Here is a 72,089-nt window from a genome sequence, read left to right on the forward strand (position 1 = left end):
AGTGTAAAAATAAAGCAGCCAGTATTTATTATGCACAGAAACACCCAAATCTAACTCTCTCTGCGCATGTTACATCTGCCCCACCTGCAGTGCACATGGTTTTGTCCATTAGAGAGATAATTTGCTTTTGCATGTGCACCAGAATCAGGCCCATATACCATTGGGTTTGCGTAAAAATCTGAATTAGGCCCTAAAATCATTACTAAAATTGTAGTAATTTGCGAGATGATTCACAAGGTTTTCAGTCAACTGAATGTGATAAATAAATGTAAATATCTTATCAAGATCACTTGGCTCTTTGACCCGGCTTATAAGATAAATAATTAGAATTTATTACTTCCTGTGCTTGTTCATCACGAGACACAAAGTATGGTGATAACGTAGCAATACCAGATCATCTGATATATTAAGAACACATACTACAGGAGAATTCCATTACACATGTAAGGGAGCGTCTGTAATTCTCTACTGATTCCCTCAGTAAGCAACCGCAATGAATGGACATAAACTTAATACTTAGGAAGATATTCAATGAAAAGTGATGTCCCACTGGAGCCTTGTGCAATGCGCTGCATACATTTCGGTATAATACAGTGCTTTGCACATTGCTTCTTTGTGAGTGCACCTATATGAAATGATAGGCTAGCAAGAAATGAATGGGCAAAAATGACCTAGATTTATAAAAACTACAGAAATAAAGAAAAATTCCCTAGACATTGCATTAACTTTAAGTTGTATGTTATATATAAACTACATTTATAAATGCTCAATGCGTATAGAAATAGACAGGGCATGACTAAAGCGATCCAGCCACCCTAGGCTAATACAGAAGTACATTAATTATAAATGTTCTTACCTACGTGCTTGTTGCCAGGGGATACATTTTCTTTGCCAGAGATTACATGCTCATTGCCAGAGGTTACATGCTCAGTGTCTGGGGTTACTGTTGCCAGGGGGTTTCTTGCTCGTTTTCAGGGGGTTTAGATGTTCATTGCCAGAGGGTTTACATGCTCATTGCCAGGGGTTACATCTTTGTTTCCAGGGGATACATGCTTGTTGCCAGTGGGGTTACATGCTCTGTGCCAGAGGGATCCTGTTTAGAGCACACCAGCTCTTCCAGAATCCGCACTTTCGGGTAGTGCTGATAACATTGACTTCCCCTGACAGACACTAGAGGTCTAGTAAGACTTGGTAGTGTTTTCTAGAAGGCAACAGTCAGCCAATCAACACATGTTTGACATTTTTCAAACACAGTCTGTGACATGGCAGGTAGGAGCTGATTGGCTGGCTGTTTATCACTCTCCATTTTATCACTTTTGAAGCTTAGAGAATCTGGGCGATTATCTTTAAAGCTCTCCGGTTGTTAGCCGCGCTAACAGACGGCGTCTCCGACAGCTCTGTCTCCCGGTCTGATGGGCCATCTGGCATTTTTGTTCCCGTCGCGTCTCTGGAGCCGGTTGCTTGGCTGAGGTACTTCCACCCAGCAGCGCCTGGCCGGGCAATAACTTCCACCCGGTAGTTGCCGGGGTAATGGGAGACGCCGGGCAGGCACGCCTGCAAGCAGCTGGCCACATTAGGTCTGGGGGGCTGGCTTCTCCGCAGGTGATTCGTCACCTGAGCCCTCTTAAGGGAATCCAGCACCGTTAACATGCTGCTGATGGTTATTGGTGGCGCCACTGCCCAGGACCGCAGCATGGTGGGGAGGAGGGAGAGTACAGTACAAGGAACACCCATTGCTGCCTGGAGCTGCACCATGAGGGGGGAGAGAAGGAAGAGTACCCACTGCTGCTGCCTCCACTTCCCAGAACTACGACAGGTGCTGCACCATGGAGGAGACAAAGTAATGGTGAGCATCCCTAATTCTGGTTGACAGTCTGTCTTTGCTCCCCACCCTTCCCTCTGTCTATGCTGCCATCTCCACCCATCTGTCAGTCTGTCTGTCCCCCAATATGATGCTCTGTCCAAATCTGTCTATACCCCCCAACCGTCCATCTGTGCCCATCCCCACCATCCGTCTTTCTATCTATCCCCATCTGCGTATGCCTGCCTTCCACCTATCTATCCATCTGTGCCCATCTCTCCGTTTTGTATTTCTATCTATGGTGATCTGTCCCCATCTGTCTATGCCCCAGCGTCCGTCTATCCATGCCCGTCTGTCTTTCTATCTATGGTGCTCTGTCCCTGTCTGTCTTTGCCCCCCATCCATCCTTGCCCATCCTCCTTCTTCTTTCTATGACTGTATCATGTACTAGGTCGACATTGACAAAAAGTCAGCATTCCCTGTAAGCTTGCAGCAGGGCCCTCCTACCTCTAAGTCTGTCTGTTGTTACCCAGTTTGTTTTATCACTGTTTACTATTGTAAAGCGCAACGGAATCTGCTGCACTATATAAGAAACTGTAAATAAATAAATAATTCACCAGGTAAAAACCCATGTCGACATTTTCATGTGTCGACCATTATCACGTCGACATTCTGTCAATGGGGACCCAGTCCATATCAACCTATTGTCAATGTTGACCGTTTTTAATGTCAACCTAGTGCGTGTCGACATTGTCAACATGACCCGATCCAGGAGGGGCACAATGCAGTTTTTGAACTTCCCTCTTGAGTTATGATTGTCATCAGCTTTGAACAGGTTAATTGGTAAGAAAGGTGTTTCAACACAGGTGATGGCAATCAAAACTTAAGAGGGAAGTCCAGGAACAGAGCATCGTGCGTGTCCCTCCTAGAAAGGGTCATGTTGGGAGGTATGCTTTCGGTATTGACAGATCATCCGGATACACACTCACCGAGAGCCATAAGTGCTGCTTAAAATATTACATTGACACTGTTATGTTGTTTAAGAGGAGTTTGCAGTCTCATATGGCAGCCGTTTAGGCAGGATGATCATATGCAGCATACAGTACCCCTGAGGGATTTCCCCACTGTTACATTCCCTGCACTGTGATTGATATTATGTATTTGAACAGAAAGTGAAAGTAAGAGACTGCTCTGCTGCTCTGGTCATTTAGTTTCTATTCTGGCAAACAGGAAGCAGAAGGCGAAGCTGCCATTTGTGTTACGTTCATATTACTTGTATCCTGCTTACAAATATATTACCCTCTGATCATACTATACGGTAGGTCTGAGATGTATGTGGTAACAGATTTTACATTTGTAGACTCACTGCCCCGATTTTGTTCCCTGAAAACAGCTCATGCTCTCGTTTGTCTGCAGTGCTTTCACTATACTGTAGTTTGTTATTAGCCTTCTGTGTGCTCTCTCTCCCCTTTTGTCTTCCTTAAAATCGTTTTAGTTAAAATAGCAATGTACATGCCTGTATAGTACATATACTCATTATATATTGCTTATTTTAATGTTTACATCTTCTTTTGTATTATTATTTGGTACAAGCTTTTTAAAGTGTTTTCATCACTGTTTAATGGTATTTAAAACTTCACTACTGTGCACCCCTCATGTTTACTTACACATTGCAATACTTCGGTCCGACTCGCACTGTGATAATTGAGTACATTGCACAGATTAAACAATTATCGCCTGCGGGGATGGAGCTTTTGATAAATGGCCTGATTCAAATCCCGATCGATAATCAATCAAACGACTGCACATACGCACGGTATACAGTGTACATGCCTGAGCTGTGCACCCGAAGCAGTGAGGGAGGGTTAGCCTGACACCCTGCGGGCGTTTGTGGGCGTCCGGTGTCCCCCAGAAACAAGCAGGGGGAAAATCATTTGATGGTGAATGTCCCCTTTTCAGGCGAGTGCCCTGAACCGCAAAGGTACAATGTTGTACCGCACACAAAAAAATACCCTGATGCTGGCACCCCCTCCCTATCACAATGATCCCTTCGCTGCTCTAATGGTCTGTAGAAGGAGCACTTACATGTGGCTTCATTTTCATTGTGGTTGAGGCTATTGGGTCGACCAAATTAAGGTCAACATGCATTGGGACGACTACTAAAGGACAATAGGGCTTAGGTCGACACATGAAAAAAGGTTGACATGGCTAAGGTCAACAGTGTCAAAAGTTCGACACAAGCATCAGGTCGACAATGGGAAATTCAACAGTGAAAAGGTCGACATGAGGTTTTGTTTTATTTTTTGTCCCGAATGTCGACATGGTTGACATGGACACCGTATCAATGTACCGCGTCCCCTCGTGTGGCTTGCTGCGCTCACCATGCTTCAGGAATGGCGCCTCACTACGCTCGGCACACTATTAAGTTCTCCTGCCACGCCCTAGTGCAGGAATCGGGAACCGTTGGCCCTCAAGCTGTTGTTGAACTACACATTCCAGCATGCACTGCTATAGTTTTGCTATTTGGCCAAGCTAAAACTGTTGCAGGGCATGCTGGGATGTGTAGTTCATCAACAGCTGTGTTGACCTAAGCCTGGTCGACATTATGTTTGTCGACATTATACCGTGGTTGTACGCAAGCTGGCTTATTCATCTGGCGTAGCAAAAAGTATTCCGTCTGATTCTTATGCTGCCCATACACTTGTGAGATATTGTATACAATCATTGGATTTCAACCAATTTTTAAGGGACTTTTCAATGCTATGCACGTCGAATGTTGCGTCAATAGATATTATGTGCTGCACATAATATCTATCGAATTGTTTTTAACCACATGCGATCGCTTGAATACATTCCGGGACTGGGGGGTGGAGGGGACGCATTCAGCAGTGTGGGGTTTGGGGAGAGGGGGCCCAAGGGACCGCTGGCGGCATACCTACGTCTCGTATCAGTTGGCGGTGGAGTAGTGTACTGCTAGCAGTAGTGCTTGCGGGCGGCGGGAGTCAGTGATGGGGGGGGGGGGGGAATTGTTTAAAATACTGGGCTGCCCTGTGATTGGCTGAGCTCTTCCAACCAATCACAGGGCAGCCCAGTGTTTTAAACAAATCTTCTCCCACCGCTGACTCCCGCCGCCGGAGGGGCAACTGCTAGCATACACTACTCCGCCGCCCCCTACCCGCCTAATCGTGTGTGACCCCACCCGGGGAGGTGCCGTGGAAATCAGGTCGGACTTGTCCTTAGGACAAGTTGGACTAATGTATGGGGCCCTTAAGTGTAATCTTGTTAATGTATTAACATACATAACATCAAATCCATACAATCATGCACATACCATACAGTATTTAGAAAATATTGCACTTATCTGAGTATATCCAGACAAAGGCACCAAACAAACCTATACAGTTGTGTTTAAAATTATTCAACCCCCAATGCTGTAAAGGGGTTTAGGGACTATAGTGTACATTTGGAATTGTATTCAAAATGAAATCCTACAAGGACGTTTTAAAGAACCAAATGCAACTAAACTGACATCAATTGTTTATATAACACAGTAGTAAATGTGTATTTTGTGGTTTCTTCATTGCCACAATTATTCAACCCCTTAAAGACTACCACTCTGAAGAAGAAAGGTTAATTCTGGTGTTTTCAATCAGGTATTGAAAACACCTGTGGATGTCACCGAGCACCTATCAAGCATAATAAGCACCAATTAGGCAGCTTTAAAATGACTGTGATACTCAGCTCCTTCTAGACATTTACTGGTGTGGTTACAAACATGGTGAAGTCAAGAGAATGGTCCAGGAAGACAAGAGAAGAGGTGATTTGTCTTCACAGGAAGGGCAATGGCTATAAGAAGATTGCAAAGAAGTTAAACATACCAAGAGACACCATAGGAAGCATCATTCGCAAATTCAAGGCAAAGGGCACTATTGAAATGCTACCTGGTCGTGGAAGAAAGAAGATCCTGACTTCGACTGCTGTGCGCTACCTGAAGCGTAGAGTGGATAAAAGTCCCCGTGTGACTGCTGAGGAACTGAAAAAAGATTTGTCAGATGTGGGTATAGAAGTTTCAGCTCAGACAATAAGGCGCACACTGCGTAATGAAGGTCTCCATGCCAGAACCCCCAGGCGCACCCCCTTGCTGTCTCCCAAGAATAAGAAGAGTCGACTGCAGTATGCCAAAAGTCATGTGGGCAAACCACAAAAGTTGTGGGATAGTGTTCTGTGGACTGATGAAACAAAATTAGAACTGTTTGGGCCCATGGATCAACGCTATGTTTGGAGGAGGAAGAACAAGGCATATGACGAAAAGAACACCTTGCCTACTGTGAAGCATGGCGGAGGGTCAATTATGCTTTGGGGCTGTTTTGCTTCTGCAGGTACAGGGAAGCTTCAGCGTGTACAAGGTACCATGAATTCTCTTCAGTACCAGGAGATATTGGATGAAAATGTGATGCAGTCCGTCACACACCTGAGGCTTGGGAGACGTTGGACCTTTCAACAGGACAATGATCCCAAGCATACCTCCAAGTCCACTAGAGCATGGTTGCAGAGGAAAGGCTGGAACATTTTGGAGTGGCCATCGCAGTCACCAGACTTAAATCCGATTGAGAACCTCTGGTGGGACTTAAAGAAAGCAGTTGCAGTGCGCAAGCCTAAGAATTTGACTGAACTGGAGGCTTTTGCCCATGAAGAATGGGCGAAGATACCCGTAGATCGCTGCAAGACACTTGTGTCAAGCTATGCTTCACGTTTAAAAGCTGTTATAACTGTAAAAGGATGTTGTACTAAGTACTAAGATTGAATGTCACTTGGGGGTTGAATAAAAACTAATAATGATGTGAGCACAGAAAAGACATTTGTGGTTATTTCATTATAAACTTAAGTTTATATTTCTCTGACCTACAAGTGCCTCTTTCATGTAAATGTAAGCAAGATGACTGAATGATCAAAATCAATGTCAAACTGGCCAAAACATTCAATTTCAGTGGGGGTTGAATAATTTTGAAGACAACTGTATCCCCTTGGTTTAACCCTTTGCAATTACATTTTTTTTTTTTTGCAATTTAAACAGTCTGGTCTAAATGTTTAAATTAATTGTCATTTTTTTTTATTCAAAAATGGTCTACAGTACATTGAATGTTGAACGATGTTAATGTTCTTCTCTTAAAGTGTCTCACCATTGGATCTGCTACTAGGGCTGTTGAGCCTGACAAGACGTTGGACCAGAAAGAGTTAAATATTCGGGTAATTACAATAATTTTTATATATTATATGTGCATTATTGTATGATTGCACTACATGTTTATTTTATATCTTACAGCTGTAAATATTTGAGACAGTATCTGACAAAGGGAGTAATTCAATCAGGCCGAAATATATACAGGCTGTTTTCTGCAATTTTTTTCCCATATTTTGTGCTCAAAAGTTTTTACATTTGTAGGTAAAACAACATAGCATCTGTGAATTTATGTGTAAAAACATGAATGTTATTAGGGATTATTTTTCACTTGCTTCGGGCAGGTGAAATAAAAAGAACCGGATGAGTGCTTAGGGCTGTATTGTCCCCGTATGATCACTTAGCCGCTGTAAATGACCACGGCAGACTGAATTCCCCTCATAATCTGATGAATTAGGAAATTATTTATTCATATCTATTAGCAAATCCCCACACTCCATATTATTCTCTGCAATTTATAAATGACAATGAAGTGCTTTGCTTAGAATGTAGACGTGTGTTCCTATTTGGCATTGTTATTAGAAGCAAAGAAAGTAATAACTGAACTATTTACTGGGAAGTAATTACAATCCATTAATATGATATTTTACTGAATAATTACAGATTTCTAGTATAATGAGTACAAGTATGGAGGATTTACGGACGTTGTTGGAAGAACGTGAGCTTTGGAAGGTAATGCTTTTCAGCCCATGGACTTTTAGGCCAAATGTACTATCGTAATGCTTGTAACCCTTGAAGCTAAGGCTCCATCCACACTAGCTGGCATTGGCAAGTGCATACCACCTGCCGATGCCGGCGGGGAGGGGAGCGATCGAGGGAGCTGTAGCTTGGTTGTTCTTAACAAGGATCTCCGTCGTCTGTACATGCTAGACCAGGGTGGAGGTCCTTAACGATATTGCGATATCTTTTACTATCCGGTCTAATGTGTATGGGGGTTTAGAAAGTTATTAGTGAACCTGACGTAATGTATGAACATTTTTTAGTTATCATTTGGATTATTTGCAAAGTGTAAGACAAGCATGACCTGGTTAATGCGCATTATGCCTTGTTTGTATTGCTTGTTGCACATCATAACTACATAAATTACTATCAATTTATCCATCTTGATCAGTATTAAAAACACAAAGTCCAAATACATTGGTAGTTTAGCGGGCTTCTAATTAAAGTTATGGGTGAATAGGTCTACAGTGTCTAGGTCGACCACACAAGGACTATATGTGGCCAACACAATGAAAAGGCTGACACATCAAAAGTCAACACAAGTTATATTTAATGTTGTTTTGGTTGTCAAATTGGAGGTTTGGACACATGATACCCCGATGTATATGCCTATGGTCAGTGAGTACTGGTTGGCCATTATTTACTCAAGGAGGGATTCTGCTCTGCTTAATGACTAACATATTAACCCTTGTGAGGCTCACACACACAAACCCACACACACACACACACACACAATGGGCCTTATTCTGGTTGGAGCGGCCGGGCCGTACGCGTACGTCCCGGGGTTTTTCATGATCTGCGCATGCGTAAATTCGCTAATGCGCAGGCGCGACCACTCCACAACGCTTACGGACGGGTCTCTACGTGCGAAAAAACCTGTACGCGAGTGTACGGGCATTGGGGGCGGCATAGGGGCGTGATGAGGGGAGCGGCCGAAATAATGAGGGAAAATGGGCGTAAATATGGGCGTACACGGGGGTGTGCACCAAAAATGAGCGGTGCTACTACCGCACGATCGACTAAAGCACCGTTCATTTCGGACACCAGACAAGCGCCCGCCAACCGCCATCTCAAACCACCCCTACAGATACCGCATGCCTGCGTGCGCCTGGGTTTGCTAATTTACGCTGATTACTACTCAAACACATACACCTGAATGTAATAAGCAATGCTGCAGTCTATTAAGTCCAAACCATGATTTCACTACCTGCAAGCCACACACAGCACTCAAACACATTGGAAGCTTATCTTTCTATACTTCTCCACATTTAAATGTTTGTTTAATTTAAGGTAAGAATCTTTTGAAGACCTGCTTATATATGCTAAGGTAGGGATTTGCTAAACAGTTATACACATTCACTACGTGCTTTCATAGACTTTACACAGTAGCACACTCAATCTACACAAGTCGACATGTGTCAACGTGTTCACTCTAATACTAACATAGGTTTTGTATTTAGGATACAATAACATAAACCACATCTAACACCTACAAAGGATGTTTCAGCAATGTTTTAAGCTCATGACCATTATTTTGCACACAATCTTTGTATAGTACCCAAAATAATGACCTGTACCACTATCTCATCTGCTATGATTTGGATTTGACTACACTCTGGATGTAAGATGCCACCAATCACATTATTGCACTCTCATCTCTCTAACAAGGATTCCTACATCTGCTTATGACACTGTAAAATCATATATATTTAAAAACTTATACATGTTTGTTCACAAGCAATTTTCTCATGTTTGGCCGATTCACACATCTTTTTTTAGGGAGGACACATATGCATTCCTACACAAATGTACCTTTTGACCCTTGTTTGTCTGCCTCACCCACTCCATGAGGAAAGCATTGTTCTGGACCTGCTTTTACCTACTACTGTAGGAGCTACCTCACCTGCACACAAACTGCTTTCTCACCTATTAAGTTGCTCTGCACATGTGCTGACACAAACTAATTAGCAGGGAAAAGTTGGATAGGAACATGGGAATGGCCATGGAGAGGGTTACACATGGGAAACTTCTACCACACTTCAACAAATGTTCAAAAATACCCTGGTCAGTAAGTACACATAAATCTAGTATTTTTTTCACACAAGAAATGACACATACCACAATGTTGATTTAATTTGTAAAATAAATTTATTTGCTGTTCAGCATCACAGCTTATTTCACACTTTAATGTGAGAAATCAAATAAACAAATAAAATAGACACACAAATAATAAAACAGCCAGAACAAGAGGTTGCATATCTCCAAACATGTGTTACCCTGCAAATGCAATGGTGAAAGAAATGGGGACACCAGAATACGTACTGCAACAACCAGGGTGAATACTAAGCAAGATACACACCACCACAAATTTATCCTGCATTTGTAGAGGTCAAAATACGAACTTTCATGCCCATGGCACGCAAATGGATAGATGGCCAACTCAGGAAGCGGATGTCCAGTGCAATTTAAACATTTGGGGTCCAACCACAGAGGAAGTGAACCAGGTCTCATTATTTGGGCCCTTTTTTCCCCCTTTTAGATGGGGCCTTGGGGACAGGGGCCTTTGGCTCAGCTGCCTTGCGGCGTCTTCCCCTAGTCGACACAGGAGGGTCAGCAGAGGTGGAAGGTTGGGGAGCAGCTTGGGGTGGGGCAGCAGATGGGGGATTGTCCCTTAGGGACCTGGCGGTGGACAGCTGCTCCGCAAGAAGTTCATTCTGGCGGCTGAGGTGTTGGCCAATGCTTACTATGCCAGCCGCCAGAGTGTCGTTAATGCGGTTCAAGGCCTCACACTGCAGCCTGTTTGTGGCCTTCCACTCCGCCAGAAATTCCGCCACCTGCTGCTGACGGATCGCAGCATCCACCCCTTGCTGCTCGATCCTCTCCAGTGTCACCAACAGGCTCTCATCCCATGTCTCCTGTGGCTGGGGCTGGGGGCGACGTCTTGGTGGAGGCTGGACCACTTGCTCCACCTGTGGCTCTGCAGAGGAAGATGCTGCCGGTACATCCTGGGTTTCTGCTTCTTCTAGGATAAGAATTGAAAACAATGTCACCATCACATACGCAATAAAAAATATCTTTCTAAATACAATGCATTACTGTGACTTACCATCAAAAGCAGCAGCAAAGACCTCCGCCGGGAGCTCACTGTCCATATTGGAGATCCCCCTGACCTCCCCCACATCAATCACGTCCAAGGAGTCCTGCTCCAGGGGGGTATACTCCAAATGGTCGGGCATAGGACCTCTCCCGGTGGACATGCTGTGGTTGTACCGGTCAGTCATCTTCCTCTTCATTGCCGTTTTGAAGTCAGTCCACCTACAAGTTTAAAAATACAAATATCACCATGAGATATGTGCACCACTGTGCTACGTGTAGGGTTACCACCTAGTCCCTTAAATTCCGGACACATGTTAATTACACAGGTTCTGTGGCAGTTTAAAATTAGGTGAAGTGGAGTCTTGAAGTCAGCCAGCCACAGAACCTGTGTAATTAATATGTGTCCGGAATTAAAGGGACTATGTGGTACCCCTAGCTACGTGACATTTCCTAGTGTGGGTGATCTTATGTTTTTTTGCCATATGTGTCCCACACACACATTCATGTCTCAATTAGGAGGCATTTCAGTGTCTCATCTCATTCATTAGGCCACTAAATGCACATACATACATCACTATGCAGAAATGACATCATCCATGGCCAAATTATGCACCTCCACCTGGTGTGAAACTACACATTCCACCATAGCTTGACAATGTGGTTATTATGGAGTAATTTAACTATGGAATGGCATACTGGGATGTGTAGTTTCTCACCAGCTACATGTGCACAGTTTGGTCATTCTTGTTTCAGTAGCATCATATGGAACATGTTACAACAACTCTTTCAAAAACACACTTTCTCTTGTCCCATCACATACTTCACATGAGCAGAACTGTGCCCATAACCTCACATCACACCAATGGTGCATGTTTCATATATCAATGTGGGTTATTAGACATGGTTGTGTTCACATGTGACATTGAAGTGTAGCACTATCTACAAACACACCTTTCTATTAGTCTCAAAACATACATGTAACATATGTACACACATATGACATCAGGGGGACAAAGACCAGGGCAATTTTTCAGCAGTCTCCAGCAGGAACTGAGGCCCTTATTCTAGTTCACTCTTTCTGCCCAAATATTTCTTTGATGGACAAAACCATGTGCACTGCAGGTGAGGCAGGTGTAAAACCCCACCCAAATCTGATTATCTCTGCACAAGTAACACCTGCCTCACCTGCAGTGCACATGGTTTTGTCCATCTAATAAATATTTGGCCAGAAAGAGTGAACTAGAATAAGGGCCTCAGTTCCTGCTGGAGCCTGCTGAAAAATAGCCCTGACAAACACACTAACCTTTTCTTCACCGCGTCCCAATTTCTGACCACTGGTGCCACCTGGTTCACTTCCTCTGTGATCTTGTCCCAAAGTTTTCTCCTTGCACTGGCACCCGGCTTCCTGGTTGGCAATTCAATCCATTCGCGTGCCCTGGGCACTAGAATTCGCATTTCGGCCTCTACAAATGCAGGGTTTCTCTTTCTGGTGGTGGTATCCTGCTCAGTCCTCACCCTAGATGTTGCAGCTCGTTTTCTGGTGGCCCCAGTTCTCTCACCATGCACCTGCTGGGTCACACCTGTTTGGAGAGATGCAACCTCTTGTTCTGGCTGGTTGCTTGGCCCTTGTGGAGCTGGTGGAGGTTGAACAGGGCCTGTTACTGAGGGGCCCGCTTGGTCTTGGGTCCTCCTTGTCCTCTCCTGCTCCCTCTGCCTCAACCTTTCCAGCAAGGATTCTGCTCTGGCTCTCTGGAGAGCGTCCTCAGCTGCGGAATCGTCTGAACTAGACATGTTTGCAGCAATTGTGGCCTGCATCTGACTGAATATTTATATGTTAATCTCCCGCCATTAACAAGGGGGCGTATATTTTTTCCCGCAATTGACTTGCTAATTTACGCCGATATTTCCCGCCGATAACTGCCGCTTAAATTACGCAGGTCTCCGCGCACCTGATCAATCACCTGTATATGCACATACACAGGTTGTGGAGCATTGTGTTCTGCATCGTGAAATGTGTGCACCTGTCATTCCAATGATGAGTGTTGTCAGCTGGTATCTGTTGGAGTTCGTGTATGCTTTGTGAGTCACATTTCAAAACATCACGTTATAATGCTTTCCTTACATATGTAATGAGTCTGAAATTGTCATACACCAACATGTTGCATTGTGCCCCTTTAAGCAGCGTATTTGTAAGTAGACGCTTGCGTGTATTATTTTCCGCACACTGTATATACAGTACGTCTATCCATAGAAAACGGTGTATTGTACCCCCCTTTAAGCAGCGTATTTGTAAGTAGACGCTTGCGTGTATTATTTTTCGCACACTGTACATACAGTTCCTCTCTATACATTGAATGCATGCTGTTGGTTTTGGTCTGTGTATATCGGAACGGTCCGCGTAAGTTTCTATTCGCATCCAGTTTGTTAATGTAAGAAGGATTAATAAAGTTAATACCAAACAAACAATTTTTTACACCAATCAGCAAGCACCAAAAGTGATATATGTACCTGCAATTAATAACTGCGCCATTGCCACCATGACTTCAACCAGGGCTAGGGCGTTTTCTACCCAGGAGCTATTGGCCTTGGTTGAGGTCATGGACCGCCGCCTGGGGCCCAGGGGCCCTTATGTGTCAAATAATGACAAGCGGCGGGCATATAATGCTGCCCGCCAGCTAATCTTCGCCCGGACCGGCGTTCACAGGAGCCTGGGCCAAGTTGAGCGGCGCTGGTCTGACCTGGGCCGGCGGCAGCCAGTGTTGCTATCATCACTTCGCCGCCATATTGCCCGTTGTAAGTTTTTATTTACTAGTATGCCTGCGTTTTTTTGCAAATGTTTTCTGTACTTTTTATAAATATGTTCCTGAGTATGTGGGTGTATAGTGGGTGTATAGGGGGTGTATAGGGGGTGTATAGGGGGTGTATAGGGGGGGTTTAAGTAGTTGCTCAGTTTTTGGGTGTAGCATATCAATTAGTTTGCATGATAAATGTCTGAAATATAACAGCAATGATAATTTGGATGGTTATGAGCATGACTAATGTAAATTTTTTTCTTTCCCCCTTTTTTATGCAACCCAATCTTCGATTTCGATGTCATCAACATGAACATTTCAGCACGGGCAAGGGCACGCATGGAAGCCCGGGAGCAGGCAGCCCGGGACCAGGCAGCCCAGGAGCAGGCAGCCCTGGAGGAGGAAGAGGAGGAGGAGGAAGAAGAGGAGGAGGAAGAGGAGGAGGAAGAGGAGAAGGAGGAAGAGGAGGAGGAGGAAGAGGAGGCCGAGACAATGGCTCAAGCTGGGGCCCACACAATTTCCCCATCCCCTCCCCAACCCCCACCCCCACCCCCTCCCCAACCCCCTCCCCAACCCCCACCCCCACCCCCTCCCCAACCCCCACCCCCACCCCCTCCCCAACCCCCTCCCCTACCCCCTCCCCTACCCCCACCCCCTACCCACCCCATTTCCTACCCCCCTACACCTCTCCACCACCCACCCCCAAACCTCTCCAATCCCCACTCACACCCACTACCTCTATCCAAATTCCCATCCCATCCCCCTTGCTCCTGATCCCCCCCAACCACCGCACAGCCAACCAGCGGCGACCAGGATGGCTCAAGTAGCCGTAAGTAAATAATGTGTCTAATGTTTACCTACACATTTCTACACATAAACAATCACAACAACCACATATGTGTATCCAACATCAACATTAGTTGCAACATATCACTGCAGGGCGACCATGAGGTGTGTCCTGTCCTTCTCCAGGAACAAGGGTCCCCTTGGGGTTTTTTTTGAGTGTGGCCATGCCTCACCCCTTGAATAATTGACATAACAGTACATCCAATGAGATATCCGACATTAGTGGTGTGGTAGTAATGTGGCTCCAGGTGTTGGGTAACTCCAGTTCCCAGCATGATGTGCAACACAGGGCCGGATTATAATGGAGGCACAAGGGGTCAATGCCCCTGGGCCCCCCTCTAGCTAGGGGCCCCCTGTGGTTGTCATGTATTTAAAAAAAAAAAATTGTAAGTTTTTATTTGTTTTTTTTAGCTAAAGGTTTTGTGCATGGGTGGGGTAGTGCTGCAGCTTCACCTATCTGCCAATGTGACAATGATTTATGGTGCTGAGCATCGGGAGCCAAGGCACACTGATTGCACAAGTGTGCAGTGCATTTCTGGGAGTTGACTAAGTCCCATGACACTTTGCACCAGAGGACAGAGGCTGAGAAGTTTGTGCTGAGCTCTGATTGGTGGAGCTCATTACATGCTTCTCAGGTCCATGGAGAACAGCAGCAGCAGCTTAGTCATGTGAGGGTTTTTAATCAGAGGCAGCACTAGGACTGTGAGGTCTCCTCCAGAGTAAGGGGCAGAGGGACAAACACAGGCTTTTCATGTGGTGTGTGTGTGTGTGTGTGTATATATATATATATATATATATATATATATATATATATATCCCCTGCAGTTAACCATTGACCAAGTTTATTCTGCCTTTACTCTGTGTTTTGACAGTATAATATTCTCCCATGCAGTGTGCGGCCAGTAATGACAAGTGCAAGGGGGCCCCCCGGTCTAAAGTACCCCGGGCCCCCCGAAGGCTTAATCTGGCACTGGTGCAACATTAAATGTAGAGATTGTTTTGGTAATAGTGTGTGAGGCCATGCGGATGCATGCTTTACAAACATAGCTGTAGGCCTATAATTTGTACAGCAATGTCCGAAATTTAAAATAGTAAGGAGTGCTTAAGCCACAACAATGTCATAACCCTTAAATAGCACAGCCTAATTGTGAGGTTAGAGGACAGTCCCCCAAAACCAAAGTACCAATTGGGATACAGCATACATTCATCCATGAAGGAGTAATTGAATTAATGTTATTTACTATGTACAGTATGTGTGTGTTAACATATTATTTTTTAGTACTGTGTTTACAGCAGACCCATCTTCAATGTAGTTTAAAAATGTATGTGGCCTTCACACATAACTCTGAACTTTTTATTATGTACAAATACAACAAACATTTGTGTATGTTATATATTAATTTTTTTTTTTTATCCCTTCACTACAGACACTGAACAGCAGCAGGAGGAGGTGGCAGCCCTAATGCGGGAGATTGTACTGACCCTCCTGTACCTCCAGATCCTGTTTGGACTTCTGGAGGCCCGGATTTAATTTTTTTTTATCCCCCCCCCCTTATTATTTTTGTCCTAAATAAAAGTTTATGTACAGTTCGAAATTGCCTGTGTTTTTACTAATAAATATGTTAGAGGGCTTGTAAGGGTAGGTACATACAGATGTGTACTGTAAGTTATACTTGTAATTTGAGGTGAGGGGTAATGATTGATGTGTGAATGTGTGTGTTTTTGAGTAAAATAACACATAGTGAAAATGCATGAATGTTTAATGTTGGTAGATTAAAACATCACACATAACATCAGGGTAGGTATACATGTTACACATTGTGGACAAAGTAATTATGGATATAATTTAGTACATATACAGAAACACCAACATAACTTGATGTAAAAGTAACAGCAATATGGGGACACATAGATAGTGATTAAAATGCCACATTAGAACATAACAAATATACATGTAATGAGGGTTCAAATGTGGTTTTATTAGGTCTTTATTAAGGTAGACAATTGAGTTAATAGAAAACAATAATTGAATAACAAATAGATTAATTAATCAATTGTCAGATTTGTAGTTGAAAGGCAAGATTTGCAGGTCCATATATGTGAAGGGTATGGCAGTGTACACGGACGTACGCTCACTCTCACGAGCGGTGACATAAGCTGTGTTTTCCATTGAAAACAATAGGGACCCGTCCGTGCAAGCTGGCGTACGCTCAGATCTCCGCAAGAAGTCGGTGGGAAGACGGACGAAAGACGTCCGTAAACGGCGCCGTACGCTCAGTTGTACGCCTGTTGTCGGAGTGCAAGGGCTGGGCCGTCCGCGTACGTTGCCGTACGCTCATTTGTACGCCACTCCCCCTCTACGTTATTTCTGCCCGTACGTAAGCGGCTGATTTGTGGGTGGACTTAACCCCAACGGCCGCGTACGGCTAGCGTACGTTAATAGTGAACGTACGCACGTTTGGCCGCACCGATCAGAATAAGGCCCATTGTCATTTTGTCATAGAACAGTATCAAGTGAGTAGGGGTATCGGCACCAGGCCTGTAGTACCTGACCAATGGATGAGCAATGTCCTGCACTATGGGTGAGTCCTGGCCTGCCCTGTGGACAAGCCTTGCACATTTCTAGGTAGGAAGCAGCAGTAAATGGGTGCTGTTGGATATCCTTGGCTTTGCACCCTGGCAGAAGCATATATCACACATCCGTTACTACAGCATTCTGCCATGGATGGTAGGCTATGATGATGACATACACCACAAATTGCGTCATCGTGTCTACACTCAGGGAAACTATCCCAAAATGTGGGAAAAGACCACTTTGAATATTAGTGGTGATGTTAGTAGTAGCTGTAATATTTGGAAGACATTTTTGTAATTTTCTACTCCAGGAACAATGTAATGAATCTGAAAAACGCAAATCTGAAATACTGTTAGCGAAGCTGGATGCAGATGATCATCTGAAACAAGTACAGAAACATCTGGACTTATTGCTGGAGAAGCAGACTGACTTTGATAGTACTCAGTGCGAAAAACTCGATCTTTACAAGGTAGGAAATAATTAGAATGTCTTTACAATTACAGAGAATAACTTAAACCTCAGTGCTTCTGATCTTCCATAAGTGGCGGCTAGGGTGGCCAATCCTGGGATCGGGATCAGCGGGATCCCGGGATTTGGCCTAAAAAATGCTTTTTTGGAGTTTCCAATCCCAGGATTTTGGGATCAGAGTGCGCATGCGCAGCCAAATGCCAGGCTCGCTCGCTGAGATGCTTCCCGGCTGTTCCCAATGCCCGGTCTGCAGCACTGCGCAGTGGGACGGTTAGATGGAATGGTATTTTACTTTTTAGGTCAAATTTCCAAGCAATTAACTCCTATTATACTTCACACTGTGGGACAGATTGAGCAAAGCAAAAAAAGCAAGTCAGTTTGTTTATGGAACACACCATCTTGCTATGCAAGGGGAGAAAGTCATGCTTGCCTACCCTCCAGGAATGGCCGGACAGCTCCAGAAAATCGGATCTCACTCCCGCCCCCCTGGAAAGGTGTGCAAGTACCCCCGGAACTCCCCTCCACCTCAGTTTTTAATGACAGTGTTCTTGGCAGTTCGAGGAGGGGACGGGGCTAAAATGAAGCAAATTGCATCATTTTAGCCATGCCCACTTTCCATATGGCTTAATGATGTCAGCATTCGCCCCCGACCCCCCCCCCCAAAAAAAAAAAGGAACAAAAACGTTTCCTCTCTGTGTTTCTCCCAGACAGGAGCACTGAAACATAGGTAAGTATGGATCAAGTATATTTGTTGCTGCCGCTATTGTTATTATTATTTATGTGCATGGTAAATTATGGCTGCTTTATATTTACACTGCAATTTAAATTTGATCACACCTCCTCCAAATCTAGCTCCTAACACATCACGTTGAGCTCCAATCTCCCATCTTTGGAGCTCCACCATCGCCAGCCTCCGGAGCAGCGTGGCAGAGGAGGCGAGCGGAAGAGGTGGGAATAAGCGAGCACAGTGTCCCCTGGTGCAACATCCGGCCGGAGGCGGGCGGCGTTGCTGCCCCCCACAGCAGCACCATCAGTCCGGCACCATCGGGTGGCGCTGCGGCCCCCCACCCCGGCAGCCCAACTGACTCCCCCTCCCCGACTCTCTCCATCCCCCGCCACCCCCATGCTGGCTCTCCCTCCAGCTGCAGCTCCAGCCAGGGCCCCTGACACGCTGGCCCACCCCCCCAGCCCCCCAGAAGACAGCCTCTGGACCCATCCATGCTGGCCTATTTCAACCCTTTCACTGCGGCTCTGTGAGTGGCGAAGTCAAGATGGCGCCGCTGATGGCTGCCTAGGATCTGTGCCACCCAGCCTAAAATATGTACCCTGTATCTCCCCTGTAGTGTTCCTTATCTGTACTGTTTACCTATCTGGTTCTTGCAACGACTTAGTGGCACTGCTGAATGGCTGCCTGGGTGCTGTGCAGCTCAGCAAATATATGTTCCCCATTTCCGTGTTCCTCATCAGGATACGCATATCTGTACGTGTGATATATATCTGTACTGTCACTGTTTTTTTTTGCTTGTTACCTATCTATCTGGTACAATCACCAAATGGTGCCACTGAATGGCTGCCTGGGTACTGTGCCGCTCAGCAAATATATATTCCCCATGTCCGTGTCCCTCATCAGGATACACATATCTGTATGTGTAATATAAATATATATATATAAATCTCGCAAAATTGTTTTTCCTATTTCATGGACTATTCTATTCCCCCAGTCAGAGATTGACTTTGGCTTTTGGTTGGCCTAAGGATCACTGATTATGATGTTTGCGAATATCCCATCATGGGCCAGGTTTACTACGCTTGAAAAGTGATAAAATGGAGTGATGAACCACCAGCCAATCAGCTCCTCACTGCCATGTCACATGCTGGGTTTGAAAAATAAGAGTTAGGAGCCAGTTGGTTGGTGGTTTATCACTCTCCATTTTATCACTTTTCAAGGCCCATCTCACCCCATACCTTTTTAAGTGGCTTGCCAATATTTGATCTTGTAGATGATTTTCTCTCTGGTTAAACTCCCACGCTGATAATCTTTGACCTACTGTAGATACATGTAATATGTTACAACTGAAAGTCAGGGAAACTCTGCACCCCATGATCGAAGCTCAGTGCACACTTAAAAGCACAAACCCTCCAAACAAATTTAACCAAAATATGAATGGTCCATACCTTTTTAAATGGCCTGCCGATATCTGATCTTTGGCTGAACTTCCATGCTGATGTCTCTGACTCGTACATCTGTTGCTGGCATTCCTAGCAACATGTAACTGTTCTGCTATCAACTTCCAGCTCTTCTGCAACTTGTTTTGCTCACTTTAAGGGTAACATTTCGTGACTTATGGTGCCCATACACGCTATGCTTTTTTGGTCCTATTTGATTTGATTTTGACTATACAAGTTTTTTCTTGCAGTATGCAATCCTTTCCAATTGGATTGGATGCAATTTGTACTTTGATGCGTCCGATGAGCTCAGATGCGATTTGATTTGATCAGATTTTAACCTATTTTTTATTGCAAGTTCAAGAACTTTATTTCTGCTAATGTCCACATAATTAAAACAATAAAGTTGTTGTTTTAAACGTTTTGTATCTAGAAAAAAATGCTCCTGAGGTAAAGGATATAAAAAAAACTGCTGTGATCTTTGACCACAGAGTAGATACTTTGTGTACACTTGTTGCATTTCAACAATATAACAAAAATGGATCATTTTCATTATAATGCTCACCTTACTGCCGGAAGTGCTGGGAGCTCCTTCTCCTCCGCGTGACAGCCTGGCGCGGAAGAGAAGAGGTGACTGACAGCGGGTGGGGGCGTGCCAATAATCGCATAGCTTCGCATCGCACTATACTACAAAAGTGCATGCGATTCTATGCGATACAATACAAAAAGGATGTGCCTGCACATCCTTTTTGTACTTTACTATATCGGGCTCCCGGGGACGCGCATCGCGTCGGATCTGAACGCGGCAGACACTTAACACGCCGCGATTATCGTATATGCGATGCGTTTTGTACTTAAAAAGTACAAAACGCATACGATAATTGTAGCGTGATTGGGCACCATTAATCTTTCTGATCGGAATCAGGCCCAATATGCTTTATATTGTTTGTCCAGGAAAATTGTTTACGACAATGCATCATTTGCATGCTGTCTAATCTGTACGGAGCTTAAGACAAGATGGGCCAAGTGGTTATTTGCTATCAAAGTCTATGTTTCGATTACTGAAGAGCATTAGTAGACACTGATATAACAAGACTGCTGTTAAACAGTGTTCTCTGCTGCAGGGGGACTAAGAGCTGGTTGTTGAGAGTGGATTGCTGTGTCCACTTAGCAGTCATAGTGACTGCTGCAAATCCCTTGCAAAATTCTTGGTGGTACCCTGGCTGCAGTCAATAGTCTGGGAGATTTGAATTATGATTCAGGGCAGCAGGAGATGAGAACTTAAAATGGGACTCTCCTGCAGGATGTTGGAGGGGAGGCAACTGTGCAATACCTAACAGCAGTTGGTGCTATGGATACTTAGATGGTCACCACTAATATTCATTTACCACATACATCTTGAATAAAGCTTATCCAACAACTGGATAAGGATTGGCTAATAACTGTGCATGGTTTTTACAGTATGTTTTATGTATTTTAAGAGAGAAATGCAAGGACTGCAAATGGAGAATTCTGAACTGAAAAAACATATCACCGAACTTGAGAATAATTTAAAGGCAAAGAAGAAAGCTTTTGAGGAGATGAAAGTTAATTTACAGGTATGTCAATTGAGGATTCACAGAGACAAGACTTTTATTTTATTTTTATTATCTATAATTTTAACAATAGTAATTACTGCTATAAGGAGGAAAATAACCTGTTTTACTGTGTTGTGTTTTTTTAATAACTTTGTTTAAAAAATTTTTTTTAAAAAAAGGGTACTTATGTAATATCTGGGCGTCCGATTTTTTTCATCGCATCGCATGCAATATAGTGGCATACAATTCATGTAATGCGATTTTTTTCATTGTAAAGACCCGATTTTTAATTGTATAGTCACCCATGGGTGATTTCATACCCCCACTATCCAACTACGCATGGAGTTGATTTTATATAGTGTGGCGAGCGGACGCAGAATACATGTAAAGTAATCCGCGTGCGCTCGCCACGCTTCGGGCTCGCTGCGCTCGCCACATTATATAAAGTCAACTCCATTCGTAGTTTGATAGTATGGGTATGAAATCACCCATGGTTGACTATACAATTAAAATCGGGTCTTTACAATGAAAAATCGCATCGCATGCCTTAAGTAGTGGCATGCAATGAAAAAATCGGGCGCCCACATAATACATAAGTACCAAAAAAAGTATAATATATGGAAAAAAAATAGTATAATATATTCAAAGAAACAGTGTCAAGTTTCCATAATTTATTTACATATACAGTAATACTGAATCTAGCCATGTCAGAATTTATTATTTTGCCTGGAGGACAATTTTGCCCTTACTCCTGTGCTCTCCACAACTCCAAAATTCCTTCTGCCATTGAGCACAGACTCTAAACCTGGGGTAGCCAACCCTAGTCCTCGAGAGCTACCAACAGTGCATGTTTTGCAGGTCTCCTCACAGAATCATAGGTGAGCTTATTAGCTCCATCTGTGTATCTTTTAAAAGATGTCAGTGATTAATGAGTGCAGCTGTGCAGCAGCTAAGTTGTCTGGAAAATGTGAACTGTTGGTAGCTCTCGAGGGCTAGGGTTGGCTACCGCTGCTCTAAACTGTGAATTATAAACTAAACATTGACCCTCCCAAAACCAGTGTCGCTGTGTAGGCATATACTGTATGTAGGTACAGTATTATATGTTGTGTATCATTAAAATGTACCGTTCAACTTCTTTCTCCTTACTTTCTGCTTTTCTCAGGGTGTGTCACATTACATTGGTGCAGATTACTCTATGAGGTGTACAGTATGCCAGTGTCTGAGAGTAATGTTTGCATTAGAGGTGGTGTTGGTTATACAAGGGAGGAGGAGCTATATGACATGGTTTAGTAATGGTATTATAGAGTATTGAATCAGAAGACAACGGTATCACTGCAGAACAACGTAAATTGTAGTGTAGGAATGTTGTTTACACCACTAGAGATTGATGTATTAGTAGATAGAATTTACTGAAATAAAAACTTCCACCTTTCTGATTGGTTCAGGCCACACATTAATGTTACTTTTCCTTAGTAAACAGAGAGGTTCCATGCTCTTACCAATCAGAGCAAAGTCTCTCTGATTGCAAACAATGCCAGCTTGTCCTTTTTGGTTTTATATTTTATCAATTCAGGGCGTAAATGCTAATTAGGAAGAATCAATTGTATCTGAGGAGTAATAAATAGGGAAAAGAAGGAAAGTGAGCGGTGTGTGTGTGTGTGTGTGTGTGTGTGGATGTGTGTGTGCTGATGGTTTGTTTAAGAGTGTTTTTTTCTTTTCTTCTATCTTATTAATGTACCGAAGGTCCCAGTGAGCCTTGTTTTTTTTTTTAGCATGATGGCACATGTAGTTCTTTAACTGATTGCTATGAAATTTGAAGAATGCTTGCTGAGGCCTGTGGTTCACCAGCATATGTACTGATTATTACCCATCTCACATTGCCTAGCAGTGAGGGCAAGAGCTTTAATGCTGTCAGCACAAATCTGTTTTTCCCTAGGTGTTACCAGCATTTGTTTTTGTGGGTCCCTTTTCCCCAGAGTATTCAGCCCCATGCTGGACAGGTTAGGCTGTGTGTGTCATCCCTGCTATGATGTCAACAACTCAGCCTGTCATAGCACTGGCAACAGCATTTTTGGGGACACTACACTTTTGTTCCCACCAATTTTGCCGCTACCAGTCCAGGCTTTACTGTAAAGCAAAATGGGCCTGATTCAGAATCCCACATGCTTACGTGTTAAGCGTCACGTGTGCACGCTGCCAGGCAACTGATTATGCAATCAGTGCTTCCTCAGCTCCCTTGCTAGACCTTGAATTGTGCCAGATACTGTAACACCCTCTAACCCTGGCATTCCGACACTACACGCAGCTCAGTAGCTGAGAATGTGCACTCCTTACCAGTGCCGTTGTCTGGTCCTCCTCCACAGTGGCATGAATGCCGCTATATCAGTCCTTTATACTTGTGATCATGTGATCATTGACATCAGAGCTTCAAATGAGCATTGATATTTGAGCTCTCTCTTGCTATGTCATGTTTTGCCCTGCTTCTCCTGAATACCCTTCTTGTCCGCTGCTTTGCATCTTGCACCCGTGAACAGGTTTTTAACTATCTTGTTGTCTTCTGAACCAAAGGACCCTACCTCTCTTGTAATAATCTGCATTTCTGTGTAGGTGATGGGTCTGATCCTATCTATAATTTAATATACAGTTATATAGAACTGTAGGTTTGGAATTGCTGTCATTGGGTCCATGTACAGCTTCCATAAAACAGAAATGAGATGATATCTGCAAATACCAAGAGTGATTAGTGCAGGACTTACTGTATCTGAGGTCTGTGCAGAACACATAGAAGATATTGAAAATCTTAAGTAATTTCCCTTTTAAAAAACCTCTCCTAGCTCCACCCTCAATGCTACATGTCAGTATGGCTGTCCCTCCTCCCCCATATTGTCATTTGTTTGCTGCATTAAATTGTTTTTGTTTATGTTTTTATGTATTTTTATATTCTTGAATTTTTGCAATTGTTCTCGAAGTATTGATTTTTTTTTTTTACATTAGGTTGAAAACAAATTGCCAGTAAAGAATGTAAATTTTACGCGAAAGGAACAAACTACTGAAAATTCAACTAACGACGAGCTTAATTGTATCTCCTGCTCTTGGCACATTGTCATCAGTTCCCCAAATGACTTACAGCCTGGACAGGCACTTGTTACATTTGAGAGTGAACAAGGTACAGCACACATGCATTTTATTGGAAGGAATTTTGCAAGTCATGGGGGGGGGGGGGGTATTCTTGGGGGGGTATTTAATCATGGACGATATTCCAGCCAGTTGGAAATATTGTCTGTTTCCGACAAGATGAGGGTGACATTCACCTATTCAATGTCTGGTCTGTTTTTCTGACTTTTGGAAAAGACTCCTACACTGGAAAACTCAGTGGAAGCGGCTGCAGATTCAACAATCCATGAACCATTTTCGTCAATGCAGATTCGACTTGATTCTGGATGAGAGGAGTCCTGGCTGGGATTGAGTACTGATGGCTGATATTTCTGCCTGTCAGATATTAACTACCCCACTGTGGTTAATTTGCGTCTCATTGCCTATTATGTGAATTCTTCAATTTATATATGTCCGTGTTTAACCAGCTTTTATATCCACTGCAATAGGGTCTGACCAGCAGCACAGAGTACACCTGTGTAGCTCCTGCATTATGATTGTATGTTATGTAAAATAAGATTTGCCCATCAAATATGTGATCGAACAATACAGCATTTTTAGACGCATTTGGTTTAAAGCAGCCAAAATAGTTTTTTTTTGTAATTTTCCAGCATTCGTAAAGCACGGAAAAGGTTTGTATTACTATTATACTGTATACTGTATAATGATTGGATTTCTGAGTTCATACAGAAATACACATTTTTTTTGCCACCAAACTTTCTTAACATATAAAAGTTGGTGTCATTCAGTGATATAAATAAATAAGGTATGTGTCTGTGCCAGGCATCGTACGCCTTCCATTCAACTACAACCAGCTGTAGCAATGTTTCAGTCTCATCACTATATATAAAAGGCTAAATCCTCCTCACCTTTTTAAATTGACGTACCACCAGTGACCACTAGAGGCCACTCCACAGACCAAATGATTCCTTAACAGAAAGTGAAACCAAAATAATCTGTTTCACTCTTCCTGGATATGGATATAACTTTTCAAGCTTAGTACATCTGGCCCTGACACCTTCCATACCTTTATGCTCTGTGGGTTTGCACTGCGTGTAATGAAAGACCCAGATAGAATGTGACATTTAGAATCCCTTTCTCTATTACAGTTGCCAAAGACATTATTCACAAAGGAAAACATGTATTGAAACTAAATGGGGCAGAGGTAGAAGTGAGAGCTTGTGGAATAGACCCAGAAAGAACATTGGAGTTTGAGGTAAAATAAAACTATATACGTAAAACGTATTGTGAGATCCGCTATAGTCAGCTATCATTCCTCTGTCACTTGTCTTCATTTTCTGTTTTATAGGTAAATATGGATATTTCTACCAATAAATTATGTGTTAGCGGACTGCCTGACCTCCCGGATGAGATACTGAAGGACAAATTGGAGCTTACCTTCTACAAGTCTAATATAGGAGGAGGAGAGATTGAGGCAGTGGAATACAACAGGGACAATAACTCTGCCTGCATTTCATATCTACAGAATGGAGGTGTGTTTACATCTAATACAATCATGGTGTGTACTCCACATGCTGATGGTCCACAAAAGTAACAAAGGTTTACAGCAGGCCACTGAATATTTCCTTCCCCCTCAACCAGTGGGATTTGTAGAGGTGGGGCTGCTGCACAGTACAAAATCCAAATATAGGAGCCATACTAACTGCCAGTGAGTCCCGGACAGATGTTTGGCAGTGTTTAGGGTGTCAGTGTGTGTGACTCCTCTGTTTGGATTTTGTACTGTGCCGCAGCCCCATCATTGCCACTGACAAGGACAAGTCCAGGAACAGAGCATTGTGGGATAGATGTAAGGAGGGTTGTTCTGAAGGAGAAGAGACATCAGTGCCGTTATTTGCACTGATCAGAGGAGGCTCCAGAGGAGGGACTGCAGCACAGTTCAAAATCTAAATAGTGGAGGCACAGCAACTGCCACCAACTGTCATTCCAAACTGTCTCACTGGCAGTGGGTGTGATTCCCCCATTTGAATTTTGGCCTGTGCTGTAGCCAGGGGCGAATTTAGGGGTCAGGCCGCCCCTAGGCACAACATTTTTGTGCCCCCCCCTATTTTAATGTAATCATATATGTATATACATTGTTATTTATATATTTCATAAAAATGTAACTGTAGCCCACCTTAATATTTTTTTAAGCACTCTGGACTGCTCACTGTACGGAGGACCCGGAGGGAGGCACTTATTAGTACAATGATTAGCACAGTGTCTCCGTCAGTCTCTCTCCGGCTCACACACTGTGACTGACTGAGCGCAGGGAGGATCTGCGCATCGCTCAGCTCAGCTGCTGGATACACAGCAGCCAATAGACTGTGTGTGTGTGTAGAGTAGCCAATGGGCGGGAGCTGGCAGCAATGAGCCTGAGCCATTTCCGGACGCTCAGGGGGACCGTCGGACCCAGCCACAAGCGGTGATGTAATGTGCATGGCAGAGTGGGTGGGCAGTGGCGGGTGACGAGCGGCGCTGCCGCCGACATATGATAATTCATGTCTGGGGCGGCGGCACTCGTCACTCACCGATGCCCACCCGCTCTGCCATTTAACAGAATCTCAGCCTACATGCCGCCCTTAATTGGTGCCGCCCTGAGGCCGGTGCCTCACTGGCCTAGGCACAAATCCGGCCCTGGCTGTAGCTCCACCTCTGGAGCCACCGCTGTCCCTGGTACTGCTTTGTCCCCATGTATGAAGGAGGTTTATATGTGCTATATGACAGGAGCGCTATGCTGATGTGCTCCTGTCATATAGCACCCAAGTTCATAATACATCTTGACGCTCCTGCTTCTCCTCGAGAAGCAGGAAGCATTATACCTGCAATTTCAATACATTTACCAATGTTGAAGGGTATGTTAATTGAGTACCAATAGTTATCAATATCTGGCCTGTATGGTAAAGATAGACCACAGGCACTTTTTTTGAATTTACATTCCTCCTATAAGTCCATCCGACTATCGAAAAATCTCCAAAGTAGTCTAGCCCGTGGATTGATGAAAACTGTTGCAAATTCGACAATTTAGCGTCCGATTTTGCCAATGCAGGTTCTGCTTTTTAAAAAAACAAATCTACATTGACAAAAATGGCTGGCAAATTGTCGCGCTTGCAACAGCCTTTGACAATTCGTGGCCATTTTTATCGATCCCCGATTTGTAGAGATGAATAGGTCAAATGGAAATTCATTATTGTAAAAGTGCAGATATTTCAGACTTTCGGATTTATCTGCTCTGCTTGTATACCCCCTTAGTGGTGAGAAAGAGAGAATGAAGTAGTCAGCTCCGGTCATTGGTTGGTACTTAATCTCTCTCCAAGCTTTGATACATTTCCCCCTTAGAGAGAAATGGGTACTTTTGTATTATCTGGGCGCCCGATTCTTTTCATCGCAAGTTAAAAAATCACATCGCATACAATCATATCGCATGCGATGTGATGCGACTCGATTGGACCCGATTTTTAATCGTACAGGCACCCAGATGCCTGATTCCTATGTTGAATGCCCCCCCAGACCTGATTTTTGATTGTACACCCACCCTGATGGGTGATTACTATGTTAAATGGGCCCACATTGTTAACGCCACCCCACTATCAACGCCAACCCGAAGCGTGGCGAGCGCAGTGGTACGCGTCCTCTGACCTTTTCATACCCCCACTATCCACGTCGGCGTGGAGTACATTTTATATAGTGTGGCGAGCGCAGCGAGCCACCGAGCCCGAAGCATGCCGAGCGGACGCGGAATACATGTGAAGTGATATGCGTGCGCTCGCCACGCTTCTGGCTCGGTGGCTCGATGCGCTCGCCACACTATATAAAATCAACTCCACGCCGACGTGGATAGTGGGGGTATGAAAAGGTCGGAGGACGCATGCCGCCGCCCCTCGCAGGCTCGCCACGCTTCGGTTGGAGTTGATACTGGGGTGGCGATAACAATGGGGGGGGGGGGGCATTTCACATAGTAATCACCCATCAGGGTGCCTGTACAATGTAATATCGGGTATGATCGCGTCACATCGCATCGCATGCCACTAGTCAAGGCATGCGATGCGACGCAATATTAAAATTGTACACTCCGCCCGGGAAAGGCTCAAAATCGGGTCCAATCGCATCGCATCCCTTAACTAGTGGCATGCGATGTGATATATCGGGTGCCCAGATAATACACAAGTACCAAGAAATGTGCTGGTCCCATAGCAGAGGCACAGCTGCCCGTAGCCACCCTAAAGTTCCCGGTAGACCCCTCCTTTTGATTGCGAATACGCTGTGCGCCACTCTGCTCTTCCTGCTTGGACAGCAATGAGCATGAGCTTCCATCATCTAAGTAGCTCATTTACTTTCAGTACTACATTATGTAAGGCCGCCCTGCAAATGTATCTTGGGGTGGGGACATTTATATATTATTTATTTATTAACAGTTTCTTATATAGCGCAGCATAGTCTGTTGCGCTTTACAAAGGAGACAGTGATACAACAAACAGGGTATTTACAGACAGTCAAAAGGTAGGAGGGCCCTGCTCGCAAGCTTACAATCTATAGGGAAAAAAATGGGCTACATAAGGTAGAAAGTAATAGTCACATACGATATAGAAAAATATAATTTATTGTCCATATTACTCTCCTTCAAAGTGGCTCAACGTGTCCTAAGAAGCCGGCAACATCAGCTCGCAGTCGGGGGTGCCGAACATGAAATTACAGTGCAACCAGTTGTAGAACAACATTTGAACAGGCTGCAGGTAACATAAGCTGATGCTTGCTATATGTATTTGTAAATCTATACTGTCAGATGTTTTAGGAAGCACCAGAATGGAAGAGCAATGGAAACAAGTGATTTGTTCTAAAGGCAGTCACCTTATATAAACTAATGTGCATCCAAACGAGTCCTTCCCCTGGTGCAATAAATCTGACTGATAAGAGACGTATTAATGCACACACTCAGCCCAGTGTATAATCAGTGTATAACTCATAACATATAAGTGCCTATTTTTAATAAATATTCTAAGCTATCCCCCCAAAACATCTTTCTTAAATAGCGCATATGTTGCACTTTACTATAGGAGACAGTGATACAACAAACTGGGTATTTACAGATAGTCAAAGGTATGAGGGCCCTGCTCGCAAGCTTACAATCTGAAGATAACTGCTGTGGTCCCCAATTTTTCTTTGCCCTTAGTAGAATAACACTGTATACTGCTTGTTTGCTGAATCTACCAATCTCCAGAGTGTGTAGTCTTAGTAGCTAAAAAGTACATGGGAGGGATCCACTAGATCCTTCCCCTGTACTCTCCAATTATACATACGTGATTAATAGACCGCACATGCACAGAACGGATCCCAGATCCTGAAAGAGATCCCATCAATGGTCACTTAATATGCACAGATGTGTCCTGCTACACTGATGCTAGATAGAGCCGCTTACTGTAGTGGGACCACAATGCAAATTCTACCCTGACCTGCCCCCTTTTGGCAGAATTTTGCCCCTATTGATGAATAAATCAGGGCTGTCATGCAAACATCAGTATAGTTCGGTGATATACAATTGATACAACATGAAACAATGGCAGTAATGGTACTCTTTACCTAGAACGGCGCCCATCACGACCATCGCGACCATCGTATGCACTAAAAAACGGGTGCGATGCGATGGCCGCGATTTCCCATAGGGATCAATGTTAAAAGTGAGATTGGACGCGATTTTAGTGTTCAATGCCTCAATGCCCGCGATTTTTCCATAGGAAACAATGTTAAATGGGCCACAGAGGCCAAATAGTCACCCTAAAGTCTGAAATGGCCCCCACAATTGTTAACGCCACCCCACGATCAACGTCAACCCGAAGCGTGGCGAGCGGCGGCGGTACGCGTCCTCCGACCTTTTCATACCCCCACTATCCACGTCGGCGTGGAGTTGAGAATAGAATAGTGTGGCGAGCCACCGAGCCCGAAGCGTGGCGAGCGGACGCGGATACCTTCACAGGTAAACGCGTCCCTTCGCGGGCTTCACAGGTATCCGCGTCCCCTCGCGGGGCTCGCCACGCTTCGGGCTCGGTGGCTCGCTGCGCTCGCCACACTATTTTATTCTCCACGCCGACGTGAATAGTGGGGGTATGAAAAGGTCGGAGGACGCGTACCGCCACCCCTCGCCACGCTTCGGGTTGACGTTGATCGTGGGGTGGCGTTAACAATTGTGGGGGCCATTTCAGAGTTCAAGGGCACTATTAGGGCTCTGTGGCCCATTTAACATTGTTTCCTATGGCCAAATCGCGGACATTGAGGCATTTAACACAAAAATCGCGTCCAATCACACTTTTAACATTGATCCCTATGGGAAATCGCGGGCATTGCGTCGCACACGTTTTTTATGTGCATGCGATGGCCGCGATGCCCGCGATTTTTTACCCCCGACGCTCGCGATGCCAATCGCGGGCGCCGTTCTAGGTAAAGAGTACCGCAGTAATTTCCTACAGGTTCTAGATAAATTATCCCATATCTGAAAGTAAGTGAAACTCCACCACAATTTCTTCAGTACCAGTCTGTGTAATGACCATATAACACATTATTGTATCATTGTTATCTTGTGTAATCTTGTGTACCTGGGTTTGATAACATTGCAGATATATTCTGGCATTGCCAAACGAACAGTGCTGCTATCTGGGATCAAAGTTAACCAAGAATACGAAGAGGACATTGAGGATATTGTACAGATTCATTTTCAGAAGGCAAGCAATGGTGGCGGTGAGGTGGAGGCAGTTGCGTTTTCCCTCGGAAAGAAAAAAGTGGTTCACTTTGAGGAAGATTTGAATGGAGCCTAGAGCATTTATTCTGAATCCTGTCTTATTAAATCTTACAGATATGTCTGTATTCTTATAAAATGCATATATAAAAATGGGAAATTTATATCTGTAATGAATCTGCCTTGTATATGTAACGTGTTGTCTCTGATTTAGGACTATGGTCAGTTCTACTAGACCGGTAGTGATTTAGCTAGCTCTCTCCGTATCCGTACCTATTTACACCATATTACACTGTATTGTGCATTATTATTTTTGTTTCTAAAAAGTGGTCTCTTTGCCAAAATGTTTTACTTTATCAATGTTTCATGTTTGGATATCCACAAAATTTAGAAATTCTTTGATAGTTTAGTTAATGATCAAATTGCTAATTGCCTTAGATTATAATCCTGTTTATTTTGTGCCTGCAGACAGCAAATCTCAGCTGCAACCGTCTCTGGTGAAAATAAATCTTGACAATTTAACTGGCTTGTACTTTTTTCTTTTTATATATACATCTAGGAATAGAGGTGTCGGTATGGGATCCGATACAAAATGCCGGCGGTCGGGATCCCGGCATTCAGAATCCCGACCGCCGAAATCCTGACATGGGGGGGACGTGGAGCGCCCCCCCTTGCGGGCTCGCTGCGCTCGCCACGCAGCGGGCCCGCTGCGCTCGCCACGCAGCGGGCCCGGTGCCTCGCTACGCTCGGCACACTATTTTATTCTCCCTCTATGGGTGTCGTGGACACCCACGGAGGGAGAAAGTTTCGGGATTTCGGCGGTCGGGATTCCGACCGCCGGGATCCCGACCGCCGGCAAACTGACTGCATCCCGTCGGTATGTATTAAAAGACAATGAATATGGAAGATGGGGTTATTGATGAGATTGTTATATTTTCTCATTACCCTTATTCTCAGAAAAGACACATACTGTAGGGGAATAAACCTTGGAGAGAGATCAAGTGGACAAAAGGTACAGGGGTCTATTCATGTACGCTTGTGTTCTAGAATTGTTACTTTTCACGATATACTGTATTGCATCATTTTCATGCGCTCTAGCTTGGATAAGTAGCAATTCTTGTAACCTTGGCCCATATTCTGGTTCACTCGCAAAGGCAAATTCCTTCTCAAATGGACAAAACCATGTGCACTGCAGGTGGGGCAGATGTAACTTGTGCAGAGAGAGTTAGATTTGGGTGGGGTTTTACGTCAAAGTGAGATCTATATTGCAGTGTAAGATTAAAGAAGTCAGTATTTTCCCTGCACAGAAACAAAATAACTCTCTCTGCACATGTTACATCTGCCCCCCCTTCAGTGCATATGGTTTTGTCCATTTAAGAAGGCTTTTGCCTTTGCGAGTGAACCAGAATAAGGGCCCTTATCTGTTTTGCATTGCGATCCGCTACAACTGGGTCTGGCAGTCCCGTCTTTTCACTAACTTTTATAGTTGTTGCTTTTTTTCCTATTCCCTGGTTGGACATGAGCCGGGTTAATTGCTTGGATATTTTCTGCACGTGCCGGCATCTAGGATAACAGCCCCATAGCACAACCACAGATACTATCCTATATACTGTAGAACGTTCTCCTGGGAGCAAGACTACTTATAGGTACAGCTAAGTGACTGGGTATAGTAACAAGGATTTGGTGAAACGCTGCCATCACCTTATTTATTTATAACTTATTTCTGAACTGTGAAATCAATGAGTACCCCAACCTGCAGTCTGCCCTGCCCCCCACCCCATGGGAGAATGTAGGTGAGATTGGTGAGTGGCAGTGTTGGAAACTTGCGTTGTAGTCTTGTATACTGTCTGGCCAGCAGCACGCCATGATTTAACCATTGATCTTCTCCGCTCCTCTCTCATGTCACGCAGCACAACACAGGGAGGCAACTGTCACAGTCCAGTCAATGTGCTGGCAGTCTGCTCCTCACACTAGTGAAAATGGACTCCAGTGCACAGCACTGATGGCGGGCTGCCTGAACCCTATGCTACTTTGGCCGCATAGTGGTTAATCCGCTAATGTATCCAAGTGACAATCACTGCAATTAACCCCTTCCTGACAGAGCCAGTTTTTGCGTTCCTGACAGAGCCCTTTTTTTCAAATCTGACATGTATCACTTAAGTGGGGATAACTTTTTTTTGCTTTTACTTATCCCAGTGATTTTGAGATTGTTTTTTCGTGACACATTGTACTTCAAATTAGTGGTAAATTTGGGTCGATACAGTCTGTGTTTTTTTGTGAAAAATACCAAAATGTCGTAAAAAAATGGAAAATTTAGCAATTTGCAAAATGTTAAATTTTCTGCTTGTGAGACAAATAATCATACCACTCAAAATAGTTAATAACTAACATAGACCATATGTCTACTTTATGTTTCCATCATTATTTCAACTTCCTTTAAATTTTTTTGGACACTAGGAGGCTTACAATATGAATAGCAAATTCTCAAATTTTCAAGAAAATTTCAAACACTGATTTTTTTAGGGACCAGTTCAGTTCTGATGTGACTTTGAGGGACTTGTATGTGAGACACCCCCATAAATGATACCATTTCAAAAACTGCACCCCTCACAGTATTCAAAACAGCATTTTGGAAGTTTGTTAACCCTTTAGGTGTTTCACAGGAATTAAAACAAAGTAAAGGTGAAATTGCAAAATTTCATTTTTTTTGCAGCTTTGCAATTTTAATACATTTTTCTAAGGAACACAGTACATTTTACTAGAGAAATGTGACTAAAAATTGATTCCCCCAATTCTTTTGTTTTCATAAATATCCTATATGTGGCCCTAGTGTGCACGTTGACCAAACCACAGGCTTCATAATAGAAGGAGCACCTACTTGATTTTGGAGCCTCCTTTTTATGAGATTATTTTTTAGGCACCATGTAGGTTTCTAGGCACCATAAGATGCTAAAATTTGGGAACCCCCCCACAAGTGACCCCATTTTGCAAACTACACCCCTCAGGGAATTCATCTAGGGGTATAGTGTACATTTCAAACCCCCAGGGGTTTCACCAATTGTGGTACAACTGGGCAGTGAAAATGAAAAATTAAATTTTTTACACAAAAATGCAGTTCTGGCTCAAAATTTTTCATTTTCAGAAGGTATGAAGGAGAAAAAGCACCCCAAAATCTGTGCCCCAATTTCTCCCGAGTACGGCAATGCCTCACATGTGACCAAAAAATACCATTTGGGTGCATGGCAGGACTCAGAAAGGAAGGAGTGATTTTTGGATTTTGCAGCTCAGATTCTGGTGGAATGTTGGTGGGTGCTATGTTGCATTAGCAAGACCCCCCAAGCACCAATACAGTGGAACCCCCCCACAAGTGACCCCATTTTGCAAACTACACCCCTCAGGGAATTCATCTAGGGGTATAGTGTACATTTCAAACCCCCAGGGGTTTCACCAATTTTGATACAACTGGGCAGTGAAAATGAAAAATTAAATTTTTTTACACAAAAATGCAGTTCTGGCTCAAAATTTTTCATTTTCAGAAGGTATGAAGGAGAAAAAGCACCCCAAAATCTGTGCCCCAATTTCTCCCGAGTACGGCAATGCCTCACATGTGACCAAAAATACCATTTGGGTGCATGGCAGGACTCAGAAGGGAAGGAGTGATTTTTGGATTTTGCAGCTCAGATTCTGGTGGAATTTTGGTGGGTGCTATGTCGCATTAGCAAGACCCCCCAAGCACCAATACAGTGGAACCCCCCCACAAGTGACCCAATTTTGCAAACTACACCCCTCAGGGAATTCATCTAGGGGTATAGTGTACATTTCAAACCCCCAGGGGTTTCACCAATTTTGATACAACTGGGCAGTGAAAATGAAAAATTACATTTTTTTTTACACAAAAATGCAGTTCTGGCTCAAAATTTTTCATTTTCAGAAGGTATGAAGGAGAAAAAGCACCCCAAAATCTATGCCCCAATTTCTCCCGAGTACGGCAATGCCTCACATGTGACCAAAAAATACCATTTGGGTGCATGGCAGGACTCAGAAGGGAAGGAGTGATTTTTGGATTTTGCAGCTCAGATTCTGGTGGAATGTTGGTGGGTGCTATGTCGCATTAGCAAGACCCCCCAAGCACCAATACAGTGGAACCCCCCCACAAGTGACCCCATTTTGCAAACTACACCCCTCAGGGAATTCATCTAGGGGTATAGTGTACATTTCAAACCCCCAGGGGTTTCACCAATTTTGATACAACTGGGCTGTGCAAATGAAAAATTACATTTTTTACACAAAAATGCAGTTCTGGCTCAAAAATTTTCATTTTCACAAGGAATGAAGGAGACAAAGCACCCCAAAATATGTGCCCCAATTTCTCCCCAGTACGGCAATGCCTCACATGTGACCAAAAAATACCATTTGGGTGCATGGCAGGACTCAGAAGGGAAGGAGTGATTTTTGGATTTTGCAGCTCAGATTCTGGTGGAATGTTGGTGGGTGCTATGTCGCATTAGCAAGACCCCCCAAGCACCAATACAGTGGAACCCCCCCACAAGTGACCCCATTTTGCAAACTACACCCCTCAGGGAATTCATCTAGGGGTATAGTGTACATTTCAAACCCCCAGGGGTTTCACCAATTTTGATACAACTGGGCAGTGAAAATGAAAAATTACATTTTTTTTACACAAAAATGCAGTTCTGGCTCAAAAATTTTCATTTTCACAAGGAATGAAGGAGACAAAGCACCCCAAAATCTGTGCCCCAATTTCTCCCCAGTACGGCAATGCCTCACATGTGACCAAAAAATACCATTTGGGTGCATGGCAGGACTCAGAAGGGAAGGAGTGATTTTTGGATTTTGCAGCTCAGATTCTGGTGGAATGTTGGTGGGTGCTATGTCGCATTAGCAAGACCCCCCAAGCACCAATACAGTGGAACCCCCCCACAAGTGACCCCATTTTGCAAACTACACCCCTCAGGGAATTCATCTAGGGGTATAGTGTACATTTCAAACCCCCAGGGGTTTCACCAATTTTGATACAACTGGGCAGTGAAAATGAAAAATTACATTTTTTTACACAAAAATGCAGTTCTGGCTCAAAAATTTTCATTTTCACAAGGAATGAAGGAGACAAAGCACCCCAAAATCTGTGCCCCAATTTCTCCCCAGTACGGCAATGCCTCATATGTGACCAAAAAATACCATTTGGGTGCATGGCAGGACTCAGAAGGGAAGGAGTGATTTTTGGATTTTGCGGCTCAGATTCTGGTGGAATGTTGGTGGGTGCTATGTCGCATTAGCAAGACCCCCAAAGCACCATTACAGTGGAACCCCCCCACAAGTGACCCCATTTTGCAAACTACACCCCTCAGGGAATTCATCTAGGAGTATAGTGTACATTTCAAACCCCCAGGGGTTTCACCAATTTTGATACAACTGGGCAGTGAAAATGAAAAATTACATTTTTTTACACAAAAATGCAGTTCTGGCTCAAAATTTTTAATTTTCAGAAGGTATGAAGGAGAAAAAGCACCCCAAAATCTGTGCCCCAATTTCTCCCGAGTACGGCAATGCCTCATGTGTGACCAAAAAGTGGCAGGACTCAGAAGGGAAGGAGTGATATTTGGATTTTGCAGCACAAATTCTGGTGGAATGTTGGTGGGTGCTATGTCGCATTAGCAAGACCCCCAAAGCACCAATACAGTGGAACCCCCCCACAAGTGACCCCATTTTGCAAACTACACCCCTCAGGGAATTCATCTAGGGGTATAGTGTACATTTCAAACCCCCAGGGGTTTCACCAATTTTGATACAACTGGGCAGTGAAAATGAAAAATTACATTTTTTTACACAAAAATGCAGTTCTGGCTCAAAATTTTTCATTTTCAGAAGGTATGAAGGAGAAAAAGCACCCCAAAATCTGTGCCCCAATTTCTCCCGAGTACGGCAATGCCTCATGTGTGACCAAAAAGTGGCAGGACTCAGAAGGGAAGGAGTGATATTTGGATTTTGCAGCACAAATTCTGGTGGAATGTTGGTGGGTGCTATGTCGCATTAGCAAGACCCCCAAAGCACCAATACAGTGGAACCCCCCCACAAGTGACCCCATTTTGCAAAATACACCCCTCAGGGAATTCATCTAGGGGTATAGTGTACATTTCAAACCCCCAGGGGTTTCACCAATTTTGATACAACTGGGCAGTGAAAATGAAAAATTACATTTTTTTACACAAAAATGCAGTTCTGGCTCAAAATTTTTCATTTTCAGAAGGTATGAAGGAGAAAAAGCACCCCAAAATCTGTGCCCCAATTTCTCCCGAGTACGGCAATGCCTCACGTGTGACCGAAAAATACCAGTTGGGTGCATGGCAGGACTCAGAAGGGAAGGAGTGATTTTTGGATTTTGCGGCTCAGATTCTGGTGGAATGAATGGTGGGTGCTATGTGGCATTAGCAAGACCCCCGAAGCACGGTGAAATTATGAACCTAATAATCCATAGATGTGTGGTATATTTTAAAACACTCCTTTATACATAGGCCGGGTTTGTCGGGGCAAGTGTCACACTGGAAAATAGTTTGCTTTCTTATTCCCTTTTTATAGCAAACTTTGCACCTTTTTTGTGTCCTGCCCTTTTTTCCAGTGGAGGGGATTTCATCAGGAAAATGCTGCCCTGGTACAATACGGGGGCCAGTACTAGAAGTACTGGGGCCCTCTGCCTGCTGGTTCCCAAATATTAGGCCCTTTATGACTTCCTCTTGAAAGTGCATAAATGTCCCCCTCTGGCCGGTAGAACGGAATAGCACGTAAGCGTTATACAGTGCCATCTGGATGATATACACGGCCAGCTTCTTGTACCAGATTTTTGTTTTCCGCAGGGCACTGTACGGCTTCAGTACCTGATCTGAAAGATCCACTCCGCCCATGTACCTATTGTAATCCAGGATACAATTAGGTTTTGAGGTGTGGGTACTGGTACCTCGTACAGGGACGGAGGTGGTACTGTCTCCGTGAATTGTTGTCAGTATAAGGACATCCCTCTTGTCCTTATATTTGACCAACAACATATTTTCGGTGCATATTCCCCTGCTTTCACCCCTTCTCATTACTTGGGCAATGTGCGTTTTTGGGAGGCCTCTTTGGTTCTTGCGCACAGTACCGCAAGCTGCTGTACCTTTTGAACCAAGGGCCTTAAACAGGGGGATGCTAGTGTAAAAGTTATCCACATAGAGGTGATAACCTTTATCCAGGAAGGGGTGCACTAAATCCCAGACAATTTTTCCACTAACACCTACGAGGGAGGGGGGGCATTCTGGCGGTTCAATTCTTGAATCCTTCCCTTCATATACCCTAAACCTGTGAGTGTACCCTGAGGTGCTTTCACACAGCTTATACATTTTTATGCCATACCTTGCCCTCTTACTGGGAAGGTACTGGCGGAATTTAACCCTTCCTTTAAAATGTATAAGGGACTCGTCTATGCAAATGAATTTATCTGGGATGTACATGTCTTCAAATTTGGCACTGAAATGATCAATGACCGGCCTGACTTTGAATAGCCGGTCAAAGGTGGGATCATCTCTGGGTGGGCACTGTGCATTATCGTTGTAATGCAAAAATTTAAGGATCGTCTCAAATCGAGCCCGGGGCATGGCCATACGGTAAAATGGGGTGCTGTACAGAACATCTGTACTTTAATATTGCCTAATTTCTGGCTTTTTTACTATGCCCATATGAAACACCAGACCCCAAAACGTCATCATCTCTACTGCATCTACAGGGGTCCACCTAGCAAATGATGACGTGGGGTTTTGAGCAATAAACTGCTGGGCATATAAATTAGTTTGGTCCACCATTAAATTTATGAAATCATCAGAGAAAAATAATTTTAAAAAGTCAATTTCTCTGAGACCTGTGGAATCAAATTGGATTCCTGGCATGGCCAAAAACTCAGGAACCTGGGGCTCAAAATTGTCTGGTGGTGGGGTCCATACGAGATCAATTATTGGGGGGGGGTCTCAGCTGCTCTACGGGGGCGTCTTTGAGGGGGTCCCTCATCACCAGAGGAGGAAGAGGAGCTTAAGACAAATCCTTCAAATTCCCCGCTTGCATCACTGGCTGTGTCAGAGTCAGAGGCAAGCATGGCATATGCCTCCTCCGCTGAATACATTCTTCTGGATGACTGGGATGACATTTGGGATGACATTTGGGATGACATTTGGGATGCCATTTTTATTTTTGTGTTTCTGGTAGTGAAATGTTTCAACACGTGTATAGTGTAGGTGGGGTACAAACTTTATTTCAACCCGGGGGGGTATGTAGTGTGTAGTGTGTATGTAGTGCAGAAAAAAAAAAAATACTTTATACAGGAATTTGATCCCAATAAAAAAAAAAAAAATTGAAGGGGTTAAAAAAAAAATAAAAAATTGAAGGGGTTAAAAAAAAAAAAAAAAAAGGTCCTGCGCCAAAAATTGAGCACAGATGTTGGTCAGTAACGTCCGTCACTGAACAGCGCTCAAAGGCAACAGGAATTTGATCAAAAAAAAAAAAATAGATCAACCCTGTGCCGAAAAAGCTGATCAGTGATGTACGTCACTGATCAGCGCACAGTGGCCACAGGACACCCACAAAATCACAGTGTGTGTAAAAAAAAAATTAAAAAAAGACCCCACAGCACCCTAAAAAAAAAAAAAAGGTGATCACTGATGCGACACTGATTACCAGTGAGGGGCAGCAGGTGCACAACCTTTGGTGCAACTGACAGTGCAACTGGCAGCAACTGACAGGTATATATAAAAAAAAAAAACCCTGCGCCCCCAAAAAGTTGCTGATCAGCTCAGATATACTGATCAGCACAAAAGGGGGGGTAGCAGACACAAAATATACACTCTCTATCACTCTCTGTCACTATCTCTCTCTATCTCTCTATCTCTCACTATCTATCACTATCTATCACTCTAGGACACTGCAGCAGCAGCACTGACAGTTATATATATAAAAAAAAAACCTGCACCCCCAAAAAGGGGGGGTAGCAGACACAAAATATACACTCTCTATCACTCTCTGTCACTATCTCTCTCTATCTCTCACTATCTATCACTATCTATCACTCTATGACACTGCAGCAGCAGCACTGACAGTTATATATATATAAAAAAAAACCTGCACCCCCAAAAAGGAGGGGTAGCAGACACAAATCTCTCTATCTCTCTATCTCTCACTATCTATCACTATCTATCACTCTATGACACTGCAGCAGCAGCACTGACAGTTATATATATATATAAAAAAAACCTGCACCCCCAAAAAGGGGGGGTAGCAGACACAAAATATAGCTCTCTCTGTCACTATCTCTCTATCTCTCTCTATCTCTCTCTATCTCTCTCTCTATCTCTCTATCTCTCTATCACACTGCAGCAGCAGCAGGAAGTCACAAGAAGTCAGATCCAGGAAGCATCCAGCACGCTACAAGCAGTGATCAGGTGATCAGGTAAGGTATTTGCAAGGATCAGGTAAGTATTAGCAAGGATCAGGTCAGTATCACGGCAGATAGGCACGGTGACCGCTCTGCACGCAATTCCAGACCGGAATGGCGTCTGCAGCGCAGTCACCGTTAGTTTAAATGTCGCGCCTTGGCTGTGATTGGCTGTCGGTCCGACGGACCAATCACAGCCTTGGGGGCAGGTGGGGTGAGGGTGGGGTGAGGTGTCATCGTCACCGATGACCCCCTCATGCCCCCTGACGCCCGGCGGTGATTGACACCTGTGTTACCGAGCGTCTGATTCGCTGGTAACACAGGAAAACGCTGTGAATGGCTGTTCACACTGAACAGCCAATCACAGCGATCGCCGACGGGGGGGCGGCATCGCAGCCCCCCCTGGGCATGCAGGGACATGTCTGCTGTCAGGGACAGCAGACATCGTCCCTCTGTCACTGCGTCTCTAGACGCAGTGACACTTTAAAGTCATGACGTACATTTATGCCATGTGTCGGGAAGTACATCCCGGCCATGACGTAAATGTACGTCAAATGTCGGGAAGGGGTTAATAAGCCAGTTTTCAGTATGAAATATTTGAATTACCACTGATCAATTGTGTATAGCTCTCATGTAAACATAAAGTATGTTTCTTAATGCAGTGAGAAAATGCTGTTACATACAGTACAGTATCACGTGGAAACAAGTGTGAGGGCAGATCAGTATATTGCTGTCATATACTTAGATAAACAAATAACTGTACTATAATGCAGTTTTACTGATAACTTTGGCTCATACTTGTATACTTTTCAAAAGTAGTTTTAGGAAGATTATAGATTCATGTAGAATGCACCATTGAGGAGGCTTGTCATGATTCGCCCAAAGGGTGTGTCCATCTTGACCTAAGGGCATATCTCTTGCCACTCAGGGGTGTGTCTTGCAGTGGCAGGTGAACACTAAAGAACTGAGGGGTAGCTGTATGAAGCATTGATAAGGGACGAGAAGTGATAAAGTGCCTGGTACTTTATTACTGACCAATCTGCTTCTAACTGTTCCTTTTTAAACCCAGCCTGTAACTTAACAGGCAGGAGCTGATTGGCTGGTGATAAAGTACCAGGCACTTTATCACTTCTCCTCCCTTATCACTGCTTCATACAGCTACCCCTAAACGCACTAGCATAAAAGCATCCGAGATTACCATTTTATATTCTCTCTCTCTCATATTTTATTTATTTTTATTTGTTAGCACTTTCTTATATAGCGCATACATGCTCCGCAGTGCTTTACTACATATTTGAACACTCACATCAGTCCCTGCACCAGTGGAGCTTACAATCTATTTCCTACCACATGTACACGCACACACAGACAATCTAGGGTTAATTTTGTTGGGAGCCAATTAGCCTACCAGTATATTTTTGGATTGTGGGAGAAAACCGGAGTACCCGGAGTAAACCCACGCAAGTACGGGGAGAATATACAAACTCTGCACAGTTAGAGCCATGGTGGGAATTGAACCCATGACCTCAGTGCTGTGAGGCAGTAATGCTAACCATATGAAAACATGTATGTATATTTGTTCTTCATAGGCTCCTACATTGCTTGATGGATCTGTACACATACAACCCTTTGAGATCCAGGGCCATATATCCATCAGTGGTCTGTTTGTTTGTCTGTTCGGTTATGCACATAACACCCCTGCACCATTTTGGTTGAAATGAACAGTTGGATCCTGGCCATGTTTTAAGGGGAGGGGAGTTAATGTCCCAGTCAGATTTCATGGCGGAATGCACCAGTGGGAACATTTATCTACTTTAATTTGTATATTATAATGCTTTCAAGCTCAGCTTTCCACCAGCACCTTTGCTGTAAATGATAGATCAATAAACATTACAACCTGTTTTGTAAATACTTTTTAGACCACTAGAGGTCCACAGAGCACCAGGAATGGTGTAAAACACAGCCTGGTTCTAGTCAAATAAATGACAGGCTAATTTATCTTCAGAAAAATACCCAATATGTTTCAGTAAAGCTAGCTAATTATTCCTGCTGTTAGTTATGTGAATCTCTTACTGCATGTGAAGGGTAAGGGAGTAACGGTGTAAGGTCATGTTTCTTAGCAACGTCCATGGAATACTCTGTCAACATAAAAATGACCTTGTCTCAAAATGCCAAAATGTGCCTACTTTCCTTTAATCCGTAAAGTAATTTGCCTTTAATGTAAAAATAGGATTCCAAGTAAGAAAAGGTCAAGTTAAAAACATTAACATTAAGATCACAAAAACAAAACCTTAGCCCATAGTGTTTTCTACTTTAAACTGTTTAAACTGATACTATCCAGAACCTTTTTTTATAAAGTCCCCCATTACTTGCTAAAATATTAATTTGCAGATTAAGGAGCTCATCTATCATTGGGGCAGATGTATTAAGCCTTAACAAGAGATAAATGCAAGGGTGATAAAGAGAGATAAACGTCCAGCCAATCACATCCCAACTGCCATGTTACAGGCTGTGTTTGAAAAAAGTCAGCAAGGAGCTGATTGGCTGGACGTTTATCTCTCTTTATCACCTTGTATTTATCTCTTGTTAAGGCTTAATACATCTGCACCAGTGATTGATAAAACTCATTGTGATTAATAAAACTTTTTATGTACAATAAAGTGTTCTCCAGTCAATCAGCTCCTAACTGTCATGTGTTCAGCTCCTGTCAAGTGCATGCACAATGACAGTTGGGGCTTGTTGGATGGAGCACCAATTATCATATGCCATGAGTTTTATCACTCATTGCTAAATGGGCCCCTCAATTTTCTAGTCTTGCATGCACTCATTCATTTTGCATTAGTGCTTTCTCTATAAAGAGGCCACTCCTGCACTGCAGCAATACTGCATGCGGCCACTTGTGATCCAAGTATTATTGTCCTTTATATCAGTGGTTCTCAACCTCGGTCCTCAGGGACCCCCAACAGTGCACGTTTTCCAGGTCACCCTGCATGTGCACAGGTGCTCTCATTAGTTACTGACACATGTTAAAAGATCCATAGGTGGAGCTAATTATTTAACCTTTGATTGTGTGTGGAGACCTGGAAAACGTGCACTGTTTGGGGTCCTTGAGGACCGAGGTTGAGAACCACTGCTTTATAGGATGCCAGAAAGGATCCACAGCACCCAATTACAGAGTACATAAATAAATAAGCAAAACAATGACTTACAGTTAAATACACTAAAGGACAAGTACTTTAACATAAAAATTAGGCAACAGAGTTTTTTTTTTTAAATCAAATGTTTTTTTATTGAATTTTCTAGAACATAAAATAAACATACAAACAACAAGAGTATGGAAGGCATTTCTCGGACCATAGCAATAGCTCTGTAAGGATGCGTACTAAGGAACACATAGCAGATATTCCAGGCTCATCAGATAATCAAAAGCAGTCAAGCGTGTGAGGCCGGGGGTCGCACCCCAGAGACACAAAACGCAGCAAAGAACAGCAAATCATCTGTCATGAATAATAAAAAACAGTGAATCTCGCCAGAGACCCCAGACTTTGTCATATTTATGCTCACAATTGCGTTTAGAATACATAAAATGCTCATGGGAGATTGTAGCATCAAGAGCAATCCACGCAGCAAGAAATGGAGGTTTAGGACCCATCCAGGTACGGGCAATAAAAACACGGACCAGAGGAGGCAACACAAAATAAAAACCTGTGAAATAAATGAAAAATAGATATTAAAAATAGCACAAAAAATACTAAAAATCACTTAGTCTAAAAAAAAAAAAATCCATAACAGGCGCAATCCCTGGCAGAGTTAGGGAGTGCAAGCAGTGAACGGCATATAGGTTATATTTCTCTCAGCTCTGTCATCAGAGGCAAACCTTCGAAATCCATCATTTCAGTTTCGTGACATAGTGAATCATAACCTCAACAGACTGAATGACCAAAAAAGGATAATAAATAGGACATGTCCTAAGCACTTACTATACAGATTCTATCGCCAATCGCTGCTGTGCGCCATCCACCAGAAGGGGGGGGGGGAGCGCACAATCTGGCGATTCCCTGAGCTGGCTGAGCAGCACTCTATCTGTATGTCAATGACACACTACCCCACTAACAAGACTGAAATTATTCCATAAAATCCACATTATGTTTTATAATTAGCAGATTACTAGTTAACTAACCTCCCCAGAGATCTGCAAAACATCTCTGACAGGAGCATATTGCCATGTATTGTATAATAGTAGATTTTTATCCTGTTGCTCTGGAGATTAGTGCTAACATGATTTAGATCTACATCCTCTGTTTCTTTTACCTTTGTAAATAAATATTTCACTACCTTTCTACACCCCAGGTAGTGCACACAAAAAAGGCAAATTCCTTCTGAGGAAGCAATACGAGTTTGGAATTGAAACACAAGTACAATTTGCAATGCGAGTTCATTTGAGAACGGCTCCCAGCACCCAACTTGCACCTAATTGGATTAACTCCAATTATATCACCAGTATGTACAGTTGTGCGCATACGTTTACATACAGTACCCTAGCAGAATTTGTGATTTTCTGGCCATTTGTCATGAATATGAATCATAACTCACAAATGTTTCTTTCACTCATGGTTAGTGGTTGGGTGAAGCCATTTATTGTCAAACAACTGTGTTTAGTCTTTTTAAATCATAATGACAACAGAATCTACCCAGATGACCCTGATCAAAAGTTTACATACCCTGGAGATTTTAGCCTCATAACATGCACACAAGTTGACACAAACGGGTTTGAATGGCTACAAAAGGTAACCATCCTCACCTCTGATCTGTTTGCTTGTAATCAGTGTATGTGTATAAAAGGTCAGTAAGTTTCTGGTCTACTGAAAGACCCTTGCATCTTTTATCCAGTGCTGCACTGACGTGTCTGTATTCTGAGTCATGGTTAAAGCAAAATAATTGTTAAAGAATCTTTGGGAAAAGGTAATTGAACTGAATAAAACAGGAAAGGGATATAAAAAGATATCCAAGCAATTGAGAATGCCAATCAGCAGTGTTCAAACTCTAATTAAGAAGTGGAAAATGAGGGATTATGTGGAAACCAAATCACGGTCAGGTAGACCAACAAAAATTTCAGCCACAACTGCCACGAGAATTGTTCGGGATGCAAAGAAAAATCCACAAATAACCAGCTGAAATACAGGACTCTCTGAAAAAAAGTGGTGTGGTTGTTTCAAGATGCACAATAAGGAGGCATTTGAAGAAAAATGGGCTGCATGGTCGAGTCCCCAGACAAAAGCCATTACTACGCAAATGCTACAAAGCATCCCACTTACAATACTCCAAACAGCACAGAGACAAGCCTCAAAATTTCTGGAACAAAATCATTTGGAGTGATGAAACCAAAATTGAGTGATGAAACTTGATCAAGGGCTATGATGAAAGGTACACCATTCCTACTGTGAAACAAGGAGGTGGATCGCTGATGTTTTGGGGATGGAAACTTGGTCAAAATTGTTGGCAAGATGAATGCAGCATGTTATCAGAAAATACTGGAGGAAAATTTGCACTCATCAGCCTGGAACCATAGCCTACCATCAGAGGTGGTAGAGGCAAATACAGTAGTACAATTTAAACATGCTTGGGATAAGCATATTGATATCCTTACAAAAAAATAAGGATCAAATATGGTTTGAGGTATTATGGCTACCCCTGTCTACGACTGGCATCAACTGTGTATTTGTAATACTTATGCATAATTTTTTTACAAATTAAAAAAGCTGTCATATTTTTTTTACAATTTGTATTTGTTTACGCATAACACAAGCACATATTTCCCAATACAAAATAACATTAGAGTAATCTAAAATACAAGGCATATTCTTTTGATGGTGTATTTATTCGTATACCTACAGTATTACTAATACGAATGGTACTTCCACATTAGTAAATTTCAAAATTACAAATACTTGCCTGTATTTCAATACGACGGTCGACGGAATATGAATACGCAAATTCCTACTGTATTTTGCTTAGTAAATTTCCCCCATTATGTTGGAACTGCTACTTTATGTTACAATTTATAATGCTTTCCCATACCCTCCAACATTTTTAGGGCACAAATCGGTACACATACTGAAAGGGGGCGTGGTCATGGATAAAGGGGCGTGGTCATGGATAAAGGGGGGGGGGCAAGGCATGTTGGAGGATATGCAGGTAACAGAGCCCTGAGGGGCATATGGCACCCTGCCCCCCGGCCCAGCACCTGATGCAGCTCATTTCACATGGTGGCTTGGTGGGCTGCTGGCATATTAAATCAGTATATTTAATATACTTATTTAAAAAATAAGTATATTAAATATGCTGATTTAATATGCCAGCAGCCCACCAAGCCACCATGTGACATGAGCTGCAGCAGGTGCGACATGATGCTGGATACTAGAAGACACGGCTGGAGTGATTTAGTGAGCCACCTACTTGCTGCATTCTGGATGATGTGCTTGCTGTTTCTGTGGCAGGCTCCGGACCGGGGCTGCGACCACTGCGTCCTCATGGAGAATCATCCCCCCCTCATGAGTGCGCCAGGGCTGGCCACCACATCCCTCTCTCCCTCACAGAGATTCGCTCCGAGTTCTCTCTGTCTGCACGTCCTTCCCCTGAGCCTGAGTGCGCCACGGTGCTGGCGCGTGACGTCATGACGCCATGCAATGCCCGCAGGCCGCAATGCACTCATGGGAGTAGAGGGGGAGAGGGGAGAGCTGGCACACCACAGGGAAGCAAGCAGCGGGGCCCAGGAACTGACAGCAGCAGCCAATAGGAGGAATTTTTTACGGCGCACTGTAAGTTAAAAAAAAAATCGGTACATTCGGTACAAATTGATTTTGCCGGTACAGACTGTTAAAAAACGGTAATGTACCGGCAAAATCGGTACAGTTGGAGGATATGCTTTCCACCAGGAAATGACATCACCTTTGCTGGTTATATTACTGTATATCAGTAAACACTAAAGCCTAGTTTTGTAAATACATCTTAGACCACTAGAGGTCCACAGCACCAGAAAAGATGCAAAACACAGCCTGGTTCTATACAAATAAAAACAGGCTAAGTTACCTTTATAATAATATCCAAAGATAAAAGTTTTATTAAAGTTAGCATACTAATTATTCCTAGCATTGTTGGTTATGTGAATCTCTTACTGCGTGTGAAGGGTAAAGCGGACACGGCGTCATTTCATGTTTCTTGGTAACTTCCATGGAATACTCAGCCAACATAAAATGCCCTTGGCTCAAAATGTTCCTAATTTCCTTTAATCCTTAACATCATTTGTAAAAATAGGATTCCAGGTAAGAAAAGATTCATGATAAATGTATAAAACATTAAGAACAAAAACAAAAAAACAAACCCAAAACCCATAGTGTTCTTTACATTAAATTATTTAAACTCATATTATCCAAAACCTTTTTTATAAAGTCCCCCTTTACATGCTAAATGATAATATACAGAATAAGCAGCTCATTTATCAACAAGTGATCTCGTTGTAATTGATAAAACTTACTGCGTTTGATAAATGGATCTCCAGTCAATTAGCCCCTAACTGTCATGTTTTCAGCTCCTGCCATACTGTATGCTTAAACAATTGCAGTTGGGAGCTGATTAGCTAAAGCACCGTTTATTATATGCCACAAGTTTTATCATTTAAAATGAGCAGGGTTGTCTACCCTCCTGGAATGGCCACCACCCCCCCCCCCCCCCCCCGATTGCAGAATCTTCCCCCATACCTTTGGATTTAAATGCGGCAATCCGCGGGTCTCAGGGGAGGGGGCGGAGCTAAAATATACACAATCACGTCATTTTAGACCCGCCCCCTCCACGGAGATCCGTGAATTGTTTTTTTTTTTCATCCTGGGGACGGGGCTTAATGATGTAAAGCCCAAGCTCCGCCCCCCCTAACTGCAGCTGGAAGTCTCCTATCTGGGCTTCTCCCGGAGAGGAGACAGAAAAAGTCGGCAACCCTGTTTAAAATGAGTTTCACTTGTTGGTAAATGGGCCCAATGTACTAATCTTGCACTAACTCACTTATTTTGCTTTAGTGCTTTCTCTGTATAGAGGTAGCTGGATCTAGGTCACCCCTGCACTACAGCTATAGGGCGGGATGTTGTAACATCCGCGGCCCCCTTCGCCGGCTACCGCAATTTTAATAGCGGCATATGCTGTAACATATGCGGTTATTAACGCAAGGGACAGCTATTGCGATAAGAGCTGTCCCTTGCGATGCAGTGCCGGCACTGGACTTAGGGGTCTTTGACCCGGGAGTCCCTCTGCGCATGCGCAGACCCCGGCGCCGGCTGCAGGGCACGCTGGGAGGGATCCGTGATGGATCCCTCAAACAGCGCTGCGGTAAAAAGCCCATAGGCTTCTGCAGGGAATCGCCAGCTTTTGCTGGCGATTCCCTCCGCAGCACTAACACTGCGGTGGGCTAATACAGCATACAGAAATGCGGTAAAAACCCCAATAATGGAGTTTTTACTGCATTTCTGTGTTACAGAATCGCCCCCATACTATGTGACCACTTGCAATATAATGATATAAAAATAGCTAAAGCCCAGCGTTGTCATATGGACGCCCATAAAACGTTGGGAGTTCCCATGGCCAATTGCCACCACCCCCCCCTCCCTCCTCACTTCGAATGGCCCGGCAAGGGAGTAACTTGCTGCGGCCGTTCGCAGTCAGTTTGCAAATGTTCAGAAATGCACATGTGCAAATTCCGACCATTGGGGCAAGGGCCGAATTCGTATCATAACGCGTGATCCAGAATTGGCCCCTAGATCTGCATTTTTGACACCACAAGCAGCATCACCATTAGACTTTGGTGCATGCGCGATGTGAAGCCCATGTATACATAATTTACTGAAAACCCCTGAATTGCAAAAACACCAGCATAGTGTTTTACTTTCATAGGCATCATAATTACCTTTAGCCAATTGAACATGTATTGTGGTTATATTTTGTTTATTTTTTTGAGATTTTTTGAGTCAGTGTTAGTAAATTAGAGATTTATATAGGCATCAATGGAAAAGTACAGATGGTGTGTTTAATTATTAACAGTTTCTTATATAGCGCACACATATTCCACAGCGCTTTACAGAGAATATTCAAACATTCACATCAGTCCCTGCCCCAGTGCAGCTTACAATCTATATTCCCTACCACATGTACACGCACACACAGACATTCTAGGGTTCATTTTCTTAGGAGCTAATTAACCTACCAGTATATTTTTGGATTGTGGGAGGAAACTGGAGCACCCAGAGTAAACCCATGCAAGCACGAGAGAATATACAAACTCCACACAGTGAGGGCCATGGTGGGATTCGATCCCATGACTTCAGTGCTGTGAGGCAGTAATGCTAATTACACCATCCATGCTGTCCCACTCTATTGTAGTCTAAAGTCATTTTTTGGTAAATTGACTGAGAATCAAAATGACATTTTTAGTAAATTTATAAGAAAGTTTCAAATAAATACAGTTTTTCTCCACTAGAGACCACCAGAGCCTAAAATATGTTTATGTAATAATTTAAGGTTTTATTTTATTAAATAAAGTTTTTATTGAAGCATCACATGTATCAAAATTCTGCAGCACAAAAAAACAGGAACAAAGGACAAATTCCAAAAATGAAGGGATAAACAAAGATGATGTCGATCTTACATATCCAGTAGCAGAATGTTACAGCAGGAAATATTTGATGACAATGAATTATAAACAGAACATAATGTGTTATATTTTCTAAAGCGTCTAAAAATTAAAAGAGGTGATGTTCTCCATAGCAACCAATCAGATTATGAGTATTATTTTCTAGGATACAATAGAGAAATTATACAAATAATCTGATAGGTTTCAATTGACAACATCACCCATTTTAATTTTTAGAAGCTTTAGTAATTTTACCTATAAAATGGCGAATCATTTTTCGTGACACTCACATGTTTTGTAATGCATGCCTAATTGTTGGCACTCCCATGTAACGGCCGGGATTCACTACCACACGCCCACTCTCTGTCAATCACTATGCGTTTGGCTTGCAAATAAGTTAGAAGTATTTGCAGGAGTCCCTCGCAGCATGGCCGCACTCACGCTCATTGCGGTCAATGCTCATGGGCACCTGTTCATTAATCAGCTGCCATGTGAATCAACTTCCATTAAAAATCAGTTATTTATTTAAAAAAAATTTAATCTCAGCGTGCGACCAGTGTTATTAAACCCAGCAGTGCTTCCCCCACTGCCGCATGTCGGATAGCGCTAGTCATTTCTAAGTCACTGCAGGGACCCCGCCAACTTAATACCCCCCGTGGACTCACCCGTTGGGGATCCTGGATCCAGCGGGGTCCCAGCAGCGGATATGCCGTCAGCAGCAGGGTCCCTGCGGAAGATGGAAACTAGCAGCGGTATTAATACCGCTACTAGTTACCATCCGCCGCAGGGACCCCCACTGATGACAGCATATCCGCTGCTGGGACCCCGCTGCCATGGCCCATGCCGTAGGTGCTCCACAATTTTCGTGGGTGCACGGGCCCCGGAGCATCCACGGTTTCGGCGCCTATGCACCAGACGCAACTTTGTTCAAGAGGCCATGAAATCTTTATTGGAAGATGTACTGTAGATGCTGCCTTGATACTCCCTCAAAATGGAGGCAACCCACCACCATTTTTTTAAATGGCTGCTGTCACTGCTCCCACCCTCCCCAAAAAGGCTATGAATCACTTGACATCTGCAGCCATAGTGCATCTGGTGAGGCGGGAACCATATTGTACGTGTGAAGTACAGGTCCAATGCATGCGCAAAGTCCCGGCCATTTTTATTTTGTATGATCTTTCTACTTTTGTCAGAACCTGAAACAGGCCCACTGTTCTGAAATGCTTATTTTGCTTAGGTTGCATTTTCTGATGTTTCTGGGTCTGTACAGATACAAGCATAGGCAAATCTAGAAATATGGTAATGGTTGGTAACAGATCCAAATACTGAAGCAGTTTGAACCTTTGCGCGGCGAATACAGCCGGGCAGCGCACAGCTCTTTCTGCCCGGCTGTCATGTGTGCGGCCGCGGCCAGCAGTTTAATTAAGTGGTCCGGTGCACCACCGGATCACCGCTTAGATTCGCCTATGGATACAAGGCATATCGCCCGCAGCCCCCTATTCGCATATGACTGAAATACTGTGAATTTGTGTAGCGGCAACTAGCCCCGTTTTTCACAATGGGTGCACGCCGCCCATACTTTTTAGGCATACTGGACCCAGGGTCTGGGATGCAGTTAAAATCCCGGCGGTCAGGATCCCGGCGTTCAGAATCCCGACGCCGGAATCCCGACCGCCGAAATCCCGACACATTCTCCCTCCGTGGGTGTCCACGACACCCCTGGAGGGAGAATAAATTAGTGTGTTGAGCGTAGCGAGGCACCGGGCCCGCTGCGTGGCGAGCGCAGCTAGCCCGCAAGGGGGGGCGATCCATGTCCCCCCTTGTCGGCATTTCGGCTGTCGGGATTCCGGTGTCGGGATTCTGAACGCCGGGATCCCGACCGCCGGGATTCAGTACTGAATCCCAGGGTCTGTATCATCAGCATCACAAGTCGCAACTCATTATTAAAATGGCTGCAATGGCCGCAAGGATGCCTCCTGATGCATTTACATTCTATTTGTATGGAATTCAACAGCTGTTTCCCTGCTGCTGTGCAGTCCTATACAAATCAAAACCAGGAACACTATGTTCTTCCTTTGGATTAGGGTTATCAGCAATATGTTATTTGATATTGCCTCATAGTTTCCTTGTTCGTGACAGTCACTATACAGTAATTCATGTCCTTTTTGAATGTGCAAACATCTTTTATATCTTTTTATTGCATTATTTCATGATTTATCAGTATATTAACTGTAATACTGTATAGCAGGGGTGGCCAACCCACGGCTCTCGAGCTGCATGCGACTCTCCCCCTGTTAAAGTGTGGCTCCTGCATCAACCCCTTGAGTGGTGGGTTTTGCTGGGGCAGGTTTGTCCTGCCCTAGCAAAACCCACCACAGGACTTTGGAAGCCCCCCTGCCCCCCCCCCCACTCATCTCTGCTTCAGAGCTTCCCTGCTGCCGCTGCCCCCTCTGCCTTATCCGCCTGTCACATTCAGCAGTGACATCGGCGGCAGGCTGGGTGATGTTCGCGGCGGCACGGGAGGACTCGGGTTCCTGAGCGCTCCCGAGTCCCCTCGAGCCGCACCGAACATACCCGAGCCTGCTGCCGACATCACTGCTGTAAAATGAGTGGCAGCTGGCGGCATGGCAGCCGGGTCATAGGGAGCTCCGGTATACACGTAACAAATTTGATGGGGGGAGAAAAGGGTGGGGGTGTGTGCGACGGAGGGGGGCTCTAGCGGTGCTGCGCCAGTGGTGCACACCTGGTAGGGGGACCAACTCATCCCTTTAATCCGGGACACATATTAATTACACAGGTTCTGTGGCTGGCTTTCACCTGGTTTTAAACTGCCACAGAACCTGTGTAATTAATATGTGTCCCGGATTAAAGGGATGAGTTGGTCACCCTAACACCTGGACACCACTGGCGCGCACCTATTCTAGATTAGTGGTATGCCTGGAAATTTTCAGCTGAGCCTGGAAAAGGAGACCAAATAGACCACTCCCCTTTTTTTGGCGAGTGCATGTTGTTGGCTCTTTAGCTTGACTAAAGAAATTTTTGGGCTCTTTTCCTCTGACCGGTTGGCCACTACTGCTGTATAACATTGTTTTATAGGTGTTGTGGCCGCCTTGCCCTGTGCATGCATACTTGGAAACCTTTTCACAATTATAATAGTGATTTTGTTATTTACTTTGATTTATCGGGTAAACGTTTGTTTGTTATAGATAATTGTTGGGTTGCTGTGATATTTTTTATATTCCTACCATGCTAGTTAATGCTAATTATTATGCCAATCATTATTTTCTGATACATGTCTCTGTCCGCACTCCGGATACATTAAAACTTCTGTTGGTGCAGCGCTTTCCTTACTAGGGGTCTTATTCGAGTTCACTCTTTCAGACAAAATCCTTCTTAGATGGACAAAACCATGTGCACTGCAGGGGGGGGGGGGGGGTAGATGTAACTTGTGCAGATCTAATTAGATTTGGTGGGGTTTTACTTCAAAGTGAGATCTATATTGCAGTGTAAAAATAAAGCAGCCAGAATTTACCCTGCACAGAAACAAAATAACTCACCCAAATCTAATTCTCTCTGCACATTTTACATCTGCCCCCCTGCAGTGCACATGGGCCCTTATTCAGATTCGGACGGTACGGCCCGCGTGCGGCCGTACCGCCGATGTTTTTACTCTGCACATGCGCAGAGGTCAATCTGCGCATGTGCAGCCCCCTTCGCCGCAGACGTATTTCGTCCGCCGCAAAGGGGGCGTATAGGGGCGTGAGGGGCTTCATACCCTCATTTCCCTATGTGTACGCCCCGCGTTTCATGGGCGTTCCCATGCAAACGCGGGGCGTATGCATGGTAATGAGGGCATGACGCAACTCATGGGGGCGGAAAGCTGACGTCGCCGGATGTCAGCTCTCAGCCCCCATACAAGCTACCACACGGACGATTGTCCGTGTGGTCTCAGCTTGCGGGAGCTGCTGGGGCGTGCGGACCTGCCTTCGATGGTCGACGACCATCGAATGCAGGGGGCAGCTCCCACCATGGTGGAGGCGTACGCCTCCACCATTTTTATGCGGATCGCCAGCCGTCCGTGTACGGACGGCCGTGGCGATCCGTCTCGTGGGCGGGGCTTGGTTTGTGCGGCCGGAGCACCGTGTGCGGCTCCGGCCGCACCAACCAGAATAAGGGCCATGGTTTTGTCCATCTAAGAAGGATTTTGTCAGAAAGAGTGAACTCGAATAAGGCCCTAGGTCACTATCTCCATAGTTACTGCTGTGCAGGTTTGAACATGTTACATCAGATCATTTATGACTGCAGTGCAAAAAAAGCTGGCCTACTTGGTATTTGCATTAAAGAAGTGATGCATGCAGTGATTTGTATATTGTTGTTTGAGCGTGCTGATATTGATTGAACTTTGTGCACAGTATGGAGAAAGTGTTTTGCTGTGAAGACAAGGGTGCAACTACCATTGGTGCAGGGAGTGCAGGTGTTATGGGGTCCACAGCTGAGAGGAGCCCAACTTCCCTCTCAAAGTAACATGTGCTACATCAATTTTTCAACATTGGGCGGTACTTATGAGCCCATTAAATGCCTTTGCTATGGAGCCTACAAATATCAAATTAAGTCACTGCATGAAGAAGTGTGTATGAATGGCTAGAAAAGTTCAAAGAAGGTTGCACAAGTGTCAGCGAGGAAGAAGAAGCCCGACGTCCCTCCACGTCCATGACTGATGAGGACATTGAGCATGCACGTGAACTGATTCTGTTGGATAGATGAGTAACAGTGAATGATGTGGCAAGTTATTTATGAATACAGTATGCAACAATCCACAACAGACTTGGGTTTCAAATAGTTTTGCAAGATAGGTACCAAAACAACTCCTGGAAGAGCACAAATAGAAACGTTTGGACATCTGGAAACAAAATTTGGACTGATATTCAAGAGAAAATGCAAGTTTGTTAAAAAGAATCACTATTGGTGACGATACATGGCTTCATCACTACGAACCTGGTCACGACTGTTGCTGCCTGCTGGAGATGGAGTAGAGTTCATTATAATCTACTGAATATTGTCCGGGCCCCCGCATGCTGTCAGCGCTGTCCACAGTTCATAGTCTACTCCTCTACTGCACATGGAGGGGAGGCAGTGTGCAGAACTGTCCAAGTGCCCAGCCTCAGCCACTTCAATATACTGTAGCTGCGATTGTTCTGTTTTTTTATAATTGAAGATTTGGGATGACATTTAATGGCATGAAATATATCGACTTATTAATCAAAAGACGTCCATAGTCACACGTTTTCCCCAAAACAAAATTTATTTCTCACACTTCAATATGCATCCAGTTGTTTTCCCATTATAAAGTGCAACTCGCGAATTTAATGGGATGCGAATTTTGCAAAACTTTGCCAAAAATCACAAAACAAAAGAGACCCATTTCAACATGGCTAGTTTGCTAGAACCATTCACAGACCAGTGTAATCTTAGGCCGCACCATATTGGCTGGTGGGTGGGACTAACCAACGGCATGTGGGAGGAGCCACAAATGTAAACAAACATTCGGACTTCTCTAACAGGGGTACTGCCAGCCGGAGAAGACAGTGTTTGATCCGGGGGGCATCTGGTATGATTTCTCTCAACAGGTTCTCGTTGGGATTCTACATGGAGAATAGGACAGGTCTACGAGGGAATCCATAGGTAATGTATGTTTGAATGCATGTAGTATGTAATAAAGCTATACTGTTCATGTGTGTGTGTTTCTTTCACTATTTGTAATGTTGTGGAACGACAAGACCCAGCGGGCCCTTTAATGGTCCGCATGCTGGGATTTGTAGTTCTCCTAGTCCCAGCATGCGGGACAGGCTTGCTGGGGCTTGTAGTTCCACAACATTACACAATAGTTTAATCTATTTTTTTACCATTTATTAGCCTGATGCCCACCACCCCAAGGGCATCAGGGACAGTCCCGGGCTCCAGCCTGGGCAGGGGTCACTCTGGAGGGGGACCCCTTTATTGGGTGGTCCCCACTCCTCCAGGGAAACTGCCTTGGCTGACCAGCCACAGGGATCAATGCTTTGGACAGGGAACTTATGTAAAAAATTTCCCCCAGATGTGGCATTACCCTGTTGGCAGTTTGGGCCTGGTGCTGGTTGCCAAAATATAGGGGAACCCCAAGTCATTTTGTCCCCCGTATTTTGGGAACCAGGACCGGCGCTTGAGCCTGGTGCTGGTTTTAGAAGTCCTGGGGATGTTTTTGGTCCCCATGATTTCTGAAATCAGGACTGGTTCTTTGAGCCCAGGGCTGATTATGTCCAGGAAGGGGAACCCCACGTGGTAGCCGGACGGTTCTGTTTGTGTGAAATGAGTTTACAGTGATATGAAATAGAGTGAGTGTATGAATGTGCTCATATAGTGTTTAGAGGTGGTTCGGCCCCAAAGTGTACTGTCCACGGTGACCAGGTTTTAAAGAGGTCAGGAGTATCATGTGATATTGCAGTCATTCATTCTAGTCTGTAGGTTTGCCATATAGCGTTAATAGTAGTGGATGTTGTAGGGGGTGTAACGGCTTTCCAGTGTGATGCAATTTGACATGTGGCCGTGTTCGGAATAGGTTTGGCTAGCTTTTGTTGGCGACAAAGAGCTTGAGGGATAGGGCGGGACAGTAGAAAGTAATAGAGGGAACTTGGGATTGTGATATCAAGGAGGTCAGTTAATAATTTATAAATTTTATTCCAGTAACAACGGAGGTGGGGGCAACTCCACCAGATATGCAGCAGGGTTCCGCGGTGACCGCATAATATCCAGCATCTATCAGAGAAAGAGGGGTAGAATGAATGGAGACATGAGGGGACTAGGTATCAGCGGCAATATATCTTGTAGGAATTTTCTTTCATCTGTACCGATATAGAGCTTTTGGAGATTTCCATTCTAATTTCTGACCAGTCTTCAATAGTTACAGTCTCACCTATCTCTCTTTCTCATGCTGTTTCATGGGGCTCTTTTTGGGGGGATTTTGGGTGAGTAAGGTTTGATAGATAGTGGAGAGCAGGCCTTTGGTCAAGTGGTGAGATTGGCAAAGAGATTCCAGATTGGTTTTGTCTCCGCAGGGGAATGCTTAGTTATTGAATTGTAAAAGTGACGTAACTGTATAAATTGGTAGAACGCCGAGCTGGGGAGTGCAAAGCGGGGTTGTAAATCTGTAAATGAGGGGTGCAATATCTTATTGAAAGAGGATGTTTTTATGGGTCCAGAGAGTCAAATGCTTGGTGGTTTGTACCTGGAGGGAAGTTAGGGTTGTTCCATAAAGGGATTAGGAAGGGGTGGATAGATCGGAGCTGATAGAGCCAGGAGCAGAGGTCCCATATGGATAAGGTAAAGTGGATAGTAGGCAATATAGGAGGGTTTTGTGGACGGAGTCTCTGAGAGGTCCATAGAAGGCTATAAGGAGAGTACATTTGAAGAGTAGCTGCTTCTATGTGTGTCCAGACTCTGTGGTCGGGAGGAGCATGCCATAGGACACACGCAGTTAGTTGAGTGGCCCTGTAATATCTCAGGTCAGGGATCCCGAGACCGCCTGCAGATCGATGCTTGTGCAAGAGTCGCATTATAACCCTAGGCTTTTTCCCTGCCCATATGAACTTGGGGATGTCTGTTTGGAGATTTTTAAGAATGATAGTGGACATATGTATAGGAAAGGTTTGCAATAGGTATAGTAGGTGGGGTAATAAAGTAATCTTAACTGCTGATATGCGTCCAAACCAGGATAAGTAGTGTTTAGACCAAATGGCAAGGTCTGTTTTAATGGAAGAGAGTAGTCTAGGGAAATTGGTTGCATAAAGACTGGAATAGGATTTGGTTAAGTAGATACCCAGATATTTGAGTTTGTCAGCTTGCCATCTAAACGGGAAGGTGGCTTGCAAAAGTCTGAGATCTGGGTTCGGGATATGTAGGGCCAATAGTACTAGTCAATTTTTTCAAAGAAATCCTGATCTCGGAAAACGCAACAATGTGTGATTTCAGAACCTTACTAACAATCACATTCCATTAAATGTCACCCTTAAAGTTGAGTGGTGTGTTGATTACCTTCTTGATTGTTCCATCTACAGGCGGCTCTTACTTTTGCACATTTAACAAGAATCCATTATTTTATTTTCATTGTTATTCTCTTTTTCACTGTGAAGTTTACCCCCGAAAGAACACCTGTGACTCTCTAGTTACACCCATCAGTCACAGGTGAAAAAACAAATGAAATACAATGTGAAAACAAATTATGGACGGGTTGCTCTAAAGCAAAAATGCGGTAAAACCCCCTTTATTAGGGTTTTTACCGCATTTTTGAATGCACTAAACTTATTACTATGGGGCACCACTGTGGAAGGAATCACCAACTTTTGCTGGTGATAACCTATAGAAGCCATTTCATCATCCACAGCTTGAGCATGGCCACTGGGCACACAGGGCATTATTCTGGGCCACACGCAATGCTGCGAAATTCGTGGATGAAAGTGTGGATGAAATGCCACTCGCCGCTCCCACTGGTTACTGCAGATTTTAATTTTCATAGTTTAGTCAATACTAAACGCCCTAAAAGAGAATCTAGCATTTATTGAGCAACATTTCCATACATGGGAATGTTGCACACATTTGTTTCTCCACTTTACTATAATACATAAAATGTAGCTGAACAATATTTTTCTGTGGGTTTTTTTTGAGTCATAACCTAAAATAGCTGCGTAAAACATGGCAACAGCATAAATAATTCAGTAAAACACCTGTCTCCACATTACGAGGCTGCCACGCTATTAGATTTCTGCAGAAGCACAACTGTGAGGGATAAAACGTTTCTCTGTACTCATAGTAAACATACAGCGACTATCACAGACAACAAAAAGAAATGGTTATGTACATTAATGTCCTGTAATGCTGTAACTGGGATCATGCGACACGTGCAAATAGTCCGGCATTTGGCTAATTGCTACAGTAGTGTGATTATGATGTAGATGTGTATTTTATTTCTTCCAGAAAGAAGTTCAATTCAGTTCAGTTATTATTTACCTTGTTTACAGATCTGTAGTTTATGTTGTAGACATATTAAGACACTTACAGTACAACCTGTCTAGTGACAGTGCCGTAACAAGAAATTTTGTGCTCTCCTGCCAAAAAGTTCCTGGAGCTCCGCTACATTAATAATAATTTTTTAAACGACATGCTCATTGCCAGCGTTTACATGCTTGTTTGCAGGGGTAACATGTTAATTGGCGGGGTTACATGCTCATTGCCAGTAGTTTCTTGCTTGTTGCCAGGGGTTATATGCTCATTGCAAGGAGTTTCTTCCTCATTGCAAGGAGTTTCTTGCTCATTGCCAGGGGATTGCATGTTCATTGCCAGGGGTTTCTTGATCGTTGCCAGGGGTTACATGCTTGTTGCCAGGGGTTTCATGCTCGTTGCCAGGGGTTACATGCATACCTCCCAACTTTTGAAGTTGGGAGGTCAGGACGTTCGCGCGGCAAAGGCGCGCGCGCTCTCGAAAAGGGGGCGCGGCCTCGAGAAAAGGGGGCGTGGCCTCACGGGGTGACGCAAACTCCGGCCACGCCCCCGTTTTCGCTGCTCGTCAGCGCTGAATAGATGCTGTGCGCATGCGCACAGCGTCTATTCTCGGCAAGCTGGGGGGGCTCCCAACTGTCCCCCCCACCACGGGACAATGGCGGCCCCGAGCGGGATGCGGGAACGTCCCCGAATATCGGGACGTTCCCGCGGAAATCGTGACAGTTGGGAGGTATGTACATGCGTGTTGCCAGGGGTTTCATGCTCGTTGCTAGGGGTTTCTTGCTGGTTTGCAGGGATTACAATGATTGTGCCAGGGATTTCTTATTCATCGCCAGTGAAATACATCGATGCCAGTGGTTTAGTGCTCAAAACACACCAGTGCTCCCGGAATCCAGCACTTCTGGGTATCTCTTTACATGCTGTGCTCCACTGTTAGACACTACAGGGACCTCATTTTCAGCTTGTACCATACAGATGGCCAAACTGCATGGAATCTGTGGGGACCCTCTGCCCCCGCAGCATCAGCTCCCCCCCCCTCTACCGCTTGAGCTGCTGTGGCATTGTTACGCCGCTCTCTAGTAAATGGAAGAATGAGATGCCAAGAAACGACAATCATCCTCATTCATTTCAAAAATTCTTTTTTTTCTTACACTTTCAGGGGAAGCTTTAGAATATGCTAGTATATTGTTGAAGATTCATTGTTGAGCCTACTGGCTACATGGGTTGTGCAGTGGCACCAATGGAAGGGAAAAAAGGGAGTATATGAGTTTGCCTAGCCCTACCATGTTCTTATTTATGCAGGTGGAGCAGCTTTTGTGCAGGGTAGGGAGGAAAATTCCAGGATTGGCTGGATTTGAATCCCGGGATTGAGCCTTCCAATACCGGGATAGCAGGATTAGTACAAGTGCAAAATACACTTTATTTATTCAATACAGTACTGACCCCCGGCAGGCAGCAGTTTAGTTGTTGGGAACAGTGTGCTGTAGCGGCATGGCGGCGGCCGGGCTGCACAGTGTGATCACTGACATTATGTCATGCTGCACAGCCTGGCTACAGCACACTTTCCCAAACTCAGTCGCCTGGCCACACATCCACTATGCTGCTCTCAGCCGCCTGCCCGCCCGCTGTGCTGCTCCCAGCCACCCGCCTACTGGAGATGGTCCTGCTACTGCCTGTCACCACCCTCATGTAAGTGCCAGTGCAGTTCAGGGCAGGGGGGATAGGGAGAAATGGTGGGGAATTAATTCACCATTCAGTGATGTGCGGAAAGGGCAGTTTGGGGGCGGAGCGGGTTTTTCTTTTTTATCAGGGAGTCCAATTAAGCATTTTACAATCCCAAATCCCTATTTAAAAATGTCTATGTTAATTGATGATTTTCTTGAGGTACCAATGTCTCTATGCTTCTCTTACATACCAGTGCACATACATACCAGCCTATTCATGGAAACAGCCATATGTACAACCGTTATAACAGCGTTATACACAACCGTTTCTAGCCTTTAGTTTTGCCAAAAGGCCCCATTTGTACTGTGCGTATGTGAGAACACCCCATTACAGCCCAGTTACACCTCTTTCTTGTGCAGAAATCTCTGCATCCCAATTGGTGTTGATAAGTGATAATCTATTGCACCCAGTAGTTGCTGGCATCCTAGAACATGGGCATCAAAAGCACCTTGCACCTACCAGTGTATGAGGTGTCAGCCGGTGATGGTAGTGTATTATATCATTGTCACTTGATTTAGGTCAATGCAATGTATTGTTTTATTTAATCTATTTTTTAACAATTCAGATGGATTTGGATCCTTTTACATCCTGCTTTTCCATAAGTGCAAGTTTCTTTAGAATTCTTTCTCCAGGGGTAATGTAAAACCTTCTCTGTGAGTATGTAACTGGTTGGGCAATGTTATGCGGTATATTCCTGGCAAGCAGCCCGAACCTTTAAAAACATCTGCAATAGCATAGTGGTTCTACATTTTCTCCATGATCATGTGATGTTGCGCCCCGTTATTTTTATTACTATTTTTACTAAGTAGAGTTTTTTGCAAGCTGTAAGACGTAGATCTGGTGGAGCATTTGTTTCTGTGAAAGAATGCTTCGTTTTCTCTATACTTTAATGTGCATTCCAAGATAAAGCTCCTATTACAACACCTCTCCACCATTTCCTAATAATCTTTACCCAGATCATATTTATTCAGTTGAGCTTGTTTGTAAATGTGCAGGGATATGAAATTTACTTGTACTACAGTCAGGCATCTCTTTTAATGAATTAGCTTTTTTCTCACATTTATTGCATGTTATTCTCCGTGTCTGTTATCGCTCTTCCATTTCCTCCCTATATGCAAATTCCTCCTTTGCCTCTGCATCACTCTAGTGTCTATCCTTGAAGTTTACTGTTAAGGCCCCCATACACTACTGTGCTATTTGGGCATGATTTCACCCGATTTGAATGAATCGGGTTGTGAAATTGGCCCAAATTGCATGTGTAGACATCGCGTCTGAACTGATGATCGTATCGGAGTCGGGAGGTTGGCCGGGTTGCACATAAGATTTGCTATATCTTATGTGCAGGCCAGAGGGGTGATGGAAGCAGGTGGGGATGCCGGTGACCAGAGAGCTGGGGGGAGGGAGTGGTGAGGGCGGCAGACACTAGTGAGGGGACCAGGAAGCCGGGGCAGGGGAAGCCATGTAGCAGACGCACTTAAAAAAAAAAAAAAAGCCCATACAAATGAATAGGCAGCCACTGATTGGTTGACACCTCTCAGCCAATCGCTGAGAGGTCTCAGCCAATCAGTGGCATACCATCAACTAGGGCGTGGTGGGAGAATAAAATATTGTGCCCCAGAATAGCAGGCACTGAGAACTTGAAAACTAGCAGTCTGAGAGGCACATAGGACCAACATTTGGAGAGCTGTTTCTTATAGTGCCATTTGCAGCACCAAGTGGTGATTCCAGGCAGACTGGCTCTCATTTAGATATATATATATATTTTTATGTGCTATTAAACTTGACCTTACAGTAGACAATAATATGGACCAGATGTATTTTATGGATATATTATCTATATACTGTATATGCAATGCAATAAGACACTGTCAGTCCTAGTAAGGCCAAAATTAAATGTACACTATGTTGTTGTAGGGCCTTATTCTAGTTCACTCTTTCTCACAAAATCCTTCTTAGATGGACAAAACCATGTGCACTGCAGGTGGGGCAGATGTAACTTGTGCAGAGAGAATTAGATTTGGGTGGGGTTTTACTTCAGTGAGATCTATATAACAGTGTAAAAATAAAGCAGCCAGTATTTACTCTGCACAGGAACAAAATGACTCACCCAAATCTAATTTTCTCTGCACATTTTACATCTGCCCCCCTGCAGTGCACATGGGCCCTTATTCTGATCGGTGCGGCCGGATCCGATTATGCGGCCAGGACCGTGTGTGCGAAACCCGCCTTCCATACGGATCGCCAACTCCGTCCGTACGCGGTAAGAAGCTGGCCGATTGGACCGCACGTGTATTTTTCACGGAATACGCCTCCTCCATCTAAGGGAACCTCCCCCATCATTCGATGGTCGCAGACCATCGAATGCAGGGCCGAGTGCTCCACCAGCTCCCGCAACCTCAGACCACACGGACATTTTTCCGTGCAAAAGCAGGGATCTGGGCGGGCAGCTGACATCCGGCGATGTCATATGTCCGCCCCCTACACGTGCGTCACGGCCGCATTACCATACGTACGCCCAGCGTTTGCATGGGAACGCCCATGAAACGCGGGGCGTATGCATATGGTAATGAGCCCAAATAGCCCTTCACGCCCCTCTCCACCCCCTGTTCGGAGTGTTCACATATCATGCGGGATTTGGCCGTACGCCCCGCTCGCACATGCGCAGAGACGCCTCTGCACATGCGCAGACACAAAACATCGGCGGGCCGAACGCACGCGGATATATCCGCACCGACCAGAATAAGGGCCATGGTTTTGTCCATCTAAGAATAATTTTGTCAGAAAGAGTGAACTAGAATAAGGCCGTTAGTTTTCTTTGCCATCTTAATGATAGGTAACCTTAATGTAAATAAGGATGCCTTTGCTTCCATGTTGAACAGAACCTGTCACAAACAATTAACCATTACATAGGAGAACATACGTACAGTAGCTCTATGTGTGGAGTAAATATTGATGACATTTGTTTACATAAAGTTTAAGTCAGCTGTCAGAAAATGTCTAACCATTATATTTTAATTCATTGAGAATTAAATGTAAAATGTAACACATCAACGCCATCCTTTGGCAAGCTGGTAGAGCAGATGGAGTAATTTAAGTAAATTAAAAGCATTGGAACAATGACAATTATTTGGGAGCAAAAGAAGTATCGGCCTCCATCTGGACTGGAGCACAGCAGTATGCAGGACTTTTACCATGGTCATTGAGGACTAATAGCTGAACAGAACAATAGATTGGAGGATAGAAAAGGGAGACGTTAGTTGAGGCAAAGGTCATTCTCATTCTGTGAATTTTGTACAATGATATTACCATGTTTGCACACAATGTATACTGGCTGAATGCACACACAGCAGTATGGATGGTGATAGGATGAAGAACAGGTTTTGGGTAATAACTGAAAAAAATGGAAAGGAAATGACCACATATATATTGTCGATATAGTGCTGTGCACAATTTGGTATTGCTAATAAAATACATTCATAACTGCATACCAAACCCCTTCCCCAGTATATACAGTTATCCAGGCCCAGATTAGGCTAGTGCCATGGATCAGCACCAATATCTCCCTAAAGGACAGATGTATCAAGCTTCAAAAAGTGATAAAGTGGAGAGTGATAAATAACCAGCCATTTTTCAAACCTGAGCTGATTGGCTGGCTGTTTATCACTCTCCATTTGATCACTTTTTGAAGCTTGATACATCTGGCCCTAAGCGTAAATGTAGAAAAATTTTATAATTTTGGGAAATAGAAATGCAAATATAATACTATCCAGCTGTGGCTAGCTGGTTAGTTTGGGAAACTCTGGATTGTTAGACTGAAGAAAGATAATATGGGTATGGGTCATAGGCTCAACACTGTGTAGGTCGACTTACATGAAGTCACCCTCTAAAGGTTGACAAGGCTCAGGTTGACACATGAAATACAGATGGAGCCATAGGTGCCGATTTATGTTTTTGCTGGTGGGTGCTCAAGCCAAAAATATGTGGCTTCATGAGGAAGGGGTGTGGCCAGAAAATAATACCAATTTATATTACGGAGCACAGTTGTCTCCAATATTCAAATTACGGCAACAGAGTTCCACATACATAAATACCCCCACAGTTCAGGTACATAAATGCCCCCACAGTGCAGGAAGTGGCGTAGCTATGGTGAGGCAGCCCCCGCGGCAGCTTGGGGGAGCCAGCACCAGCTGGGTGCACTGAAATGACATAGCCTAAGCAACCATTCTTCCCCTGCCCCCGCCGCCCCATACTTCCTCTCCCCCTCCGCCGTCAGAGCCTCTACTCTCCTCCCCTCTCACTGACATTGCAGTCACGTGAGCCAGCCCCGGCGTGAATAATTGAAGCTGTCTGTATCATGCTGGAGCTGTGCGGGAGTCGGGAGATCAGGAGCGGACATCGCTGGCTGGCTGTGTGTGGGAGACCAGGGGCTGACAGGCTGGCACTGTACTGGAGACCCGGCGGCTCACAGCGCTGAGGACACTGACGCTGATGTGGTGAGCCAGCGCCGCTGAGGAGACCAATCGCTGATGAAACCACCCGCTGGAGGTAGTAAGTACACACACACACATCTCCCCTGCTCCCCCTGAAGTGTAGACGAGCAGGGTTCACGTCCCCAGCTGCCCGGAAACTGGGACACACGTGCGTGTGGGATGCTCGTGCATCCCAGTCAGATGGAGCGCCAGCGGGGGCAATCTGGTGAGCCCCGGCACTGGCTGAGAGGCACTCCATCTGTATGTCAACAATGGGAAGGCTGACAGTCTACATGTGTTTTTCATGTTTATTTTTGTCCTAAATTTTGACGTAGGTCGACATGGACACCGCATCAGTGTACCCCGTCCCTTCGCATGACTCACTGTGCTCGCTATGCTTCGGGCACGGTGCCTTACTGCACTCGGTACACTAGGGCGTGAAATTCCGCCTGTCAGCACGTCAGCTCAAAAACCCCCCATAAAAATCTCATGTTGACCTTTGGGCTATTGACCTTCCCATTGTTGACCTAATGCTTGTGTCTCCTTTCCGACCCTGTTGACTTTAGCCATGTCAACCTATTTCATGTGTCCACCTAAGCCCTGTCGACCTTTAGTGGTCGATTTATTGTATGTAGACCTTCATAGTGCCATAATAGGTCCACCTCAGATCCTTTTGGTCTCCTTCTAACTTCTACACCTTCTAATTTCCTTCTACTGCAGTGTCCTAAGCATGGCTGCCAGCCAACTTGCAACAACACCTCGCCCCCACGGCCATAAATGTTTATGAGGGTGGCACAATGAAAGGCTTTCCTAGCCCTCCCTGCACTGCATACTCACTGACACCCAGCGCCTCTTCCATGCTGTGTGGTCACAGTATGTGACATCACAAAGATGCCATCCTGCCACCGCCGCATCCAGAATCCACAACAAAGTCTAGGGCACTGGGCAGTCAGAGCAGCAGCTATGTGAAAGTGACCCAGCAGCCCCATGCCGAGTTCTGGCTGAGGCAAATGATATTATAATGGCATGTTGCTGTAGCAACCCATGCTCTCACAGACTTCTGAAACGCCTGTATAATTATGAACCTTTAATGCAGGAGTATATTTGTTCAATTATGAACATTCAAAGAAACTGACAATGCATATTAGAGGGAAAACACAATGAAACAGAGGTAGATGCTCATTGATGCGTTCAGTTATAGCATAGCATAATGTCATTTAAAAATGCACCAGAAACATATAAACAAACTGAAATGTTCTGTGAGACAAATTCCCATGAGGCCTGGACCACGAACGCGAACAGTTCCACAGATGTGTAATGGTTATCATTATTGCCTCACAGCACTGAGGTAATAGGTTTGATTCCCACAATGGCACCAATGGTGTGGCATTTGTAATGTCTCCCTGACTTGTGTGTGTCTTCCTATAATCCAAAAATATACTGATAGACTAAACTTGCCAAGTGATTCCTATCTGCCATTAAATTCTTTGTTTCTAAATTTCTATGGTGTCAGATCTGTCATCTGATTGCTGTTGCTCTATTAGAGCTCTTATTCAGATTACTCCACACCGTAGTGTCTCTTATTCATATTTCACCACACATTAGAGCCCCTTATACAGTACACATTAAACAATTTATTACAGCCCCTTATTCACATTACGCCACATAGTAGTACTATTTATCCACTTAACACCACACAGAGATCCTTATTCATGTTACACCGCACAGTAGTGCTACTTATACAGTCATGGGCGTGCGCACAGTTGCAGCACCTCCTAACGACTGGCAGTGCTGACGGTGATAATGTGGCTTGGCCAAGCTGGCTGCTGACCGGTCCTGCAAGCAGGGCCGTAACTAGGAAGGGGGGGGGGGGGGTGGGGGGAGGGGAAGCTTGGGGGTCATGGATCTGGGTTAGGGTGGAATTACATTTGTGCACTTAGCCACCCGTCCCCCAACTCTAACTCCGATTGACAGTCCCACGCCCAAAATCCCCACGGTGACACAGCAGCACGGGACTATCACTCGGAGTCAGAGTTGGCATAGAGGGAAGCGAACATGAGTGAATCAGGGGGTAGGGCACATGGCTGTCACAGGCGGAAGGGGAACATGGCTCACACAGGGGAATGGGGACAGGGCTAAAACAGTGGGATGGGGACAGGAGACACAGGGGAATGAGACAGGGCTGGCACAGGGGAATGGAGATATGGCTGACACAGGTGGAAGGGGACTTGACTGACACAGGGGAATGGGGACATGGCTGACACAGGGGGCGGAGGACATTGCTGACAGAGAGGGAGGGGGACATGGCTGACACAGGGGAATGGGGACAAGGCTGACATGGGGAGGGGGACATGTCGGACACATGGTAATAGGGACAGAACTGACACAGGGGAATGGGGACAGGGCTGGCACAGGGGAATGGAGACAGGGCTGACACTGGGAGGGGGGACATTTCTGACACAGGGTAATAGAGACATTGTACTGTCCTTGTTTTCTAGTTTGTGTGGGAAGGAATGATTCATTCTGAAGTGCATATACATAAATAAGTCACCTTCTATTTACAGTAGTTTGCATTGATGCCCAATAAGCATTGATAGACATGCCCAGTAGGCTGTGATAGACACGCCCTTCCAATGGTGCACCCCCTAAGAAAATGGTCTGTGCACGCCTATGTATACAGTACACATAGTAGTGCCCTTTACATATTATACCCACATACTGTAGTAGCAGTAGTGCTCCTTATGTGATACCCCAGTAAGAACCCTCTATAAAGACATACCAGGGGTATTACACCTTAGCAAAAAGGTGCTTACTTATTGTTCTTTTATTTAAAAAATACTGTGTATGCATTCCTGTGCATTTTAGGAGGTCTGTCAGCCGTCTTTCTATATACATATTATCCAACATTGTTCAGCACAGGTAGTTCTGCGTCTGAGGATAAGTAAGATACTTTGGGGGGAGGTGGGGCAATAGACTTAGTGGTCATTGGGGGAGTCTGAGTAAGATGAAACTGTGCAGTAACAGTGGGAGGAAGGTAGGGATTTTCGGCAGGATGGATGGGAAAGATGCGGACAGGGGAGGTTTAGTAGTACACAGAGGAAAGAGGAGACCAAGGGGCCTTGTAAACTTGGGGCAAATCAATAATAATGCAGATATTCTGCAGGGAATGATAATAATGATAATGTAAGAGTGATGTGAACTTTCTCTATACTAATAATACCAGCAAAAGGCTCAGTATGTAAGCTCACCCCCGCTGTGTTGACAGCGCGCAGCTAACAAGGTCTCATAGCACAAACTGTGTGTTATACCCCTTTTAGACATACTACCCGGGATTTTGGCCAGGTTTACCCGGGATTTTCAGCCAAGGTCACTCCCGGGATTTTAGTAACAGACCCCCTTTCACACTACACCTCAGACCCGGGAAAAACCTGGGTATACCCCTTTCACACATAAGCCAGGCTTTTTCAAGCATTTCAGTGTGTCATCATTAAAATGGGACACTTTGCTGGCTCACAAGAATGACATCATGCAAAGGTGGGGGCTGACTACAAAAGGGCCTGTGGGGAGTTCCCACAATACATTGCTGTTATGGCTGCTGAGAACATGTGGAGGATGGAGAGTTTGTCTGTTCTTGTGGATCTGGTGTGTTTTGCAGGCTGTGATGCTTGGATTAAGCTGCACATGCTGTTCATTGTTGCACAGTGTGAGATGCAGAGAAGGAGGTATCATTTTTTGGTGGAGAGGGAGGCCAATCGCCGGCATTACTTACGCCGGAGGAGAACCATGATCATGTCCAGCATCGCATCCATACTACGTGTGACTGGTGCGTCAGCTCGTACACTGTGGGCTAGAGATCAGCAACATGGGCAGGTTTTCTGGGCTACGGTGGAGGCATTTGAGGATAATCAATGGCTGGCACATTTCAGGATGTCGCATGGAACCTTTAATTATCTTTTGGAACTCCTTTCCCCGGCACTTACCAGGCAAACAACACGTTGGAGACAGCCTATTTCCCCCAGCAGAAGACTGGCAATTGTCTTGTGGTGGTATGCTACCCCTGGCGAGTACCGCACAATAGCCTGCTTGTTTGGTGTAGGCATTTCAACGGTGTGTGTGTTGGTGCGGGAAGTGACAAAGGCAATCCTGGATTCCTTATATCGCCGTTTCATTTCCCTACCCCAGGGGCAGAGACTGGATGAGTCCTGTGGCTGGGTTCCTGCGTCGCGGATATCCGCAGTGTGCAGGTGCCATTGATGGCACCCACATACCCATAATTGCTCCTACAGACAGCGCAGCGGACTACTACAACCGCAAGGGGTGGCATTCCATCATTCTACAAGCAGTAGTGGACCATAAATATTGGTAAGTGCCTTTGGAAGTTTGGAGGGGGAGGATTGCTGTTGTGGAACTACACATCTCAGCATGCCCTTTCACAGGTTTTGCATTCTCTAGGAGCAAAACTGTTGAAGGGCATCCTGTGACTTGTAGTTTCACAGCAGCTGCAGAGCCTAGAGGTTGTTGTACACTTGTGTATTGTATTTCTTAACAAATCATTTTTTTTCAGTTTTACCGATGTGTTCATTGGCTGGCCAGGACGTTCTCATGATGCCCGTGTTCTGGCCAATTCGGACATCTACAAGATAGCGGAGGAGAGGAACAATGGCAGGCTATTCCCTGAAGAGGTAAATTTATGCTTGTGTCCCCTATAATATATATGCCCATACAAAGTCTGTATCATACTTCCCAAGTTTACACGTTACACTGCTGTATATTGATACTGTTTTTTCTTTGCAGAATTCAAAGTTTGTGCAGGGGGTTGAGGTTCCAATCCACATCATTGGTGATGCTGCTTATCCGCTAAGAAGGTGGCTAATGAAAGGTTATACCCAGCATCTTAGGTTGACACCGGAGCAGATACACTACACCCATACCCTCAGTTCTGCCAGGATGGTGGTGGAGAACGCCTTTGGCCGGCTCAAGGGACGTTGGCGGTGTTTGCTCAAGCGCAATGACATTCACATTACCCTTGTTCCTGACGTTGTGGCAGCATGTTGTATCTTGCATAACATATGTGAGATACAGAAAGAACACTATTTGCCAGAGTGGGATGTGCAAGATGATCAGGTTGGCAGTGAAATTGTTCCTGCCCCCACACAACCCCCTGAGACCCAAAGTGGTGTGAATCCCGCAGAAGTAATACGTGCCACTATTACAAATAATCTGGATGCCATGTTGCAGTAATTAATAAATCATAAGTCTGTTGCTTAAACCATACATTTTTATTTCAAATGCATTTCTTTCATGCATTAACTGTTTGATAGCATGTGTAACAATGCCTTCATAAAGAGTTCCATAAAATCAAGTACGTTTATAACACAGGCCATGTGTGAAATGTCTTGTAAAGTATTCTCACAAACAGACAATACAAAAATACACTTTTTTTTAGATGGTGAAATTAAAACTTGCATGGGTAGTATTCAATGTGCCTGGCGAGGGGGTTAAACAGCGAGGATTGCAGAATTCCTGCGATCCTTGCTGTTTAACCCCCTCACCAGCTGTTGAAAACCTGCTATATTTGGTGTCAGCGAGCAGGAAGCACAGCGAAAAATTGAAAAATTTTCAAATGGAACAAACAAGCATTTTAAAATAAATAATTGCCACCTATACCTTAGCCGTGGCCAAACAAATAATTATAAAATAATATTAAAATCTGGACGTATATTAAGTCCAAACAAAGTATCCCCAAACTTTTCAAGAAACATGGAATAAACTGTAGAAAAAATGTAGGGGAGATATATCTACCCAAATGTACTCTCTAAACGCCACATATTACGGTAAATTCTGAACTCTGTGTTGTTTGGAGAATGTTGCCCATTATGCCCATTCCAGCCACTTTCCCCAAATGCAGGTGGAGATTGTGCTGGAGGATTGGGTACAAATGAGGGTGGAGAGTGCACCTGTTGCACATACTGAGAAGTATGGGCAAATGATGGCGGTGACTGTGGTTGGTGACTATATGCGTTTGGGGGTGGCAACGTTGTGGTGGGTGGTGACCAGGATTGGGACAGTAATTGTCGTAGAAAATCACGATTTTCGCGACAAAGGTTTGCCTGATCCTCACTCACCCTGTCATGCATTGCTGCCATTTGGGTTAGTAAATTTTTCTGCAGTTCGCGTTCACTATCCATGAAGCGCTGCAGTCTGACATCTTCTTGACGTTGCCACGCAGAATCCAGGTCCCGCAGTTGCTCACCGAGGATGGTTGTCATGGCTCTTGTGGTCATTTCTATTTTTGTCCTCTTCTTTTTCCTCGATGGGACATTGTAGACTGTGTGCCAAAAAAAGTTGTTATAACGGTGAGCCAGTAAACAGTCATAATACTATATCTACCTGTCATGTCGGCAAAGGTGGACACCACTATATCAACCTGACATGTCGGCAAAGGTGGACAATACTATATCTACCTGTCATGTCGGCAAAGGTGGACAATACTATATCTACCTGTCATGTCGGCAAAGGTGGACAATACTATATCAACCTGTCATGTCGGCAAAGGTGGACAATAC

At 44.4% G+C, this 72,089-nt stretch overlaps 2 protein-coding genes across 3 annotated transcripts in view; one reads left to right on the top strand and one right to left on the bottom strand.

Moving 5' to 3' along the window:
• Positions 1-2,782: 2,782 nt before the first annotated feature.
• NMI (N-myc and STAT interactor) lies at positions 2,783-31,666 on the top strand. 2 transcript variants are annotated; one of them, XM_083153835.1, is made up of 10 exons: positions 2,936-3,119; positions 6,974-7,048; positions 7,644-7,712; positions 17,380-17,538; positions 21,185-21,301; positions 24,275-24,446; positions 25,543-25,649; positions 25,743-25,926; positions 29,057-29,163; positions 31,039-31,666. In XM_083153835.1, the coding sequence occupies exons 3-10, from the start codon at positions 7,656-7,658 to the stop codon at positions 31,234-31,236; spliced, it is 1,101 nt and encodes a 366-aa protein (XP_083009961.1). In that variant the 5' UTR covers positions 2,936-3,119; positions 6,974-7,048; positions 7,644-7,655; the 3' UTR covers positions 31,237-31,666. The 2 variants fall into 2 exon arrangements, with proteins under 2 accessions (XP_083009962.1, XP_083009961.1); XM_083153836.1 differs by lacking the exon at positions 6,974-7,048 and having other exon boundaries at positions 2,783-3,119.
• Positions 31,667-71,321: 39,655 nt separating this feature from the next.
• LOC146021237 (uncharacterized) overlaps positions 71,322-72,089 on the bottom strand; it is a 1,926-nt gene continuing 1,158 nt past the window's right edge. The window contains exon 2 of the mRNA XM_083155031.1: positions 71,322-71,851. Coding sequence (XP_083011157.1) covers positions 71,322-71,851 — 530 coding nt within the window. The remainder of the gene's footprint in view (positions 71,852-72,089) is intronic.

This window comes from Crinia signifera, chromosome 7 (assembly GCF_055691185.1).
Source record: "Crinia signifera chromosome 7, ASM5569118v1, whole genome shotgun sequence".
Lineage (NCBI taxonomy): Eukaryota > Metazoa > Chordata > Amphibia > Anura > Myobatrachidae > Crinia > Crinia signifera.

What these genes read in the sequence shown, in the direction of transcription:
- NMI (XM_083153836.1), top strand. Translation starts at nt 7,656, where the DNA reads ATGAGTACAAGTATGGAGGATTTACGGACGTTGTTGGAAGAACGTGAG. An exon ending in TACATTTGAGAGTGAACAAG is followed by an intron (nt 24,447 to 25,542) that starts GTACAGCACACA and finishes TCTCTATTACAG; the next exon opens with TTGCCAAAGACATTATTCAC. An exon ending in AACATTTGAACAGGCTGCAG is followed by an intron (nt 29,164 to 31,038) that starts GTAACATAAGCT and finishes ATAACATTGCAG; the next exon opens with ATATATTCTGGCATTGCCAA.